This window comes from Callithrix jacchus, chromosome 19, assembly GCF_049354715.1.
Source record: "Callithrix jacchus isolate 240 chromosome 19, calJac240_pri, whole genome shotgun sequence".
NCBI lineage: Eukaryota > Metazoa > Chordata > Mammalia > Primates > Cebidae > Callithrix > Callithrix jacchus.
In genome coordinates, this window is record NC_133520.1 from 33,563,821 (window position 1) to 33,634,988 (window position 71,168).

The 71,168-nt window shown below is 45.2% G+C and overlaps 2 protein-coding genes, 1 long non-coding RNA gene and 1 pseudogene across 3 annotated transcripts; 2 read left to right on the top strand and 2 right to left on the bottom strand.

Moving 5' to 3' along the window:
- Positions 1-2,269: 2,269 nt before the first annotated feature.
- Positions 2,270-21,125, top strand: RHEX (regulator of hemoglobinization and erythroid cell expansion). The gene is made up of 8 exons (XM_035280742.3): positions 2,270-2,351; positions 15,522-15,655; positions 15,857-15,940; positions 16,411-16,520; positions 16,757-16,857; positions 18,330-18,470; positions 19,810-19,871; positions 20,429-21,125. The coding sequence occupies exons 1-8, from the start codon at positions 2,270-2,272 to the stop codon at positions 20,627-20,629; spliced, it is 915 nt and encodes a 304-aa protein (XP_035136633.3). The 3' UTR covers positions 20,630-21,125.
- A 6,855-nt stretch (positions 21,126-27,980) lies between these two features.
- On the bottom strand, positions 27,981-37,910 carry AVPR1B (arginine vasopressin receptor 1B). The gene is made up of 2 exons (XM_035280810.3): positions 36,479-37,910; positions 27,981-30,769 (listed from the first exon to the last, which is right to left on the bottom strand). Exons 1-2 carry the CDS (start codon positions 37,467-37,469, stop codon positions 30,435-30,437), a joined length of 1,326 nt encoding a protein of 441 aa, XP_035136701.2. The 5' UTR covers positions 37,470-37,910; the 3' UTR covers positions 27,981-30,434.
- A 279-nt stretch (positions 37,911-38,189) lies between these two features.
- On the top strand, positions 38,190-47,308 carry LOC144580404 (uncharacterized). Its single transcript, XR_013529860.1, has 3 exons — positions 38,190-38,432; positions 38,677-38,947; positions 46,993-47,308. It is a non-coding gene; the product is annotated as an uncharacterized LOC144580404 (long non-coding RNA).
- A 6,500-nt stretch (positions 47,309-53,808) lies between these two features.
- Positions 53,809-71,112, bottom strand: LOC100391419 (large ribosomal subunit protein uL1-like; annotated as a pseudogene).
- Positions 71,113-71,168: the final 56 nt, after the last annotated feature.

Sequence of the window (71,168 nt, forward strand, 5' to 3'; positions counted from 1 at the left end):
TTAAACAAAGGGATCATTATCTCCGACACGTGAAAAAAATGCCCCATCATTGTCCCTAATCAAATAAGGATCTCTAAAATGACACTGAGATATGTCGTGTTCAAAGATCTTTAACAACCCTATGATCTTGTGAATCTTGGAGTAGCATCATGGAAGGTTCTGGTCTGAGAGTGGTCCACACAGAAGGCTGGAGCTGTATGAATGTGACAGTGGGTGCTGCCATATCTACACTGGGTTCCTATGAATGAGTAATAGAAAGAGCAAGCCAAGCATCTTGGCATGATCCCCACAGTTTGCTGAGTTAGGGGCAGAGCAAGGTGCGTATTGACACTGGCGGGGCAAACCTGGAGTGGGTGTGAGGTGGGAGACCCAGGCATCTAGGATCACCTCCCCCTTGACTTCCACACTGCATTTCAACAGAAAAAAGGCTGGCTGGCTGGCGTCTCCTAAATCACCTTCCTATAGATAGCAGGCGTGGTATGAGGGAATCTCTCCAGAAGATATTGTTTTTACTTAAACAAAATCTAACCCCCACCCCATTCCTCCTCCATTGACCAAGACCCTTTCACATGTAATTTCTAAAACTGTAAACCCAAGATCTTTTCACGTGTAATATCTAGAGTGTAAGCCTATATAAAGGCAGAGCTTCTCTTTGTTAGGAGAGCTTGGCAGTTAGACAAAGCACGTCGCCTTGCTCCCGGGTCGTAATAAAACACCTCTTCCTTCCTAGTTCGGTGTCGGAGATGTCCGTTTCTCGCGGCCGATCCTGCTTCAGGTGGAGAGCCCAGTTAGGAAATCACTCCACATTGTTACCAGTGTTCTTCTGCTTTCCTAAAATCTTGAGTGATTAAGGGCTTCATGTTTTTAACATGAACTGTGCAGAGGAAAGAAAGCCGCAGCTATAGGCATAATTCCGGAGTGAGCTGTGACACACACAGGGATCACAAAACACTGAAGGAGACTCAGCCGGAGGGGTGGCTTTCCGACTTGCATTTAGAGAATAAAAATGTGAATAGCTACCATCTCTTGTTTACCTAACATTCTGTTAAGTGCTTTGCCTACTTATTTACATTATTTAACCTGAAACAACGTTAGTGAGATCTAAAAAACATCATATATTTACTACTAAGTCAATTTGACAGGTGAAAAAACTGACGATCAGAAAGGTTAAGTAACTTTGCCCAAGTCACTCAGCTACCAAGCGGTGGCACCAGGATTGAAACTGACTATATCTAACTCAGGAGCTGGTACAGCAGGCAATTTGAGTAACAGCTCACAGCAAGGGGGTGACACCGTCGAGGCCTACAAATCTATTTTCTTTGTTTTATATCTGGGTCATTTTACCCTTCTCTCATTCTTTCCTCTCAAGTTTCTATTTTGGGGTTTTAGGCCCCCCGCCCCCACAAAGAGCCTGAAATCAACCTTCCTTCCCTTCCTGGTGTTATCGTACCAACTGTAACAGCCATTTTTGGTTGGCCTCATTTGATGCTTAATGACAAAGAAGTTGTCCCCAAAAATGTATTCTTATCCATTGCCCTATGTCACCTACTCAATCTTTGGCCACATCACATACAGATTCAGAGATGAGCTAGGTTGGAAGGGATCTCTGCTGATATCTAGAGACGTACTTCTTCATTTTACAGAGGAAGAACATGAGTCCCTTCAGGAGAAAGCAAATTGTCTGAGCCTATGTGGCACCCTGGTGCCAGAGCTGGGACTTCATCCCAGGCCTCTTAACTCGTCCTTTAGTGCTCTTTCCACTCTACCTGGTTGCGTGTGTATTTGTGATACTTAAATGTGTTCACACAGGGAGAGAAAGAGATTAATAATCTTCTCCATCTACACAAACTGTCTACCAGAGAGATGGGCAGAGCATGGCCAAAAGACACAGGAGGCATTATCTCTCGCTTCTCCCTGCCTTACTCAACGAGCTAGATCGCTATCTTCTGAGCGGCAGTCCCCCGCCTTGCTGGAAATGTTGAAACACTTGTGACTGACCTCCAGTGACACAGAAGCTTCTGGGTAGGGGCTGGAGACAGGTGGGGGAGATGTTTCCATTAGGACATCGCTGAAACACACACTGGAATCAGACTGTCCCGGGGTAAGTACTATCTGTGAAGACAGGATTTTAAATTAGTTTGAAATGTGCATTTGTTTGCGAACATATATGTGTAGAAGTTTGAGAGAGGATTCTCCGTTTATGTGCTGAGATTCCAAGGTGCGAAATTCAACCTGAAATCGGCTTACAGTGAGCCTAAGATTACACTTGATGGACGTGAATTTCTTGGGCCTGAGACCTGAGATCTGTGTGCACTACCAGCAGCAGCAGCCATCGGGGCTCCGGCCAGAAGGTACATGAACTTTGGGTCCAGCAAAAACTGGTTCCAAATCCTCACTCTGCTAAACTTTTGTGAGTTTCAGTTTCCTTATCTGTAAAATGGGTAAAACACCCACCTTACCGGGTTGCGACAAGGATTCAGACAATGTACGTTCAGTGCCAGTTCAGTGCTCCACCAATAACAGCAATGAATTTCTTTTTAAGTCAAATGGGAACCAGATCTCAGAGAATATCTCCCCTCTAAACACCCCATAGGAGTGTTTTCCCTGAGGTTTGTTCTGAGCAGCAAAGGACTACTGTACATGAAGGGAAGAGAGCCAGCCTGGAAATTTTAAAATTGTATGAATGGAGGTTGGAGAATGTGCACCATCCAAAAAAAAGTCATGCGAACATCTGGATAAGGAAAAGCCAATAACGGCACAAAACAGAAACGGCTGACCCTCATATACACCTTACTATCTGCAGGGACTGTTCAAAGAGTTTCACACAGGTTAGCCCACCCCTCTCATTTCATGGACAGGAGAATTGAGGCTCAGGGAGAGGAAATGATGTGGCCGAGGAATGTATAAAGTTGTTGAGCTGGAATGTTCATCTAGGCTCTCGTGCCATATTCCAGATGAGCTCAAGCCTCCTAATCACCTGGGATAAGGCCCCTGACATGGTGACCAGAGCCGAAGAGAATCCAGGAAAGATTTCTCTGATACAAGGACGAAGGCGATCCTGTAACCCTCTGTTATCCCCTTCCCATGATATCTGGCATTTCCCCATTTCTCCCTTCCCTCAGCCTGGCATTTTGGCCTTCTCTATTCCCTGGTGAGTGACTCATTGACAGTCATAGGAACAGACATTGTTTAGGACCAGGGACGTCCCACGACCCCATGGTTTGGTACATTGGGTTGCTCCCACCTCAAAATCATGAGTGAGTCCAGTATTCTTACAGGCCTTATGAAAACGGGTATGTTTGGCCGGGTGTGGTGGCTCAAGCCTGTAATCCCAGCACTTTGGGAGGCCGAGGCGGGTGGATCACGAGGTCAAGAGATCGAGACCATCCTGGTCAACATGGTGAAACTCCGTCTCTACTAAAAATACAAAAAATTAGCTGGGCATGGTGGCGCGTGCCTGTAATTCCAGCTACTCAGGAGGCTGAGGCAGGATAATTGCCTGAACCCAGGCGGTGGAGGTTGTGGTGAGCCGAGATGGCGCCATTGTACTCCAGCCTGGGCAACAAGAGCGAAACTGTCTCAAAAAAAAAAAAAAAAAAGAAAGAAAGAAAGAAAATGGGTATGTTTATAAATTTAAGATAATTTTGAGTTGAATTTTCTGGTCCAAGAATCGGCCCTTGGTTACCCATATATGCCAGGCCCTCTACCAAGCATTTCCTTTTTTTTTTTTTTAATCTTTTTGTGGAAAATGGGGTCTCACTATGTTGCCCAGGCTTATCTGAAACTCCTGAGCTCAAGCCATCCTCCCACCCCTGCCTTTCTAATTGCTCGGATTACAGATGTGAGCCTTCACATTCGGCCAGCATTTTCAATACTGAACACAGTGTGATGAAGGCTCTGGCCTCAAACCACCTGTGTCTGAATTCTATCCTCTCCACAGGGGATTAGAACCTGGTTTTCTCCTATGTAAAATAGGGAGAACAATAGTATCTACCTCAAAGGTTGTTACTCTGAGGATTAAATAAGATAATTGATGCAAAATGTTTTTTATGATACTGACACGTTCACAGTAAACACAAGACATGTGTGAATTAAAAATATGAAACAGGCCGGGCATGGTGGCCCACACCTGTAATCCCAGGATGGGAGGCTGAGACAGGAGGCTTGCTTGAACCCAGGAGTTTAAGACCAGCCTGCACAACATGGCAAGACCCTGTCTCTACAAAATTAAAAAACTAGCCAGGCATGGTGGTGTGCATGGTCCCAACAACTTGGGAGGCTGAGGCGGGAGGATTGCTTGAGCCCAGGAGGTTGAGGCTGCAGTGAGCTGTGCTTGCACCACTGGACACACCAGCCTGGGCCACAGAGCAAGACCCTGACTCAAAAAAAAAAAAAAAATCGCCACAAAACAGGTGCCCTCCCCATTTTACAGACATAACCCTCAAGCTGGAGAAGCAAAGCAACTCACTGCTAGGAAGGCCAGTGCTGAGATCCTAAACACAGTCTATTTGGCTGCAGAGTCTCCACACATAACCATCTGCCTGTACTCACTTGCATGGTGGCTTTGCAGTATCCTCCGCTGTTTCCTCATGATGCTATTTACGTGGTCAAATATACAGCCAACTTTGTTAAAAGAGAATCAGCTCCACTAAAGCTGTCCCCTACAGCCAAGGTTGGCAAGACACGTTTAGCTGGATTGCTATTCTCCCCTCCTTTCATCCACCCATCACCCTGTCCTTCAGATAATTCCCTCTCAGCAACTCTTCCCTGAGCATTCTATCACTTGGGGATCTCTTTGTCCTCTGAATTATAACGTATTATTGATGCCACTCCTTCTGACAATGCATCATTCTTCACCTGTGACATCTCTTCTGCTTTTTGTCTTTTCGAATATTAATGGCTTGAATGAGCTCTTGAAAGTACAAATGGCCTTTTCTCCTTCAGGCCATCAGCAGTATTTCACACAGGAGCATGTACATGGACCACTCAATAAATATCTGAATGACTGAAATTCAGACATTTAGGTGATCACCTCAATGTTCTAGTAACATGGTGAGATATAATTTATGTAGATAAATTTGGTGTCATGATGATTTAAGGCACTCAGAAACTCTAGGTTTGTTTCAATGTCTTAAAACGTTTTTTGACTGTAGTTAATAACAACATATTGTATTCTTGAAAATTGCTGAGAGAGTAGATTTCAAATGTTCTCACTACAAAAAATGACAAAGATAAATATGTGAGATTATGCAGCTGTCAACGCATTTGATTTAGCCATTCCACAATGTACACTTATTTCAAAACATGTCGTACACAATAACTATGGATAATTTTCACCAATTAAAATAATAAGCTGGGTGCAGTGGCTCATGCCTATAATCCTAGCACTTTAGAGGCTGAGGAGAATCATTTAAGCCAGGGGTTCAAGGTTGCAGTGAGCTTTGATCCTACCACTGCACTCCAGCTAATTAGGAAAAATATTTTAATTTATTTTTGGTTAATTAATTAAACAATAAAAACAAATTAAAGTATTTCTCCTAATTGGAAAAAATGCATGTTAATTGCAGGAAACTTTGAAAATGACGAAAAGTATAACAAGTGAAATAAGACAGCCTCAATCAACTATCTTCTTCCATTCCTCCATATAAACAAAGTACACTTAAATAACATCCTAAACTTGTTTCTATGGATTCATATTTGTGAATAAATCTCAAAAAACAAACAAAAGAAAGAAAGATTCTGGGTTTAGGGAGCAGAAACATGAATTGGGTGGGTTATTACTGAGCTAGTATGATAAGAAAGAAGTTTCATGACCCAGAGTTTTCTCTTTATAAATTCTCATTCTTTTTATGTTCACTTTTCTTTTCTTTGAGATGGAGTTTCACTCTTGTTACCCAGGCTGGAGTGCAATGGCGCAATCTTGACTCACCACAACCTCCGCCTCGCAGGTTTAAGCGATTCTCCTGCCTCAGCCTCCCGAGCAGCTGAGATTACAGGCATGCGCCACCACCCCCAGCTCTTTTGTTTTTCTTTTTTGTATTTTTAGTAGAGATGGGGTTTCTCCACGTTGATCAGGCTGGTCTCCAACTCCCAACTTCAGGTGATCCTCCTGCCTCGGCCTCCAAAAGTACTGGGATTACAAGCGTGAGCCACCACGCCAGGCCCATGCTTATTTTTGAGACAGGGTCTTATGCTGTTGCCCAGGCTGGAGTACAGTGATACGACTACATCTCATGCAGCCTTGATCTCCTGGGCACAAGCAATCCTCCTGCTTCAGCCTCCTCCCGAGTAGCTGGGACTACAGGTGCACTCCATCAGACCCGGCTAATTTTTTAACCCATCTCTTGTTTGCCCCAAGAATACTTTTGTCTCTTTTCCTCATGTAACATCATATACATTTCTGTTACCTGAGGAATAGAGACAAGTTCTGTTGAGAAATAACTCCCAAGAACAGTTTTTATATTTTATCTTCACATTGAAAATGAGTCAGATTTACTTCAGCCTCAAAGAGCACGAGTTGCACTTTTTTTTTTTCCTAAACTGGAAATGGGTTAAAAAAAATTTTGTAGAGATGGGATCTCACTATGTTGCTCAGGTTGATCTCAAACTCCTGGACTCAAGCGATCCTCCCACCTTGGCCTCCCAAAGTGCTGGGATTACAGGTATGAGCCACCACGCCCAGCCTTATGTTCATTTTTTACAAAATTGTGATTATATTTTATGTAGCTAAATACAACTGCATTGTGTATTTTCATAGAACAGATTTCCTTCTCCAGATGAACTCTTCCTACATGTAATTTTAAACGGCCATATGGTTTTCTATTCTATGCCACAGTCCTCATTTCTTCCGTTTCTGTTGTTTTCTTTAGATTTCTTCCCATCTTTCACTTTTATAATCACACTCTGCAGAGCTCTTTTGTATAACAGCTTTGGTCTGTTCTGGATTGTTTGTAAATTGTCTGCTCCGCACTCTTTTCCCATTTACTGTTCGAGGGCCCTAGTGTTTTTTCTTTTTTTTAACAATTTATGTAAACCAAAGATGCAAAATCTTTAAAATTGCGGTTTGCCATACTTGTTTTGGTTTTTTTTTTTGTCTGTTTACCTTTAAATTTTGTTAACATATGAAGTTCTAATAGTTTAGCGCCAAATCTATTTTCACATCTTTCTTTGTGATTTCTTCCACTGCATATAAACTGAGAAAGTTTTTTCTCATCTGAGGATTTAATAAACATCATTAAATACAGTAATATTCAATCCTACTTTCTTCTCATTGTAATGGCTTGACTTAAAATATTTACCTCCTTAATCCGTTTGGAATTCATTTTACTATCTAGGGTCTGGATCTAAGTTGCTTCCTTTTTCGTTACAGGAGCCAACGCATTGTCTTGTCCGTGACATTTGTTAAATAACGATTTCCTCTCTTCCACTTGCTTTGTGAACTACTGTTACAATATTTATTGTACACACTAGCACATTTTTTTCAAGTCTGCACTTCTCTTAAAAAGTTGTAGTCAGAAATCTACCTTACCACACTCCCTTTCTTATTTTTTAAGACGGAGTCTCTCTCTGTCGCCCAGTCTGCAGTGCAGTGGCACGGTCTCAGCTCACTGCAACTTCCACCTCCAAGGTTCAAGCGATTCTCCTGTCTCAGCCTCCTGAGTAGCTGGGATTACAGGTGCCCACCACCTTGCCCAGTTAATTTTTGTAATTTTTTTTTTTTTAGTAGAGATGGGGTTTCACCATGTTGGTCAGGCTGGTCTCGAACTCCTGACCACAGGCGATCTGCCTTTAGCCTCCCAAAGTGCTGGGATTACAGGTGTGAGCCACCATGCCCGGCCCACAATTCCTTTTCAAACATTTCCACTCTTTTTGATTGTGCTTATGTTTTCCCAAATTTTACAATAACCTCGTTATAAAAAACTCACCACAATTTTTATTAGAATTATATTAAGCCAATAAATTAACCTTAAAAGTGATTTTTAAGTGTTCTAGCTTATCTGTCTGAAATAGCATCTTTTTATGAGTTTAAGTCTTTTATGTCTCTCAATACATTTTCATTTTCTTCAAAACAATTTTCTTATAATTAATATTATTTTTAGATATTTCTGTTGTTGTGGTTACTAAATCACATGGTATTTTTCCCATTCTATTTTACGTCTTATTGCCAGTCTAATAGTAAGAATAGCTGATAATTTTAGAATATTTTTTATATCTACAGGACTTTAATGAGCAATCTCATTAATTCCGCTAGTTTTGCAATAAATTCTTTTGGTATTTCTAGGTATAAAATCACATATTTTGCAAATAAAAGTAGGTTTGATTTCTCCTTGCCCAAAATGATACTTCCATTTTGTAATGTAGCAGCTGGCAGCTCAGGCTCCAGCACCAGCCTGCCGGAGCACAAAGCCCGGTGAACCCTTTTTGTCATTTTAAGCATAGTAGGGAACTTTTCTGTGTCTTGGTTTTGCCCACTGTTAATTAAAAAATAATGATAGTACCTACCTCCTGGGGAGGTTGTAAGAATTGAGTGAGTTAATGTATATGAAAGGGTCTGCCACATAAAACATGCTCGTAAATATCCAACACCCTTATTATTATTATTATTATTATTAGAGATTGGAGGAACTTTCAACTTCCAGAAATTAGAACTTTTCGTACTCATTTCAGATAAGGGTTGCAGCATTTATCCTTGCTCTCAAATAATTTATCACTTTGTAAGATATGGATTATTGGTGCAGTAATCAATACTGCACCAACTTATTATTCTTTGTTATAGTAAAAAACAATCCTCATTTAAAAATCAGTAATGAGCATTCAGTTTATCCAGTGCTTTTTGGCACTTTACCAAAATCATCATTTAAAAAATTTGGTCTATCAATGTTGTATTTGTATTATATGAAAGACAGTTTCCTGTCATGATTGGGATTTAGGATTTTGAGTCAGTTGGTTTATGAAACATGAGTCTTTCAGCTGGCAACACGGCTAATTTTTCAATCTTCCTAAGTCTTAGTTTCCTCATCTATAAAATAAATGGTGGTAATGTCTATTTTTGCAGAGCGAGATGACTAAAGCACATGGAAAATACTCAGTGTTAGTTTCCGTCTTCGTAATAATCAATTACCTGAACGTTCTGGGCTAACTTCTTGATATTACCATATATATACACCTCTGTATTCATAAATGAGATGAACCTGAGAGTTTCTGTCTTCCTGTGCCCTGTATTGGCTTGTAGAATGATAATTATGTGTTCCTTAAAAGTTTGAAACTACTCATCTGTCAAACCGTTGAGACAGGTTTTGAAGAGATAACTCTGATAATGCTTCTAATTTCTTTTTCTTTCTTTTCTTTCTTCCTTCTTTCCCTCCTTCCTTCCTTTCTTCTCTCTTTTCTTTTCTTTTTAATAGAGATGGGGTCTTGTTATGCTGCCCAGGCTGGTCTCCAGCTCCTGGCCTCAAGCTATTAAACTGCCTCGGCCTCCCAAAGTGCTGGGATTACAAGTGTGAGCCACTGTGCCCAGCCAATGCTTTTAATTTCTAAATAATAATAGCTTGCGCTCATTGGATGTTTATTATTATGTCTCCAATATTGTAATAACTATTTTACATATCTCATCTAATTTCATCCTCAGAAGTAGTTATCATTTATATTTGTCTTATCTAATCCTGAAATTATATTGTTCCCATCATACATATTTAGAGACTGAGGCTTTGAGAGGTTAAATAACCTGGCCATACTCATGCAGAGAATGAGCTGGGATTTGAACCCAGGCAGTCTGACTCCAAGTTCTTTGCCTTTAGTGGCTAGATACTACCCTGCTTCCAAAAGTTATTTCTTGTTATTTTGGTTTGCTTTTGGTCTAAATTTTCTGTGCCATATGGAATCAATTTTGTTAATTTATCTTTTTCTAGGAAACAATCAATTTTACTGAGATTTCATCCAAAAAAAATTATAGTCTAACAATTTTTTAAATCTCTTCTTTTTTCTTTTTTTGGTAATTTTTGTTGATAAATTTTAATCCCTTCTGTTTCTGAGATTAACAGTCCCTATATTATTAATTTGGTTTATTTGTGTTTCCTCCTTTTCTTGATTATTTGAAATTGCATATTAAATTGGGGGAGAAAGTCTAGGAATGTGGAAGAGGCTGGATGTTACGAAACCAAAGTAAAAATTTTTTTTGTTTTTAAATTTTCCATTCGCATCCAGCTTTGCTTTCTTTTCGTCTTACCCCACTCCAGCCTTTGAAGAGCAGGATGTTAAGGCTGGAAAGAGGCTTACAAGTAATTTGCCAAGCTCCCTGTTTCACCAGGGCCTAGAGAGGACATCTAAAGTCACACCATTAGCAAGTGACAGAGCCAGGAGAAGGCAGGCCCCCAGCTCCCTTCTTTCCCCTTCTTTTGTTCTCCCTTCTTTTTGTTCTCTTTCCATTATATCTTAGCTAATGTTAAAAACAACAAATTAACAGAGACAGCAAAGAAGGTTTACAGCTCCTTCATTTGAAAAGGTTGATAAAGTCCGCTGACAATGTTGATTATAATTACTTTAAGCCATACGGTTTCTCATAGAAATCATCTTCTATTGTGATCTTGTTTTAAACCGTTCTTTCTAGAATAAACCTATGCAAAGAAAGCATGGTGTCAGGCAGGAAAGTGGGACCTTTTTATCCTCCCTCTGATATCACAGTGTACCTATTGGAAAGACCATGAGAAAGTTCCTGCATCAGTGAAAGAGGGAAACTTAATGAAATGGATCCAGCCTTCCCTGCAAGTCTGAAACAAACAGAAGAAATGCTCTTAGCACTGGGATGTAATGGGTTGTTTTGTTGTTGTTGAGGGAGGAGAAACAGGGTTTTACTCTGTCACCCAGGCTCTTCTCAAACTCCTGGTCTCAAGTGATCCTCGCTCTCCCAAACTGCTGGGATTACAAGCGTGAGCCACTGTGCCCAGCCTGATGTTTGGTTTTGAGGTGCCTGGAAGGGCACTACATTACTGTGGGGTCTGGGTGTCAAAATTCAACACAGTGGAAGAGGACAGGACCATCCCTACCTCGAGGATGGAACGAGGCATACCACACTCACATAGTCCACGCGCTTTTTCTCAACATAATTACCTTAAATTTCCCATTTCCTGGTTATTTGGTATGTGTGTGCGTGTGTACAAATGAGCAGATGTCTCTGCTGATTGTCTGATCGGCAGTCTGTAATTAGACCCCAAGGAACAACCTGCTCATTGCGGTTGGGGCCATTAGCCACTTAAATAATGACATCTGTCATAATTTTCATACCTCATCCTGTCCTGGATCTTATCTCCAAACTGCACTCAAAACAAATGCCTATGTTTTCTAAAATAGACCAATCCAATTTTTAATAGTTGTAGTCACCATCATGGTGGAGGATTTTAGGGTTGAACAATATCTAATAATTACTGGATACCTCCTATGTGCCTGGAATTGTATAAAGGTCTTTACAAACAGCATAAGACATTGAGCCCGTGCAAGAACTCTGTGAGGTAGGAAACTATTATTCTTCTCATTTTATAGATACAGAAATTATTAGACTGAGACACTGAGTTCAATAATTCACATCTAGAACTATTGAACTAGATAGGGGAACAGAACCGAAATTACTATTTAAGACTGTTGGTCGTCCATACTATTTACTGTTTTCATTTGGACTAGCTGCTATGCATCACTTGGCTGGTAAGGGAGACAGGGTCTTACTCTGTCACACAGGCTCTTCTCAAACTCCCGGTCTCAGTGATCCATCCACCTTGCTCTCCCAAAGTATATGCCCTGAGTATATGCTCAGAATATATTACAATGTGGAAAAAAGTGTAGGCAATCTAGTTTTGTATAAAGGGGGCCAAATTAAGATAATCTTAAAATAATGGAACATTTATAAAGTTCAGTGATTCTCAATGGGAGCAAACCCTCCTATCTCAGGGGGCCTTTGGAAATGTGTGGGGTCATTTGGGGTGCTTTTGGCTGTTATACTGGCCTGTTACACTGGGGTGGGGGCGTTCAGGGGGCTTTGTTTTAGACAATACAGACTCCTTGTCTGGCTCCAAATGTCAGATACTACTGAGAAACACTGATCAAGTGCAATGGTAGGAATTTGAAATGATACTTAAAACTCCAAGGTGGCAAACTCAAACGCCTTTGGGGTTAGTCAGGAAGTGATGATCATGTCCCATTTTAGGGGCATAGAATTCAAATCACTACAGCAACTTCATCAGACAAAAATCAGTTGTCAAATGTAGCCTGTGGATCGCCAGGTTAGAGCCTTTTAATGGGGGTTTTTCTGACTAAAAAACATGTTTACGACATATTAAGAGGAGAAAAAGCTAATAATCTGTATGATTCCCTGTTTTAAAGACATTGTCTCTGTGTATACACATATTCACATATATGCATACACTTACATTCATGAAAATATTTAGAAAATTTTCTGGAAGGATATGGATAAGATTTGGGGTAATTTTTTTTTTGGATTCAGTATCTCACTCAGTCACCCAGACTGGAGTGGAGTGGTATGATCACGGCCCAAGGCAGCCTCAACCCGGACTCAGGTGACCCTCCCACCTCGGCCGTCCCAGTAGCGGGGACTACAGGCATGTGCCAGGCACGCCCAGCTAACTTTTTTGTATCTTTTGTAGAGATGGGGTCTTGCTATGTTACCCAGGCTGTCCTTGACCTCCTGGACTCAAACAATCCACCCGCCTCAGACTCCCAAAGCGCTGGGGTTAGAGTTGTGAGCCACTGTGTCTGGCCCAATTTGGGGTGATTTTCTAAAACGCTTTCCTCATTCATATTTTTAATTCTTTGACTGCAAATGTCTACTAGTGGTGTACTTTTGAATAAATAAAGTAGAAGAGGAGCCTTAAAAAATTGAAAGCTTTGAGTGTAGTATTAGAATACAGCCCAGGCGACCTCCTGGCCACCCCCCTCAAGGGGAGAGTTGTGTCTGTGATTAAGGACAAATGAGACATTCAGTATCAATAGTCGACACCATTGTTGCTTTTCCAAACACGCAGGCCTAGCTTCTAGCCCCTTCCACACTTTCATTTCTACCGTACATACAATAAAGCTCTTCCGGTAAAACCCAGCCTTCTTTGTGCAGCTGTCCTGGGAGGGATCTTGAAGAACCCCAGATGCTTGAGAAATCAGGGTCAGTGCTGAATTTTATCTTAGGGGGTCTTATCCAACGTTAGATAAGAACAGGACATTTTCAGTACAGCTCTGCCCCTTTTCAATCAAGTCACCAAAACCTTCAAGATCACTGTTTTCTTTTTCTTTTTTTTCTGAAAAATCCCAGTTTTGCTTTATTGCAATCATGGCTGTGTTCTCTTTCCAGTGTGTTGACTCTACACTTTCTATTTTGTGCACAAGTCCCTTGTTTTGTTTTTTTTTTTTTTTTTTTTGAGACAGGGTCTTGCTGTGTTACCCAGGCTGGAGTGCAGTGGCACCATCTCCATTCACTGAAGTCTCAACCTCCTGGGCTCAATCGATCCTCCCACCTCAGCCTCCTGAGTAGCTGGGACCACAGGCAAAAGCCACCATGCCTGGCTAATTTTTGTATTTTTAGTAGAGACAAGGCTTACTATGTTGCCCAGGCCGGTCAGGAACTCCTAGGCTCAAGTGATCTGCCCACTTCAGCCTCCAAAAGTGCTGGGATTACAGGGGAAAGCCATCCTGCCTGGCCAAGTCACTTTTGATTGAGCTTTCTTTGTGGAGTTTGCTGATCACTCGGCAATACTGGACTTTGTATCCATTTGTCTAAGGACTCTGGGGAGGTGAGAAACAGGTAATTTCCTGGAGTCGTTTCTGGCTTGCTGCCTGGGTCAGTCCCCAGGGTCCCTCCTTCATGTCTCCCTGCAGCCTTCCTTGCCAGCAGCTAGTCACAGCTCTCCTACAGAGAGCTGGGTCAGTCCCCAGGGTCCCTCCTTCATGTCTCCCTGCAGCCTTCCTTGCCAGCAGCTAGTCACAGCTCTCCTACAGAGAGCTGGGTCAGTCCCCAGGGTCCCTCCTTCATGTCTCCCTGCAGCCTTCCTTGCCAGCAGCTAGTCACAGCTCTCCTACAGAGAGCTGGGTCAGTCCCCAGGGTCCCTCCTTCATGTCTCCCTGCAGCCTTCCTTGCCAGCAGCTAGTCACAGCTCTCCTACAGAGAGCTGGGTCAGTTCCCAGGGTCCCTCCTTCATGTCTCCCTGCAGCCTTCCTTGCCAGCAGCTAGTCACAGCTCTCCTACAGAAAGAACCCAGAAGTCCTGCTGATAACAAGGTGACGTGGTGCTGCTTGGCACTGCAGGGGTGGGTGCGGGGATGAATGGAGAGAGGGCTCCAGCATAGACAGGAAACAGAATTCTCCCATCTAGAAAACCGCTGTTTTTCACCCCCAACCCACCCCTTTCACATGTTGAAGTGGTACGAAATGAGGAACTCATGTCTGGATTCTGAATCCACTTTTATAAACCAAACTAAACAAATCTCTGGGAGTGAAAATGTTAAGTGCACTTGACTCATTAAGGTTCTTTGGGAGAAGTGTCCAGAATGTATCCTGCAGGGAAGTGGGGACTGAAGTAAGTATGATGGGTGAATCGGGCACGTGTCGCGCCCAGTGTTGGACCTCCCTCCAAAGCACAGCCATTCCCAAAGACTAGCTCCTTGCACTGCATTTGAAGCGTGTTGGGTAGGCGATGCTAATTTTCTCTCCTGAGGTTTCCAAGCGGCAAACCCCTGCAGCCCTGGAGATGCAGGGAGGGCGAGCCCTGAACCCTCCCTCCCCATCACTTCCTTTTCTCTCTCTCCGGATTCCTGGTGCAAGTTTTGATCCTAGGAAGCTCCAGCCTGAGAACTACTACAAATAAAAACAAAATTTCCAGGACCTCTTGCACTGTCTTTAGCATCTGGAAACCTTGATTGGGAAAATAAGCCTTAAGGCAGTTAAAGCGTTTCTTGTTTGTTTGTTTGTGACGGAGTCTCACTCTGCCGCCCAGGCTGGAGTGTGGTGGCGCCATCTCAGCTCACTGCAACCTCTGCCTTCCAGGTCCAAGTGATTCTCCCGCCTTAGTCTCCCAAGTAGCTGGGATTACAGGTGTCCGCCACCAACCCTGGCTAGTTTTTGCATTTTTAGTAGAGACAGGGTTTCACCATGTTGGTCAGGTTGGTCTCGATCTCCTGACCTCAAGCGGTCCACCCACTTTGGCCCTCCAAAGTGCAGGGATTACAGGCGTGAGTCACTGAGCCCAGCCTAAAGGCTTTTTAAGTTTTATGCGGTAGGATGGTGGGTGGGTGTGAGACCCCATCTCAGTGCTCAGTAAATATCATACAAAAGGCTTAGAAATTATTGTGCCTTTGTGTATAGAAAATGCCATATTCAGCATCATGTAGATGGAACTCATAAACTGACTTTTTAAAGAAACATATTCGTGAGGGTATAATAGCATCCGCAGTCCAATGAAGCTGTGTGGTATGTGACTGCATGGCATGTGTGCCTGTTTGCATGCATTTAAGATTTGAACTCCTTCACAGAATCTATGCCAGTTTATTCACTCAAGGAGGGCCCCTTCACACAGGTGAAGGCTCTCTGGGAGCAGAAAGGAATGGGTCCCTTCACACACGTGAAGGCTCTCCGGGAGCAGAAAGGAATGGGCCCCTTCACACAGGTGAAGGCTCTCTGGGAGCAGAAAGAAATGGTCGAGAGCTTAGGCTTTAGACTTAGAGCTCAAATTCAGTCTGGACCACTTGCTACCTGTGTGACCTCAGACATCACCCACCTCTCTGAATCTCAAGTCACTTGTTATGAAAAGGTGGATAGTCCTTTCCGGCAGTGATGACCCACTCATGAGAACGCGCCTCTCGCAAAGGTTTTCCTTCATCCCTCTCCAGAAGAGGAGAGGAAACACAGGAAGAAACGCCTGGTGCAGAGCCCCAGTTCCTCTTTCATGGATGTGAAGTGGCCAGGATGCTGTAAAATCACCACGGTCGTCAGCCAGGCACAAACGGCAGTTTCGTGTGTTGGCTGCTCCACTGTCCTCTGCCAGCCTGCAGGAGGAAAAGCAGGGCTTACAGAAGGATGTTCTTTCAGGAGGAAGCAGCACTAAAACACTCAATCAAGATGAGTGGGCAACCATCTCAATAAGCACATTTTGGATTTTTAAAAAAGGTGGATAGTTATAGCTATGGCCCTCATAAGAATAGTTGAGTGAATTGGGTAAGATGTGGGGGGCATGCCAGGGGCTCAGCACTGTGGTGGGCACCAAGTGGCTATTAGATACTAATATTGTTCCTGCCTATTTTGTAGGCTTAAAAACTGAAATATTGGGAGAGGAAAGCAGCTGATCCTCAAGTAGCTGAGTTTCTCCGAGGGAAATTTATTTCGAGAGCCCTGGAGTCCTGAGCAGCTCGTGACCTCTTGCAGATCTCCAGGAGAACCCTGCCGGTGGCACTGCTGAGAGACGAGGTCCCAGGGTTGTTCCTGAAAGTGCCTGAGCCCCAACTTATGAGCAAGGAGCTGGTCATGCTGACAAAGTGAGTGGGCCCAGGAAAGGCAGGAACAGGGTTCCCTGCAGGCTAATTGGCAGAGCTGGCTTCCAAGCACATGTACCACCCTTCCTGGCTGTCCCAGCCTTATCGTCTGGAAAGGCAAAGGGACCTACCCTGGGATGGGCAGCCAGATGTCTGCCTCCAGCTGGGACAAGGATAGAGTTGCAGTTGTAGTCACAGCCCTGCCATCTCTGACTTTGCCCCTTTTCCTTTCCCAACAGAGTCATGGAGCTCTGGCATGGCTTAGTGATTGCGGCGGTGTCCCTCTTCCTGCAGGCCTGCCTCCTCATCGCCTTCAGCTGCCTGCTCAGCAGGCACATGGGTAACCGGCCCAGCATCCTCTTCCCTCCTAGTCACTCTCAGAGCCTGCAGCAGGACAGGACCCCTTTGGAATGCCCAAATGTCACTCAAGAACCAACCAGAGGACCCACCAGCCAAATCCTTCCCCGCTTTCATCCCCCACCCCCAACTGTAACTGGGTAATCCCCACTCTGACCTCACCTTTTATCCAGTGATTTCTGGCTGGAAGTGACCACCCACATCCTTCCACTACCCAGACCTTCAGCCTAGACACAGCTTCTGCAACACCTGTGAGGAAGTGTCCATGTCACCTGGGTCTAATTAATTTTCTTCATCACTGCCAAGGGACTGAACATGAAGAAATGGCCTTGAATTACAACAGAAGGCAATATAGTTGGACTTAGAGATTAGTTTAAATTCTCGAACTGACTTACAATAGAAGGTAGTGAATCTCGGTCCTGGAAAGGCATTTCAATTAGGGAAAATAAAATAATACTGCTTTGGTTATGCTAAGAGAAAGGATTGGGCAAGATGATGTTTTGAGGGTCTTCCTAGTTAAGTCTAGCTTTATTCATTCATTTGTTCATTCATTTATTCAACAGATATTTCTTAAGCATCTAAGACACTCTCTGGGCCTAGGCTGTACAATGGGAAACAAAACAAAAGTTCCTACCCTCTGAATCTTTCATTCTACATGACAGCGAACAAGATAAACAAGTAAAATGTGTATGCTAGGGTACGGCAAGTGGTAGGGAGGAAAAATGGAGCGAGGAAGTAGAATGGCTTGGCGGATGCTGGGCATCCCCGAGATGCTAACCTTTGGGTCTAAACTTACAGGGAGTGAGGAGTGAACTCTACCTGCACAGGCCTGAAGGAGAAACGTGTTAGGCACACACTAGTGAGAGCAAAGAGGCAGGGCACCTGGAGCGGGCGGAGAGAAGCAGGAGAAAGCCAGAGAGGAGGGAGGAGGGAGGCCTCGGAGGCTGGGACTTGGCTTTTTCCAAGTGGGGTGCAGATCCACTGGAGGGTTTTGAGCACAGCAGTGCTGAGATTTGAAGGGATCTTTCTGAAAGGTTTGCCATACTGAGGGTGTGTTCAGAAGGTACTGATTCCAGAGCCAGCGTGCCCAACCCAGGCAGCTTCCACTTTTTTTTTCTTTTTGAGATGAAGTGACACTCTGTCTCCCAGGCTGGAGTGCAGTAGTAGCACAATCTCGGCTCACTGCAACCTCTGCCTCCCAGGTTCAAGTAATTCTCTTGTCTCAGCCTCCAGAGCAGCTGGGATTACAGGCACACATTACCACACCCATCCAGCTAATTTTTGTGTTTTAAGTAGAAATGAGTTTTCACCATGTTGACCAGGCTGGTCTCAAACTTCTGACCTCAAGTGATCTGTCCACCTTAGCGTCCCAAAATGCTGGGATTACAGGGGTAAGCTACTGACCCCCACTCCCCTGCCAGCTTCCACTTTTGACCCCTGCCCTCTCCTCTCTAGCCCACCAGAGTGAACAGATACTAAAAGCGACCAGGCTCCAGGTCCCCAGGCCCAGCCCTGTCTGCCATCATCCACCTGCTGCCAAAGAGATGGAGACTCAGACAGAGATGGACGCCCTAATGTCTGATCCCTGTTTCAGGCGTGAGTAAGGGGTTGTGGGGAGAACTTGTCTCGGGGCTTGCTTTGCTCTGTCTGGACACCCAGGACCTCCCTGTGGCAACCCTGGGGGCCCAAACCTCGAGCCTGAGGATTCCTCCCACCCTCATAAGGACAGGCCTTGCCAGCCTACTTTTTTCAGAAAGGTGTTTTATTCTGTCTCATGGGGAAGATCCTGCTGGGTTGGTGTGGGTCTCAGTTCTTTCCTGGGTTAAGTCGTGTGCAAATGATTGCAGGGGCCTTGGGAAATGTCCCTGCTCTTCTCTTTGTGTAGCCATGGCATCTTTTCTTCTGCTTGATCAGCTAATGGTGGAGTTAGAATTTCACCTGCCTCTGCCTGCCTCCACCACGGCTGCTGCTAGGTCACGGTTCTCGGCTGGCTCCGGAGCTGGCTCCTCCACAGTCCCCAGAGGGACCCTTCTTCATGCTCTTAGATCTGCATGGGTAACTGAGTGTATAAATGTGAGTCTTGCGCTGGTTCAAGTCTGTATCACCCTCCCGCAAGTGAGCCAATAGGTCACTGTTAACAGCGGAAATGGCGGCTTTGGCAGCAAGACATCTCCCTGATGGGGGCTCACTCACCAGAGATTGCACTTTTTCCACTGGTTTATCTCTTGATTGGTTTAAATTTGCCCTGTCCAGATTTTATCTTTTCAGCTGAGGCACAGCCTCAGTGCCTGCCTGTGGGGACCCGAGGGAGCTGCTCGTGTGCATGCAGTGTTTCAGCAGAACGGAGAGGCACTGGCCTTACCCTAACCCCTGGCTCCAAAGCTTCACTAGAGCCTGGCTAGAGTCAGAGATTGTTCAGCTGACCAGGACCTCAGAGACCATTGCTCAACCCTCTTGTCTTCCGGGGGATGAAAACCAGGACACAAAAAGAGATGTGATCGGCCTAGATCTAGTGACAGCTTTGGACTAGGTGTGACTTCTGAGGCCAGAAGAGCTGTTTGCATTGGGCCACATTGTCCCAGTGTGTCTCTCCTGACTTTTCTTTCTGGAAGACAGCCCTTTCCAAGCACAGTCAACGTAGTGTATTTTTTTAAATTAGTTTTGGATGGAGTTGAATGAAGCAGCAGTGCCTGGACCCCTGGACATGTCCCTGCCTATTTTTGGAGACTTTCTCTCCCCTGACTCTTTCCCTATTCTATTTCTCCGTCTTACTCTTTTGGGGCATCTGTATCTCTCTTCCCTATCCCCCTTTGTGTTGCTGGCTCTGCCTTTGTCATTATCTGATAATAAGACAGTTCTCCCTTCCATTGTCTCTATTCTCTCTTAACACCCTGTGGCTTGCTTTGGAAGAGAAACCATGTCTATTTCTCCCCAGATGACAGCGACACATCCTTAGATAGCTCAGATGGTTCCTGCAGTTCGCCTCCCGTCTGCCAGGTAATGGATGTGCCTAGTGATCACAGACCAACATATGCAGTCTGAGGATTCCTGCTGTAAAACGCTGAGAACTCAGGTTACCCCAGCTATGGAGTGGGAGCCAGAAAGGAGGGCTTCTTGAGTCATAACAGCATCCTTAGGTGAGGGGGTCAGGCCTCCGCCCACAACCCATATGAGCATGGATCACCCAAACAAGGCAGGTCTGAACAGACTATGAAAATGAAAGTGCTAATGGGAAACCTTCTTCTCCCCAAACCCCAGTGACTGGCTAAAGTCTGCTCTGAGTCCTGACCTCACTTGAATTGAGTCTCAGCATCTTATCTTCCTGTTGCCTCCACCTGCTTGTCTGTAAGGCCATTCCTTGCAGACAGGTGGAACGAAGTCACTGGTAATCTTCCTCATTGCCCTGGACTGCTCTCAGACACATCTGCTTGGACCCAGATCCTTTTACACCAAGCTATGGGCAAAGCTCTTTGAGTGAGAGTTCAGTCCTGGGGTCTTATTTTCCCCAAACGTGGTAGGGATATTGACCCACATGTCTCTGCTTTTCTCCTAAGGCCACCAACCACGTGGATTACACACAAGTCATCTTTTCGGCCCCTGGAGAACTAAAAGATGACTCTGCCCTGGACTATGAGAACATAAAGGAAGTCACAGATTATGTCAATGTCAAGCCAAAAAGCCACAAGCCCAGTTTCTGGAATTTTGTCAACCCTGCTCTGTCTGAGCCAGTGGAATACAGTCAAGTGGCCATGTGAATTCCGGCTGTTTTTAATGGGGTCCAGTTCTCTATGGATTCTTACCTTTAATTTGTAGAGGAACGCCATTTTTCCCCTTAAACAAAGCATGGGGCTCCCAAGGCTATGGAGACAGGCAAAAAGAATGTGGAGAAGAAAACCAACAATACACAGAAGTCCTCAGCACCCGTGGCCTCCCGGTCTGCACCCAATAAAGGCTGTTCATCGCTCAAAAACCCAAAACAAGGCTTAGGTGGGAAAACAGGCCTATGCCCCGGCAAGAAAGATTCAGATCAGATGGATGTTAGGAGGAACTTTCAGTTAAGATATGAGAACTGTGGAGTCCGTCTGCAGAGTTAGTGGTGAAGTCTCTCCCCAGGGAAAATTTTAAAAAGTTTAATCAGCTGTGGTAGAGTTCTTTGTGGCAAACACGTGGTTAAATGACTTATCTTTGAGCACTTTAATTATTGGCAATAAACAACTTCTTTAAAAGTTTTAAATAAAATAGCAACTACCAACCAGTTCCTCTTTTTCTGCTGCCTAACCCTGAAGCTGTCCTTGTTTTCAGTGGTTTATTTTGCTGAGTAATCCTCCTCTGCCCTCAGAACTTTAAACATTGTATTTACAAAGCCCACCATCAATCAACCTTTGAATTTGCTGTTCCTTATAAGCCAAAGATGACAAATGGAATTCTGGTAAATATCCACCAGCATCATAATCTCTTATTCCAAGAAAAATCTCCCAAAACTCAATACAATAAAGTTCAGGATTCATTCCTGTTTTTTTTTTTTTTTTTTTTAAGGCAATTAGGAATACAGGGACACTTTCTAAGTCAATTATTGTCTCAAATCAGGAGGTTACATGATATTTAACTGTAAGCTCCTAGACACAATCCTATTAAGTCAGAAACAAAGTAGGAATGTCCACAAGCCTGCCATTTGCTCTGTTATGTAACGTTGTTCTAGAAGTTTTAATCAGTGTGATAAAACAGTTAACAAAAATACGTACTATAAAAAAATTAGAGCCAGGCACAGGGGAGCATGCCTGTGATCTCAGCAATTTGGGAGGCTGAAGCAGGTGGATCACTTGAGGTCAGGAGTTTGAGACCAGCCTGGCCAACATGGTGAAACCCTGTCTCTATTAAAAATACAAAAATCAGCTGGGCATGCTGGTGGGCACCTGTAATCCCAGCTACTCAGGAGGCTGAGGCAGGAGAATCACTTGAACCCAGGAGGCAGAGGCTGCAGTGAGCTGAGATCACGGCACTGCACTCCAGTCTGGGGGACAGAGCGAGACTCTGTCTCAAAAAATATATATGTATTAGAAATGAGGAAACATTGTCATCCTTTGCAGATATCCTAGCCCTAGAAAACCACAAAGAATTAAAATGCTTTAAACTTGATAACATGCAATAACTAGCAACTAGAGTAATATTTTTTTTCCAACAGCTAATTAAGACATGAAGTGAAAAGAAATTCTGGCATAGTAGCTGAACAGACATGCCCCCAAACCTGAAACCGTAGGGTTACTCCTAGCCAAATTCAAACCCCAGATCAGTGGCATTCAGGTCTTAGACACCTGAGATCTATTATTAACTGTGCTCCATCTGCTGGCTGTGGATGACCCTCCCAGCCCTGGCACTCAGAGCAGTAGACAGGCTTTCCTCCTCCTGAGTTCTTCCCCAGGATGATCGAAGGGGATGATTCCGGTTTGGGTTTCTGAGGTTGGAAAATGCTACTGGTCTGTTTGTCCTTTCACCTTTTAGCTACCATGGTCCTTCCTCTACTTACAAAGCTTTTCTTAATGGGTTACAGGAGAGTCTACTGATTAGACAGGCAGAATGAAAAATAAATACCAAGAATAATATAAGCAACATTGTCTTATCAAGAAGTGAAACTCGGCTTCTTATTGATTTCTTCTATTTATTCATTTATAGAGACAGGATCTCACTCTGTCACTCAAGCAGGAACATGATCATGGCTCAGTATAACCTCAAATTCCTGGGCTCAAGTGATCCTCCTGCCAAAGCCTCTCAAGTAGCTGGGACTAGAGGTGCATGCCATCATGCCCAGCTAATTTAAAATTTTTTTTAGGGGGTGTCTCACTATGCTGCCCAGGCTGCTCTTGAACTCCTGACCTCAAGCGATCCTCCTAACTCAGCCTCCCAAAGCACCGGGATTAGGCATGATCTACTGCACCTGGCCTGATCTCTTTTAAAAAGGAAAAAAAAAAAAAAAAAAAAGACCAGGCGCAGTGGCTCATGCCCATAATCTTAGTACTTTAGGAGGCTGAGGTGCGCTGATCATTTGAGGTCAGGAGTTCAAGACCAGCCTGGCCAACAGGGTGAAACCCACCTCTACTAAAAATACCAAAATTAACTGGTTGTGGTGACTCATGCCTGTAATCCCAGCTACTCGGGAGACTGAGGCAGGAGAATGGCTTGAACCCGGGAGGCAGAGGTTGTAGTGAGCTGAGACTGCACCATTGCACTCTGGCCCGGGCGACAGAGCAAGACTTCATCGTACAAAAAAAAAAAAAAAAAAATTCAGGAGTATGCTGAAGCAATTCAGGCAAGTTACAGTGCATCCAAGAGACACTGCAAGGACACTGCTGAGACAGTTTCCACCGGGAGAGGGGACAATGGGGGTAAACAGAGTGCCTGCTTTCTGCAGAATTCTGGGACAGGCCTTGAGTGTTGAGAGGAGAGATCAAGAAAAAGAAGCTTTAACCATCTGGGCTCATCAGGGTGGTCAAGGCACCTATGACCTAATTGTGGGGACAGGAAAGAGCCAGAGAACATGTACAAAACAACACGTAACAAACAGCACAAAGCAGTGAAGCCAGAGCCTATCAATGTTCACACAGATCAGGGAATAGGGTGTTAGAATCAGGTAGCCTTAAAAGGAAACATCCGAGAAAGAGGTGATTTCTGACCTCAGCTTAGGAAAGAAGGTGGCAAATCAACTGACGGGAGAAAAGGCGGAAGGGAAAGGAACAGATCTGACCTGCTACAGGCTCTCAATAAATGCCTGAGGGACGGCCCAGAGAGGAACTGTCTGGAGAACTGTCCCTGTCTGGGTTCAGAGGCTGCTGTGATACTCTGGAGCAGGGAGTTGGTGTCAGGGGGACCAGAGGCTGTAGAATGACCATAGACCATCTGATGAAGCTTTATAATAAAGTCTGCTTCAGAAATATGACATTTTGTAGGCTCCAGCCCTACTAGGGTCGTGGAGTGTCCCCTATTGCTGTGCTGAGGCGCTGGATCCAAGAAATAAGGAGACAAAACACCAATGGACTGGATAAGAGCAGCTGGGCTCGGGGGCCAACGCCACTTACGAGCAGAGACAGGCGAGGCCCCGAGTGTCCAGGCACATCTGTATTTATTAGGTATAGGTTAGGAAGGGCAGTGAGTGAGGTCATCTTAAGGATAGTGATAGGGCCAAGACAATCATGTGAGTAATAAACAAGGGGCCCATCCCCATTAGGTCACTGAGGCCAGGAGTGACGGTCACTGAAGCAAGGAGTGACCTAATGGGGATGGGCAGTGTGCAGCAGGAAGGGTGCAGTGTGCAACATCTCTTATCTAGGGGCAGGCAACTTCTAAGGTTTTCTATAGGAGGATGTTTTGAGTCAGCACAGTAGCAGGAGAGTTGGCAGGGTATACAGCCAACGAGGCGCGATTGTACTGGAGGGGTTTTAAGCCCTCAGAGGTTCATGGGATTGCCGGCCTGAGGCCAGCTTTCCACAAGAACTGGACACAAGATACTACAGCTGCCTTGCAGGAGGAGTGACTCTTGCTCCAAGCCTGCCATACAGTGGATATCCTTACGATACTGAATGCTGCCGCCAGGGCCGGCCCACCGTGCATGCCCTTTCAGACAGGGGCACTACTGCCTGGGCCATTGATTCTTGTTCTGGTATGGCTGATTCTTCCCTAGTTGATGCTCTGTACCGTGTCTGCTCTTGACAATCCTCTGACTACAAACTAAGATATGATCATATAAAAGGATTATATAAAAGGAAATAAATGAGCAGTAGGTTATTCTTCAGGCACTAATTGTGCCAGGGGTCTGCTTAGCTCTCCTTCCTTGGTGCCCAGAAGGGGGGTTACCCACACATTTGATAGCAAATATATCATAGAGGCTAACATTAGGACCCACCCTGATTGCTTACATCAGGGTAAAAGCATTCTTGGAGAGTGTTGTTGAACAGTAGATTGGAACATATGAGTCTACCAAGTGACTTACAGAGCTTGGAACTTCAGCAGTGCACACAACTGCTCAGATGCCCTCATAAGTACAGAGGAAGGCTGATGTCACCTCCTCAGGAGTTTGAACCAATAGGCTGAGGACTGGGGTCAGCTAACAGTTTGACCTAATCCTCAAAGTCATTGCAAGCTACCTAGAAATAAAATGGACTTTTGTTTTTCATATTTCCATGAGCTTCAAGGGTGAGCTGTCGAAATCAGTACAGAGAGTCACCTGTATGAGTAAGCACCCTTTGAGAGCACAGCTTCCAGTTCAATGAAGTCACATTCTCCCATGTTATATGATGGAGAAGGTACCTCCCGGGAACAATCATATTGCTTCGCACTGGGTTTCTCCATGGACATGGACAGGACACAGATTTTTTCAAAATTATCTGATAATAAAACACAGAAAACTGATTTGCTATTGGCAACCAGTAGATGGTTGATTACATACCCACAATGACCCAGGACTTCAGACCCATAGACCATGATAACTGTGACCTGTCTTCAACGAATTCTTATTCTAAAAGAGCAAGCATCCAAATGCACACCATGGGAAAATTCCATGAGCGTCTTGTTAGCCACCAGACCTACCAGGGGGAGGAGGTATTTTATGCTCAACATCAGTGGGTTTCTTTGCTTCTGGAATTAGGATAGATTGCTGGGCTCTGAGGTACTCTCAAGAGGCCTCCTAATCCATGCCCCCAGATTCTAAACCAGAACTGCAGAAAGTAACCATAGCTCATGTGGCTTTTTGAGGTCCTACTAGGGCCCTTAAACACTGACTCGTTGGCCGGGCGCAGTGGCTCACGCCGGTAATCCCAGCACTTTGGGAGGCTGAGATGGGTGGATCACAAGGTCAAGAGATCGAGACCATCCTGGTCAACATGGTGAAACCCCGTCTCTACTAAAAATACAAAAAAATTAGCTGGGCATAGTGGCGCGTGCCTGTAATCCCAACTACTCAGGAGGCTGAGGCAGGAGAATTGCTTGAACCCAGGAGGCGGAGGTTGCCGTGAGCCGAGATGGCGCCATTGCACTCCAGCCTGGGTAACAAGAGCGAAACTCAGTCTCAAAAAAAAAAAAAAAAAAAGAAAAAAAAAAACACTGACTCGTGTGTCTTGCTGCCTTTTGGGTAGGAATTCCTACACTAATTTCCTCACCCTGCAGGAGAAACCGCCTGTTCTTTGCCCTTCCTGAATTTCCATGGGAAATTCCGTGGGAACCAAGTGTATGTCCAGGTATCTCAGCAGAACCAGGTCAAACGAGGGACCAAGACTCTTTGGAACTTGAGGACTCACAAGCTCAGAGGCTGGGTGACTTTCCCAGTTTTCCCTGTGAGTCATGACTGCTTCGCATCCTCCAGTAGAGTTAAAGAATGTGCACTGGATCTCAGAGATTTTTGGCTGAAGAGCCTTACGTTGATTCTTTGGCAGGAGCTGGCAAGCCCAGCCGAGCCCAGGCCAGGCCCGCTTTTGGCTCCACATTGCCACCTTGCGGCCCCATAGCAAACTCCAAGACACTGCTTTTCCCACTAAAACTGAGCGCAGGGTGGCCCCTTCCCCCAACCACCTCACCCTTTCACTCAAGACAAACACACTTGAATTGTATCTTGCATATCCCATTATTATTGCCCCCAGAAAACTAAAGATCCACAGAAATTTCCTGGATATTAAATCTTTTTATTGCTGAATTTCACCCTGGGTTTCTGACCCAGGAATGAAGTGCTACAGCCTGGGCTGAATTTATAGCCCCATAGTAGATAAAAGACCTATTTACATATGAAACGCAGACACAGTGTCTGCGAAAGTACAGCCTGAACCAAACAACGTAACTAACGATTCTGAGAAATCCTCATAGTCAGCCCATGAACCCCTCCTGCCCTCCTCTGTCCTGCCTGCCCCTCATGTCCTGCTCGTACATAGGTTCTAAGGGGCTAAAGTACTGTCATTCACAGTCACAGGATGGCATACACATTTTACACAAGTGCCCAGCCAGAGGCAGCATTGTTCAGTTTCTCCTGGGGTTTGCCGTCAGAAACGGGATTCGCCCCAGAGAGCACGGAGACCCCTCCTTGCTTCCACAGAGCCCCTCCTTCTTGAACCCTATCCAAGGCTCTTCCACCAGCCCAGACTGTCCAGGCGAGCCTCCTACAAGTCCTGCAGACCTTTCACTCATAGATCCAATGAGATCCACCATTTCCTTCGGGAGCTTCCTGGAATGGGTTCCCGAGGCCCTCAGCCAGTGTGCTGTTGCTCCCCGTTGGCCATATCACAGGACAGAACCAGCTTTCTGGCAAAGATCAAGTGTAGCCTTTCTACGGGAGGAACAAGGAGGGTCCCAAAGCCACCACCGCAAGTAAATTCCCCTTGTGCAATGCAAAACTGAAAATACCATAAAAAATACCATAAGGGGGGGTCTCTAGAAGGCAAAGGAAAGACAAGGAAGGTGCTTTAGTCAGCCTAGACCCTAGGTATGTCTCCTCTTTTCCTCTCTGTAGACTCTCCTGGGCCAGGGCCCTGGAGGTCACCTCTCAGATGCCATTTGGAGCCAGGCCATTATTCCCGACTCTAACATTTGTTGAGTGTTCTATCTATAGCTACAGTTCAACAAATCCCTCCCAACAAAGTGGGCATTGCTATTTCTATTTCATAAATGAGGAAAGCATTGCTCAGGGAGAGTGGATACCTGGCTTAAGTTGAGACAGGAAGAAAAGGGGTGAGACCAAGATGCAGACCCAGGTCTTTGGGGTACACAGCTGGTGTTCTTTCTACCTCCCAATCACCATGAAGAACAAAGATTGACCAACTCTAGGCATTAGGGTCAGAAACTGTGGTCTAAAGATGGGACATAGGGGTGGGGAGGCCACTTATGTAAGCAGGAGGAGGAGCAGATTCAACAGCCCTGGCTGGCAGGGGAGGCCTCTAAGCCCACTCCACCAGGGCAGATAGACGGGGAAGGAGTATTAGATGTCGGGCTGACATGGGCAACAGAACTCAGCAAGGAGGAGACTATGGGTCCTCCCATCTGCCTGAGCTGTGGTCCCAGGAGGTCCTCACTATCCAGTCCTCTAGCACTGAAGGACTGGGATGCTTTGCTCACTCACAACATTCAGCAAGGCTCTTTTCTTTTTCTTTCTTTCTTTTTTTATTTCAAAGGTGTCACATATTTATTACTGAATCCAGCCAATCAACGTGTCCGTAACAGATTCAGAAAGGAAATTCTGCTCAAAATTCTCCAGATAGTGGTGACATCTTCAGCTTGAAATGATTGTGACCTTCGGATAGCATTAGTATGTGCCATCTCATGTGTAATTCCTTAAGACCCAGCTTGGTTCTTCTCCAATGTCTCCTTTTGGAGTTGTACCTGATTTTATTACAAGTTTCCATCCAAATCCACTGGTAAATGGGATGATTTTGCTTCGGTTTCTTGGGTAGCAATCGCTTAGTTCTGAAAGTCTTGTGAGAAGACATGGCTGAAGTGAAGTAAAGCACACACCACGATGGCAGAGAAAGGAGGAGAGAAGGCTCTTTTCTTTCTCAAAGCCTCAGGAGGCTTCTTAGAGCTGAGTGGCCTCTTAAAAAAGCATATCTGCAAAGCCACAGTCATTCCTCAAAGCTTCCCTGGGAATCAGGGATAGAGAGTGAAAGTGTTCCCTAGAGATTCCCTGAGGAGCTCTTCATTAGATCAGTAAGTCCTTACGTTAGTATAGAGTAGATGGCTTTACAAACGACTTTCATATCCACAGTCCTATTCGATTCTCAGAACCAAGCTGGTAAGGACTGGCCAGCATTTTATTGATGTGTGTCATTGTTGGTAGCAGGACGGAGATGCAGCTCTCCTGACATTTCAGCTGATGTCTTTTCCACCGGCAAGGCTCTCTCTTCAATCGGAATCAGAATTGGGGTGGGGAAGCTGCCCCATGATAAGAGTCCCCTGGAGATAATGAGGAAAAGCATGGCACAGTCCCAGATTCTGCCTTGGCCTGCAGTCTCTTCCTGACTCGGAGGAGGATTCGGCATTCCAGATGAGGACAAAAGTGGACAGTATGGCCATGGTGGGACCCACCATCACCAGAATTGAGTCAAAGAGTATATAAATGTCACTGTCATAAAAATCCAACAACTCATGGCTGAGCATGGGGGCTCACGCCTATAATCCTACTTTGGGAGGCTGAGTGGCAGATCACAAGGTCAGGAGTTTGAGAACCGCCTGACCAACATGATGAAACCCTGTCTCTACTAAAAATACAAAAATTAGCCAGATGTGGTGGTGCGCACCTACAGTCCCAGCTACTCGGGAGGCTGAGGCACAAGAATCACTTGAACCAAGGAGATGGAGGTTGCAGTGAGCTGAGATCGCATCACTGTACTCCAGCCTGAGTGACAGAGTAAGACTCCGTCTCAAAAAAAAAAAAGAGAAAAATCCAACAACTCTTCTAGACCCTGTTGGTTACAATATTCTTCATGTTTTTCTGTAACACCATTTTCAATCTTGCAGAGTCATGGTAGATTGGAGCTCAGAGATCTGAGTCCTAGAAAGAGACAGTGACTTACCCAACATCACACAGATACTTAAGGCAGAGCTGAGATTCAAACCCAGGCTCCTAACTGGATCACAGCATCCATATGATTCATGTTGGAAGTTCTGAAGAGCCTGGAGGGTGTCCAGAGCCATGACGATGTCACCTTTTCCCAAAGGAGGTCTCTGTGTAGCCCCTGGAGAAGGAGCAGGCTCGACTCCCTGGGGATGGGTTGGGGAAAGGAGGGAAGACAACAAGTCCCTCTGCCTTTGAAGTTACTTCCTGCTGTTAATTTTCTGATGATCATTTCCATCTCCTCCTTCCCTTCCTCTTTGTTCCCACCTACATTCACAGTGGACCAGACCGCAGAGAATATACAGCACTTTCCCCTGTCAGCCACCCTGTCACGGGGGCTGGCATGGGGAGAAGAGGAACTGGCATTTGCAGAGTTCCTGCTAGGTACCAGGTGCTGTACTGAATCCCGCATCTTTATGAGACCATCTCCCTTCCACAGACAGCTGGGCACAGCAGGGGAAGCCCCAAATACCCATTCACTTTTCTTCATGAAACAATCTTCTCTCTACCAAAAAAAAAATCCAGGATCCGAATAGAATCCTCCTCACAGTTTTTCACTTCTCCCCTCTTCTGGTTAGGCTAAGATGTGCCAGTCAGGTTAGAATGGGGACAGGTAGCCAGGGCACAAGGCCAGCCTCTGGGTTCCTGCCACCCATGGACCCCTAGACAACCCCATCCTAGGCCTGCCCAGATCTGGGACACTGTATGCATGGACACCTGTGAATATGGCAGGGCCAGGGAGACAGAGTTTGATTCTTCCTGGCCACCAGCACCTGCGATTGGGAGCTCATGAGGCAGTCCTCAAACTAGGGACAGCTGTGACACCAGGGTTGGGGGCCCATTCTGGCCTTTTCACCTTGCTTCAGACAGGGCTCCCTTAACTCCAAGCCTGACCCTCCCAGCTTTCATGCCCAGTGCCCGAGGTGGGCAGAGAAACTCCAGTAGTCCTGGGGGCAGTGCCAGACCCCAGGGAGTCTTTTCTAGAAGATGTTGGTCTCAGCAGTGGCTTCCCCATCCGCTGGCTCCAAGTCCCTTGGTGACTGTTCAGGTCTGGGTTTCCCACTGAGGGTTAGGCTGAGGCTGAGGCTGAGGGTGGCGGGGCAGCTGGAGCGGGTCAGCAGTGTGGTATGGCGGCTCGAGAGGCTGCCGTTGGAGAGCCGCCGGCGCATCCGGGGCTGGGGACCCCCACAGCAGGCAAGGTGATGCAGGGGCCACGGTAACAGGTGGCTGTTGAAGCCCATGTAGATCCAGGGGTTACAGCAGCTGCTGAGGTTGCCCAAAAGCATGGAGATGGTGGAAGCCACATTGGTGGAATCTACCAAGAGAGAAGCACAAGAAGCCTGAGAATGATAGCTCGAAGGGACCTGCAAGAGCGTCCAAGCACCACAGAGGAGGAATGGACGAGGAAACTGAGTCCTACAGAGGAAAAGGTAGTCACTCAGGGTCCTATAATTAGAGAGACACACAGCCGAGACTTGAACCTGGGACTCCTGGCTCCAGAGTCTTATCATGCTGATTTTGTTTGCTTTTGTTGTGCAGGGTGAAGGTAGGAGTTGAGGTTTGCTTCAAGTTTAATTGAGAAGAAGGAATGTTGTCAGGGATAGGATCAGCCCGGATAGAAGAAACTGACTTTGTTCCAAAAGCTGGACCTTGAGCCCCTAATGGATGTAGACACAGAATGAGACAACTTCTATGAAACAGGCAGGAAAAATAACCAAGCTCAGGCCCTTCCATCTCCATCCCCACTAAACATCACAGATCATGGATTCACATGGCCCTCTGGACTCTGTCTCCCTCTATCCCTCGGGGGCAGGCCCACTCATTCTATATTCAGTCATTGAGTGTGTGGGCACCAACTCTACCTGGCCTTGAGCTGGGGACCTGATGGGGCAATCAGTGGAGTCTGACTGCCCTGCAGACACCTATGCCACCATTGCCACCTGTGGCAGATCAGGCAGCTTCTGCACACTGGGCCTCCAAGCGTCCCCCTCCAAACCAGAACATGTTCAGTGTTCTTAGACTGTGCCCAGGGAATGCACTTTTCTGCAGGGAAAAAATAATTTCTCTGTTGGGCAGTCAAAATGTGAGGATGCCAAGGCTGATAAATTCCTTCCAGACAAAATATTCTTTCTGAAGACTAAATGAGATCCTCATGCCAACAGGAAAGCTGCAGGGATGAGCCACGGCCTCCTGCTAGGTCTGCTGTGGTTACAGCCATGGCCTAGGTGCTGTGCTGAGTCATCTTGCTCTTCAGTGGAGGCTGTAGAATCATTGAAAGCAATTTCAGAGCTGGAAGGAACCTTAGAAGTAAGCTTTCTAGTTTTTATAGCACAATTAATAAGAGCTGCAACTCAAACCCAGGTCTTTCAGCTCTAAGGTAGAGATTCTACACCCCACCAGAGCTTCAACCAGCAAAACAGAAGGTAAAGCTAAGTGTCTACTCTGCAAAGCACTGGGAACACTTCGGATACACTGGTTCCTCATGCACGTGTCCCAGGGGTATGCTCATGGGTGTGGTAAATCACGGCTCAAGAGAAGGGAAGACACAGGGTGAGAACATTTGATAGAGGGCATGAGTTATAGGGGTGGGAAGCTGAAGGTATCTGGGCCTGCGTGGACCAGTTCAGGGAACAGCAGTGAAGGCAGTGGAAAGTGCCTGGAAGGTATGATTGGGTTTGGATATCGGCTGGGCGCAGGGGCTCACGCCTGTAATCCCAGCACTCTGGGGGGTCAAGGTGGGTGGATCACCCGAGGTCAGGAGTTTGAGACCAGCCTGACCAATATGTTGAAACGCTGTCTGTAATAAAAATACTAAAAATTAGTCAGGCATGGTGATTCGCACTTGTAATCCCAGCTACTCGGGAGGCTGAAGCAGGAGAATCACTTGAACCCAGGAGGCAGGAGAATTGCTTGAACCCAGGAGGCAGAGGTTGCAGTGAGCCGAGATCACACCATTACACTCCAGCCTGGGTGACAAGAGCAAGACTTTGTCTCAAGGTGGGGGAAAGAAAGGCGAGAAAGAAAGAGATATGGTTTGGATGTTTGTGACCTCCAAATCTCATGTTGAAATGTAATCCCCATTGTTGGAGGTGGGCCTGATGGGAGGTGAATGGATCACAGGGGTGGACCCCTCATAGATGGCCTCATGCATTTCTTTGATGATACGTGAGTTCTTGCCCAGTTAGTTCACATGAGATCTGGTTGTTTGAAAGTCTGGGACCTCTCCCTTCTTTCTCCTGCCCTCTCTTGCCATGTGATACACTAGCTTCCTCCTTCAGCTTCTGCCATGATTGGAAGCTTCCTGAGGCCCTCGCTAGAAGCAGATTCTAACCCTATGCTTCTTTTTTATTTTCTTTTTGAGACAGGGTCTCGTTCTGACCCTCAGGCTGGAGTGCAGTGTGTGATTATGGCTCACTGCATCCCTGACCTCCTGTGCTCAAGCAATCCTCCTACCTCAGCCTCCTAAGTAGATGGGACCACAGGGGTGAACCAGTGCACCACCACACCTGGCTAATTTTTTTTATGTTTAGTAGAGATGAGGTCTCACTGTATTTCCCAGGTTGATTTTGAACTCCTGGAATCAATTGATCTTCCCACCTCAGCCACCCAAAGTGCTGGAATTACAGGCATGAGCTGCCACACCCAGCCTGGCAACATGCTACTTGTACAGCCTCCAGAACCGTAAACCAAAATAAACCTCTTTACTTTATAAATTTCTCAGCCTCTTGGTCAGGTGCAGTGGCTCATGCCTGTAGTCCCAGCACTTTGGGAGACGTAGGCGGGCAGATCACCTGAGGTCAGGAGTTCGAGAGCAGCCTGACCAACATGGTGAAACCTCATCTCTACTAAAAATACAAATGAGTGGGGTGTGGTGGGTGCATGCCTATAATCCCAGCTACTCAGGAGGCTGAGGCAGGAGACTTGCTTGAACACGGGAGGTGAAGGTTGCGGTGAGCCAAGATCACACCATTGCACTCCAGCTTGGGCAACAAGAGTGATACTCCATATCAAAAAAAGAAAGAAAAAAAATTTCACAGTCTCAGGTATTCCTTTACAGCAATGAAAATGGACTAACACAAGGGACAAACCTCAAAAACAAACTCAGCCTCCTTCCATTTTCCTGGGTTCCAGCCTGCTCCCTAGGTAATGCGTAACTCCAAGCTGCGGAAGATCTGGGAAGTGGCTTTGGCTGAGGGTACAGCATTCATCCTGTCTGCTCCGTTGACACACGTTTAGTGTCCAGATTAAGCCAGAGACAAAGGAGTTCCACAGGTTCCTTCATTTAGGAAGTGTCTGTTTGGTTTGGCTCATCTGAGCCAGGCCTTGGTAGAGGCTGGAGATGTGCCACAGACGAGGTGCCACAGGGAGGTGCCAGAGTCAATGGAGGCTGTGCTTCCCAGCCCTTGAGGGTAGATCTACCATACCCAGTCCAGGCCTCCATTGCCTCCTGCCAGAAACTCAGATGATGGTCGGGGACAGGGGCGGGGATGAGGAAACAGGGAGGGGAACTGGCTGTACTGGAAAGCAAGTTTAAAGTAATGAATTTCTGCCCCAAGGACTTTCATTTCTCTGGGAGCTCACTGTCTGTAAGATAACCCTTTGGAACAACCCACTGTCTCATGCATTCCTTGCCCAGAGATGCCCTTGGTAAGTGACGAACCATTCTATGCAAGCGAGGGCTGAGGTATAGAGGAACAGGCTGATGATGATGGTGGACACCACGGGCAAGCAGAAAAGTCTGCACTGGCAGAGTGACAGGAGCACCATCTTCTCAATAAAGGGGCAGATGACCAGCTCACCCCTGGTGCCACTGGCTAAGCCACAGTGTTGGGAGTAAAGCCACGACCTGGATAAAGCTTGGCCCATAAAGACCTCAATTCAAGCTTGACCTCTATCTCTCACTAGCAGTGGCATTTTGGACCAGTTATCTTACCTCTCTGAGTCTCAAGTGACTTAAATGTAAAATACAGAAGACGGCCACTCCTCAATAGCAGGAGGGCTGAATGCGCTAGGAAACCCTAGAAAACCCTCCTTCCTTCTATTCTGTGCTTGGCGAGAGCATGGAGGTCCCTACAGTGGGTTAGAATTAATATGACCATTGCTTAAAGGATAGTCTGAAAATAGTCTCCAGAAGGGTGATGAGGAAAGGATGCGCTGGAAGCTTGGTATAACTTTTGCATTCTCTTGCATGGTTGTGTTCAATTCATGAATGGCTCTCCCTATTTCATCTCTCCACAAAAGCAAAGCGTTTGGCTTGAGCATGTCCTGGGATGAGCAAACTGAGATTAGAAACAACAAGGCAAAGGAAGGGGACAACTTCCTTGGGGCAGGTGGGAATTGGTGGCCTGAGACTGCTGGTTAGTGAACTCTCAGGAAGCTTCCAGAAGAACCTGTGCACAGGACCTGCCTAGGACACTTGCAGGTTGTACCCACTATACGTCCTGAGCTGTGTGCACTGTAAGATGCACTGCGGGGCACAATCACCCCTCCTCAGAGCCACCCAGACAAGTCAGCATGCACTTCTTCCCGTGCCTGACTCCTGCTTAGAGGAGCAGAAGCAGCTGTTCTGAATACTGCTCCCTCACACTTAGGCTGCCCAGACACAGCCCCAGCCTTCCTGAGAACAAGTTCATCTCTGGATGCCCAGACCATCAGCCAGTGTCTAAAGTGCAGGAGGCCTCTGTCTACCACACCCCAGAAAAATGATGACAGCCAGGCCTCCCGTGTGCCAACCGGAACACAGTCCTCTTAGAGGTGCCCATTTTGTTTTTCACGCAGAAGAAAGGTCTCCCTCCTTTTAGAACCACTTTGGGGATCAGGATTATGAATGGGGTTGAGGAAAAAGACAAGGAGACAGAAGACCTGGGCTTTATCCTTCACTTGTCACTCCCAATCGGTGAGGCCTGGGGCAAGTCATGGTTCTGAGGCGGGAGAATAGTAGAGGGAATCGGAGGCCGGATAAGAGGTGGAATGAGTAGGAGCAGAAGCAGGATAAAGAGGAGGGTGCAGAAGTTGAGCCAAAACAAAAGTTATATGAAGTCAAGAGCCCCATGGTTGGCTGGATCCAGACCAAACCAGTAAGGGGCGGCTCCTCAGAGACAGGCATGTGTAGTAGAGAAAAAGTATCTCTAAAATGACCCCTCATGAGAATCAGCTCATTAAAGCTCATGCATAGGTACTCATAGCATGTATGTACTTAAAATTATGAGATGCCGGCCACGTGCAAGTGCACAAGGGCCAATGTAACTCAGCAACCCACCTATCCAACAAAAGGCAGACACTGGCTAAAGGATTAGGCAGCTGGGCAAAGAGAAAAGGAACACATAAGAAGATCCAAAGCACAGCAAGCTGACGCGGGTCTCACTCACAGAGGTCACTCACTCTCCCCTCTCCCGGAGTGTTACCGAGCTTAACAAACTTTTGCTACTTTGTTATTTGTGCTTGTCACATCCAGTTCTTTGTTTGTGGTACCAAGAACCTGGGACTTTACCACATTAACCTGTAACAGTTCCTCTCTGAGCCTCTGTTTCTCATTAGTAACATGAGGAGGATGAGCTGGAAATTTCAGGCTTTTCATGTGCCAACCCTAATTAACTGGAACTGTCTGTTGAGAAGGAGCTCAAAGTCACATACAGGTATGGGAGAAAAGAGGCTGAAAGAGCAAATTCATGGGCCACAAATTGCTGTCATTCTATAATTTTAAATCCCATCTAGCAAACTGGTAGTTGGTGGGCAAATGTGCTAATGGGCATATTTCACTGGTACCACAGAGCATTTTTAAATTGTTAGTTACCAAAATTTTTAAAGCTGGAAATTTCACATAAAAGATACTGACATGGCATCGGTAGGCTGAATGGAAGTCATAACTGCCTCTTTTCATGTGGAGCAGGCACCATCTTTCTTAATTGCCCCACTAGTTTGTCACCTGCCTGGCCCTGGGAGGCATTGTAACCTTGTCCTAATCCCCCATCCTCTCTTTCTGCTTACTCCCACCTCACTGCCCCCACACAGACCCCACACTTGCCTTCATGAGAGGCATTCTCATCCCACACGGACCACATCTGGACACTGAAGAAGGGAGCCCAGCAAGCAATGTAGGCCAGCACGATGACAAAGGTCATCTTCACTGTTCGGATCTTGGCCCGTGAGATGGTGCTGATGCTGCTGACCCGGGATGGCAGCCCCCGAGTGGCAGCAACTGGGGCCGAAGGTGAGCGTCTCCAGTTCCTTCCTCCTACCTGCCAGGCCTGTGTCTTGACTTTGAGGTTTTTACAGATCTCATGGCAGATGAGGCTGTAGCAGGCTGTGAGTATGGTCACTGGCAGGATGAAGATGGCCAGGGTGGTCCAGGTAAGGTAGACCCGTGGCCCCCAAGGGAAGCGGAAGTCTGCCCAGCAGTCCAGCACCCCCGAGCCCTGGCTCACCTCCTTCAGGGAAAAAATGAAGACCTGAGGGAGGCTGAGGATGGCGGCCAGCAGCCAGGGAGCAGCGATGAGTGGATAGGTGGACTGGCCAGGCTGCTGGAGGCTGCGCAGGGGGTGACAGACAGCCAGGTAGCGGTCCAGCGTCATGGCCAGCAGCATGTAGGTGGAGGCGAACATGCTGAGCACCTGCAGGTACTTGACAGCCCGGCACAGGAGGTCAGGGCCCTGGAAGCGGAAGGTGATGTCCCACATCAGCTGGGGCAGGACCTGGAAGAGCGCCACGGCCAGGTCTGTCAGGGCTAGGTGCAGCACGAACAGGTGCATGCGGGAGCGCTTGCGGCCTGGCTGGCCCAGGGTTAGCAGCACAGCCAGGTTGCCCCCGGTGGCCAGCACCAGGACAGTGGCCAGGACTCCGATCTCCACCTTGGCCACCTCCTCATCCCGGCCCAGCCAGGGTGTTGTGGCATTGGGGGCAGAGAGGGTGCCCCCAGAGGTGGGGTTGGCATTCCGCAGAGGCTCAGAATCCATGGGCAAGGTTTGCTGAGGGGCAATGATGGAGGGATTGGCATCCCGCAGAGGCCCAGAATCCATGGGCAAGGTTTGCTGGGAGGGAAGGATGGAGGGAGGGTGTGGATGCAAGTGGAGAGGTTTGATGGATAAAAGGGAGTGGCAAGGAAAAGGTTGAAGGTGGAGAGAAAGGGAAGTGTGAGAATGACAGGGAGAATGCTTGCAAATTGGTGGAAATCGTTCAGAGGACAGGGATAGAGAGGAGGAAGGAGGATGAGATACGGAAAGGAGGAAATGTGGCTGGGATCGCCAATCCCAGTGCAGAGAGGGGACCCAGGAGAGAGAGGAGGGGTCACGGAGATGCAGAATCACGACCTGAAGAATCAGGGAGGCTGTGCAGATTGAGGCTTCTGGAAGGGAAAAAAGGCTGGGGAGCTGCTACCAATCTCAAATCCACCTCAAATTCACTTTCTCCAAACTTTTCTGGAAGCCGAGAGCGGAAGCCTTTCAGCCTGCTTGGAGGCGGACGCGGTCCGGGGCCGTCGGTGTCGCGCTCAGGACTGGAAGTCCCAGCCAAACCCGCGCGCTCTGCCGGGTGAGCAGCGGCGGGAGCGCAGCGGCCCGGGCGGGTTTTATGGGCTCCCAGGCCGAGCCCCGAGGCCCGGCTCGCCAGTTGGCTCCTGCAGAGGAGGGCGGAGTGAGGCTCGCAAGCCTCCCACCTGGCGGGAGGACCCAGAGACCGGCTGCTGTAGGGAGGGGGGCCCGAAGGGGCGGCGGACGAGGGACAGGGAGCGAGAGAAGCGGGCGACGCAGGCCAGCGCCCAGCAGCCCGCAGCACCGACCGACCCGCAAGCAGGCAGATAAGCGCCTCTGCGCACTCACCCTGGAACTCTCGGGCGGTTTCTCGACAGGTGCATCCCCGGGAGGTGGTGAGGGGCGGTCACTCCTCCCACCTACCGTGGAGACACTTAGGCTGGCGGCTCTGTTGGCGCGCCCCCTGCCAGCCGGCTAGCCGACGCAGGCTCCACAAGCTTCAGGGGTGGCCAGGTGGGCGAGGCGGCACCCCTGATGGACAGTCACCTGGAAGTGACGTCTGACCGCAGACCCTGTTGAGGCACTGCTAGGCATAGGGAGAGGAAGAGAAAGTGAGATTTGCGGAGGTAGGGGGCGGAAGAAGCTAGACCTGGGAGCCCTGGTGCGCTTGACGGGCGGGGACAGCAGGAGAAATTCCCGGTATTTGCATCCTCAAGGGACGTCTTAACTTCTGGCCTCTGTGCTTTTCCTGCCTTAGGTGCGTCCATATCCTAAACGCAGTTAACCACTCTGCCAGGTAGAAAACAGGCCCAGAGAAGTTCAAGAACTTGCTTTAGAAGATTATTGAACGAGTAAGCAGCAGAGGCCGGTCTAGAACCAGGGCCAGGTGCCATTGTGATAGCACAGCAGCAGCACTTAAACACCTAACCGGCTCAGCTAAATTCTGTGTGAGAGGCACTGGTGCTGAGGATTAAAATAAAAACAAAACACCATCCAGTCCAGAGGCAGCTTACAGCTCAGTAGAGAAGGTATGGTGTGGTATTGGCTGTGAAATCCACTTTATCTTCAGTACGCAAGATGGACTATTGGGACTCTCCCTAGAGCGGATTAGAAGTTAGGAGTGACATGGCCGGCCGCAGTGCTGACACCTGTAATCCCTGCACTTTGGGAGGCCAAAGTGGGTGGATCAAAGTGGGTGGGAGGTCAGGAGTTGGAGACCAGCCTGGCCAACATGGTGAAACCCTGTCTCTACTAAAAAATACAAACATCAGCCGGGCATGGTGACACGTGCCTGTAATCCTAGCTACTGGGGAGGCTGAGGCAGGAGAATCACTTGAACCCAGCTGTTGTAGGCTGTTGTCTTCATTCCATCCCATGGCCCCTTACCATTTAGCTACCTAAAATAAGGTAGCATGCTCCTTTTGTGCTTTGGAGCCGAAGCTTCCACCTTCCCAAGGAGTTTGCTCTTTATGAGTGGTTTTCAGTCTCTCTCTTTCCCACCCATTTGCAAACAAGCTCTAGTAACGTTCATTTAAAAAGAAAATTATAACTCTCATCAGCCACTATACTCCCACTTCCAGCTATTACAATCCCTTCCATTTCACAGCAGAACTTCCCAAAAGGGCTGTCTATGCTTGTCCCCATTCTCTTACTCCCAATAAATGATACATTGTACTATTCTGGAAATTGCTTTTTAAATTCTACATTATGATCAGGTGTGGTTGGTCATGCCTATAATCCCAGCACTTTGGGAGGCCAAGGTGGGTGGGTCACCTGAGGTCAGGAGTTCAAGACCAGCCCGGCCAACATGGTGAAAACCCGTCTTTACTAAAAATACAGAAATTAGCTGCTTGGGAGGCTGAGGCAGAAGAATCTCTTGAACCCAGGAGGTGGAGGTTGCAGTGAGCTGAGATCGAGCCATTGCACTCCAGCCTTGGCGACAAGAACGAAACTTCGTCTCCATAAATAAATAAACAAATAAATTCTACGTTATTTTTGAGATCTGTCTATGCTGATACATAGGCTAGATCTAGTTCATTTATTTTTAACTACTGCATAGTATTTAAGCATGTGGATACAGCACATTTTGTTCACCAGAAATTTATCCAACTTTTATAATTTATTTCCAGCTTTTCCTCCTGTTTATTTTTATTTTAAAATGCTACAGTGAATGTTCTCATATGCCTCCTTGTGTTCATGTATCAGAATTTCTCCCAGGTGTATATCTAGAAGTATATGCTGAGTATAAGTACTGTTGTTATATAATGTATGAGTTTTCAACTAATTAGGACCATATCCTGAATTTTTTTTTTTTTTTTTTTGAGATGGAGTTTCACTCTTGTTACCTAGGCTGGAGTGCAATGGCACGATCTCAGCTCACCACAACCTCCGCCTCCTGGGTTCAGGCAATTCTCCTGCCTCAGCCTCCTGAGTAGCTGGAATTTCAGGCACACGCCACCATGCCCAGCTAATTTTTTTTGTATTTTTAGTAGAGACGGGGTTTCACCATGTTGACCAGGATGGTCTCGATCTCTCGACCTTGTGATCCGCCCGCCTCGGCCTCCCAAAGTGCTGGGATTACAGGCTTGAGCCATTGCGCCCGGCCTATATCCTGAATTTTATCTCACATTATTTGTACTAAATAGTTGTCCAACCAGCTGCATTTTAGTTTCCCAACATCTTCACATTCAGACTTTTTAATTTCTATCAGTCTGATAGGTGTAAAATAGTATCTCATTTTGTTTTATTTCTCTGATTACTAAGTATTTTGAGTATCTCTCCCTGTATTTATTCATTGTTTGGATTTTCTCTTCTGTGAATTATTTATATCTTCTGCTCGGCTTTTTACTAGGTTGTTTTTCTTATCAAATTGTAAGATGCCTATATATTCTGATATGAATTTTATATATTCTATATAATATATATGTTGAAAATCTCTTCTCTAATCTGTCACTATCTTTTTACTTTGGATGGGGTCATTTGTTACACAGAAAATTTAAATTATAATGCAATCAATACTTCCTTTTATTATTTCAGCTTTTTGTGTCTTGTGTTCTTTGTGCCTGTGTAATTTGAGAATATAAATATTTCCCTTTTTATTTTCTTCTAAAAAATTTAACTTTTATTTTTCATATTTAGAGCTTTAAGCCATCTGGAATCTATTTTCATGTTGTGTGTGGATTAAGAATGTAAATTCATTTTTTCCCCCACATGGCAAACCAGTTACTCCATTTATTGAATTGTCCATCATTTCTCAGCTATCATCTGTATAATATATTATTTCAAATTTTATATGAGGCTATTTCTGGAATCTCTAGTCTATTCTATTAATTTATTTTTCTATCCCTGTCCTAGTATTTCACTGTTTTAGGTGCGACAGCTTTCTAATGAGCCTTAATACTTGGTAAAAACATGCCTCCTTTGTTCTTATTTTTAAAATGTTTCTCACAATTTTGAAATATTGAAATCTGGTATCAGTTTATCAAGTTCCCAAAAAGCTCTGTTGTTGAGCTTTTTGGTTTGAGGCATTGAACTTTAGAGATTAATCTGGGAGATAATTGATATATTTATTATTTCATTCAAGTATATTCTTACATCCTTCAATAACGTTTTATAATTTTCTTTATAAATGTTTTCTCATCTTTTGATAGATTTATTTCTGTGTACCTTACAGTTTCTGTTGCCATTGTATATATAATTTTGTACTGTCACATTTTCTAGTTACTATCGATTATTGCCAGTATATAGGAACAATGTTGATTTTTGTGTCTTGCTTTTATATCCAGCAGTTTTCCTGCAGTTTGTAAGTAATTTTGGATTATCTATACATACAATATTGTCTGCAAACAACAATATTTTTTCTCCCAATCTATTTAGCTCTTCTTTTTCTTGTCTTATTGTGAAGGCTAAGACTCCAATACAATGTCAAAGAGCACACATCATTGCTGTTTCTACCTTTAATGAGAATGCATCTAAAGTTTCACCATTATGTATTATATTTATGCTAGGTCCTCTTCACTTTTTAATTTTTAAAATTACTTATTTTTACACACACATAAAGATTCAACTGATTCTACAGTAGTTGTTATGAGGAAAAGTAATTTCCCCATACTAATATTTTTCAATTTCCTATTTTTCATTTTCTTCCCTTTTTTAATTTTTTTACTTAAAAAAAAAAAGGTAACCATACATAAAAGCAGAGAGAATAGCATGAGGAAATCCCATGATTCCATCATCCAGCTTTAACAATTACCAACAGATAGTCTGTTTCATCTAAAATCTCTATCCATTTCCTTCCATCCTAAGATTATTTTGAAGCAAATGTCAGACATCGTATCATTTTATATGTATTTCATATATGTATTTCTAAAGGGTAAGGACTTTTTTTTTGAGACGGAGTTTCACTCTTGTTACCCAGGCTGGAGTGCAATGGCATGATCTTGGCTCACCACAACCTCCGCCTCCTGGGTTCAGGCAATTCTCCTGCCTCAGCCTCCTGAGTAGCTGGGATTACAGGCATGTGCCACCATACCCAGCTAATTTTTTGTATTTTTAGTAGAGACAGGGTTTCACCATGTTGATCAGGATAGTCTTGATCTCTTGGCCTCACAATCCACCCACCTCAGCCTCCCAAAGTGCTGGGATTACAAGGACTCTTAAATATAACTACAACACCTTACCATCCTTGCATTAGTCAGTGTTCTCCAGAGAAACAGAACCAACAGGAGATGTGTGTGTGTGTGTGTGTGTGTGTGTGTGTGTGTGTGTATGTGTCCAGAAAGAGAGAGAGAGAGAAAAGGAGAGAGGGAGAGAGAGAGAAGACTTATTATAAGAAATTAGCTACATGATTTATAGAGGCTAAGACATCCCAAAATCTACAATTGGCAAGCTGGAGACCAAGGACAGACAAAGTATAGTTCCAGTTTGAGTCTGAAAGCCTGAGAACCAGGAGAGCTGATGGTGTCAGTTCCTATATGAAAGCCAGCAGGCGTGAGACCCAGGAAGAACAGATTTTCCAGCTGGGGTTTCAAGGCAGGAAAACAACAATTTCCCAGTGTAAGCAGTAAGGCACAAGGAGTTCCCTTTTATTCGAGGGAGGATCTGCCTGTTTGTTCTATTCAGGCCTTTACTGATGGGATGAGGCCCACCCACATCAAGAAGAGCAATCTGCCTTATTCAGTTTATTGATTTAACTGTTAACCTCATCCAAAGTCACACCCAGAATAATGTTTAACAAACATACCCAGAATAATGTTTGACCAAATATCTGGGCCTCCCCATGGCCCAGTCAAGTTAATACATAAAATTAACCACCACAATCTCTAACACTATTAACAATTCTTTAACATTATTACATATGTTGTCAGTGTTCATTATTTCTTAATTGTCTAAAAGCAATGTTTTATTGTCTTTCAATTTTTAGTGGTTTATTTGTTTGAATCCAGATTCAAATAAGGTTCATGCATTGGCATGGTTTAATGTGTCTCCTAGGTCTATGATTTGTAGATTACACTTCCTTCCCTTTGTATACTTTGTTCCTTGCAGTGTTGTTAAATAAGCCAGATTGTTTTGTAGAATTTCTCAATATGTGTGTTTTCAAAATTGCATCCCTGTGAAGTTGTTTAACAAGTTTCTTTGTTTGCTGATGCCTGTTTGCCGATGGAAGATGCTCAGTGAGGCAAATAAAAATTTAAAAATTAGCACTGAGACAAACGACCTTTCAGCAACGCAAGTTTTACTTCCCTGACTGCAGGAAGGGTACCCTCCCTAGCCATTGTGCCACATGAGAACAAAGGAAAACAGACAAATTTATCCCTTACGCATTTGGGGTTGTCCTTACTGCTGTGTCTGATCTCCATTGGCTGGAGCCAGACCCCACCATTTATACTAAAACCCTATTGGCTAATAACTCAAAACTTTTTTAAACAGGTAAAAGCATTGGAGAGCTGGGACATGCCTGTGAGCAGGTTCAGCACAGATATTTTGGTTAAAGTACAAGGACATGGAATGCATTACATGCCTGTAAGCATGGCATGTCTAACAGCTACATAGGCTAGGGCTTAACAAAGAGTTATTAGCACACTTATTATTTATTCATTAACAAGAAAGGAAACTTTAAAAAGGAATTTTTCCACTTCTCACATTCTGGTTAGTTTTTTTTTGTTTTTGTTTTTTTTTAAGCAAGAATACTTCATAGGTGTTATTGGGTGCAACCATCAGGGATATGTAATGTGTGATTGTCTCTCTTTTTGTGAAGTTATCAGCCATTGTTAATTATTGCACAGATCCAATAATTCATCAGCATTGCAAAATGATCATATTCTATTATTCCTTCCTTGTCTATTAGTTTAAAAAAAATCTGTAAAGAGAATCTTCTCTCATCAACTATTTAGTTAACCTTAGGCATAGTTTGTGTAGAAAAGACAGAATAACTGCTTATTTTTCCATTATTAATAGCTTTCAAGATAATAAATTTGTTTTCTGAATTCTTCAAATCATGGATTTAAACATAGTTTACATGTTTGAGTCAGTTACAGTTATTACTTTGATGGTCCAATTGTCCCATCTTTAGCAAATGGAGATGATTTATGTTGGTATCTTTGTCTTTTTGTGTTGCTGTTTATCAATGAATATTTTAATATTTTAATGTATATATATTTTTTTTCTTTTTTCTTTCTTTTTGAGACAGTCATACTCTGTTGCCCAGGCTGGAGTGCACTGGCATGATCTTGGCTCACTGCAACCTCCACCTCCCCGGTTCAAGTGATTCTCCTGACTCAGCCTCCTGAGTAGCTGGGATTACAGGTGCCCACCACCATGCCTGGCTAATTTTTGTATTTTTAGTAGAGACAGGGTTTCACCATGTTGGCCAGGCTGATCTCAATCTCCTGATCTCAAGTTATCTGCCCATTTCAGCCCCGGAAAAGTGCTGGGATTACAGGCATGAGCCGCCCCACCCAGCCCTAATGTATATAGCTTTTTAATTGAGGAACAATTCAATGCACCATAAAACTCACCCTTTCAAAATGTACGGTTCAGTGGTTTTTAGTATATTCAAAAAGTTGTGCAACTATCACCACCATCTAATTGCAGAATAATTGCCTCGCCCAAAAAAAAAAACCAGATACCCATTAGCAGTTACAACCCATTCCTCTTCCCGCTCCCAGCTCCTGACAACCACCATTCTACTTTCTGTCTCTACAGATTTTTCTGTTGTCGGCATTTCATGCAAATGGCATCATACAATATGTGGTCTTTTGTGACATGCTTCTTTCACTTAGCACAATGTTTTCAAGGTTCATCCATATTTTAACAAGTAGCAGTACTTCCTTTCTATAGATAAATAATATTCCCTTGTATAGATATACCACATCTTGTTTACTTCCTGTCAGTCAATGGACATTTGGGTTGTTTCCACTTTGGGCAGATTACAAATAATGCAGCAAATGGACATTCATGTACAAGTTTTCGTGTGGACATACGTTGTGAATTTAGGGGGCATATACCTAGGAATGGAATTGCTGGGTTGTGTGGTAACTCTGTTCACGTTTTTGAGGAACTTTCAAAATTGGCTGTACCATTTCATCCTGAGTCCTTTTTTTTATAAAGCCTTAGTATTATTTGATAGCTCTATTGCTTTCTGCCATGGCAAGACATTTTCGGTGTAAGTGGCATACTGTACATTTTTTAAATCTTTTCTTCATTTAATGTCTCCTGCAGATCATTTCATGGGAAAAATCAGAGATGTTCCTCTTTCCGTATTGCAGTTTTTTAATACTCCAGTGTATGGAAGCACCACACTTTATTCAACCGGTCACCTTTGATAGGCTTTCTGATTGTGTCCAGTCTTGCTGTTACAAATAGTGCTCTAATAAATTACCTCTTTCTATAGATAGATAAGTAGATAAATAGATCTATATATAAAGATATATATGTATGTATGTGTGTGTGTGTGTATCTTTTATATTTCACTAGTGTAATCTCTGTGATAGGCTCCTAGAAGTGAGATTACTGGGTTAAGAGTATTTGCATAAACAATTCTCTTACATATTGCCAAATTATCCTCTGTAGGGATTGAACCAATTTGCATTCTGACTAGGAATGCATGAGAGTGTCTGTTTTCCCAGTCTTGCCAACAGTGTATTCTTAAATTTTGGATTTTTGCCGATCTGAGAAGTTAGAAATAATATCTCAATTTAGTCTTGATTTGGATGCCTTTTAAGTGAGGCTGAACATCTTTTCACAATGTTAAGAGACATTTGCATTTCTTTTCCTAATAATTATTGATATCTCTAGCTGATTTTTCTGTGACTGTTGACCTTTTTAATTATCCTTTTTGAGAAACTTTATATGCCATGAAAATTAACCTTTGTCTGACATTTAAGTTGCAAATATTTTTTCCCATTTTGTCACTGATCTTTTTACTTGACTTATGGTATTTCTTGACATAGGTCACCATTTAAAATTCAATTAGTAGATTTATTTGCTGTTAACCTTGGTATTTTAAAATTACAACTATATACTTCCACTTCTTGGTTTTTTAGTCTTAGGAATTTTCTATTCACCTTCCCTTTGGCAGCTGAGCAGATAGTACCCTTTCAGCAAAGACTCAACATTCACATTGCACATTTTCGGTACCCCATCCCCCCAATATAGTAATGGGAATAGAGACTTGTGCATCCTCATCTGAAACTGATGTCATAAGAATCAATAGTTGGATCGTAAGGGAATAATAAAGATTTTGTAATGCTCCCTCCCAAAAATAATAGTTAAAAATAAAAAATAAGGCACAATTTATCCTCAGATAATTTAATCGAATCATTTAGGAAAGGATTTGCTTCCCTGGAGTTGAATGTTGGTTTCTACATTATCAACTAGTCGACATAAGAGGCAGAGAAATCTAAATTCAAATTGATAGGTGTACTTCCATTGAAGAAGAAAGAAGTTCTGTTTTCATATGTTCAACTTGAACACAGTGTTTTCAGGAGCAGTCCCATCATGACAAATAAAATTTATTTCTCAGAATACATATGTATCAATCTCTTCATTTAATAATCTCCCATTTTAGCCAAAGGGTGAATTCTAAATTCTTCCTGCATTATCATTTTCCAAAGAAGAGTGGGGACATGTGTCCCTCTTGTGCCACACCATCACCTGGATAGTAGAAAGTGACTAAGGACATTTTCCTCCCTGAAGCCTTTGGGACCCTGGCCTCAAGAGGTCTCTTCTTGATTAGGACTCAGAACCCTCACAGAACGTTGTGACCTGCCAGAGCTGGCATTGCACAGAGAGCTTCCTGGGCAACTCTCGATTCACTGTCCCATAAATGTCCAGATGGAGGAAGTGGTCTGGGGAAGATGGACCATTACGAAGATTAATGCACCTTTTATAGCTAGGAGCAGCCTTGATATTGCCACCGTCTTCTGTTAGGTTGATTTAACCTTGAGTTTGATGGACAGTAAACAGGTAAAAGGAATTGTGTGAAGGACAGGAGGGTTCGCCTAGCTAGTTTTGATTTCAGGGACACCCAGAAAGTCTCCATTTTGCTCCTCTAATCATAAGATGACGTGTACAGTCACAAAATGTTGCAGTTGAAAGAGACTTATGTTTTTAGTTCTGGCTTAGAGGGTGAGGACTGATGGAAAGGGCCTCAAAGATCAAGTCCCATTCTCTCATTTTTCAGAACAAAGTCCAAACTGAAAGTCAAAGAGACAAATGACATTCTTAACATCACACAGAGATGGTCTAACCTGGAGCAGGGGAGGGAAGGACCCAAGGCTACCTGGGAGCTCTGTCTTCCCTTTCTGTGCATCTGAGGGCAGCAGTTTCCCACCCTGGTTGAACACTCACATCTCCAGGACAAATTGTAAAATGCCTAAGCCACACCCGCAGAGATTCTGATTCACTGCCTTAAGGCAAAAGATTCAGCCCTGAAGCCACTAAAGCCAACTCAACTTCACATGCTTGGCACAGCACAGAAGCTCAATAAACTTTTACTGAATGTCAATTCAGAATTTAACGGGTACGAATGAGTAAACAATTATCCTTGCCTTTTTTTTTCCAACTGGATGGTAGAATTTCTAAAATTCACAAAAGTAGAGAGGAGAGTATAATAATTTGTATAGTATATGATTTACATTGTTACAGGGGCTTTTTAGAGAGTTTATCAGAGAAATGACTCTAATGGTGGTAAGAATTTCAGTTGGACCAGGGGCATGTTATATGTGTACAGTGGTTTAATGGGAGGTTTTCAGGCCTGTGAGGGGATTTAGTGCCTAGGCATCCTGGCAGCCAGAAACACAGAAGGATTCTATAAAGGGCTTTCCCTCTCTAGTGCTTAGGTATGCCAGCATCTAAAGAGGGGGTGTAGCCCTTTACAGAATAGGAACACTGTCCCCTGGAAGCCCCATGGCAGACCTCAGCTCCAAGTGGGGAGAGGCAGAGTGAGAGTGAGATAGTTTGATTGGCAATGGGGCTGGAATCTCCAGGGGTGCTCACTTAGCTCTCTGACATGGCTTCTTAGACAAGGAGGTGTTCTTGTTATGCTCAAATAACACCATCCTTGACATCTTTGGGAGAACAGTTGAAACTTTCAACTAGTTATTATGAGTTCATGAAAAAGTTTTAGCTTTTCTTTTAAGCTCGCTGTAGCTATCAGACCTCCAATAAGTTTCCTTAATGGCATGAGGGCAGTGATTCACAGAGGATAGATGCCTAGCATAGCTTTCTAGTTTCTGGGAAAGCTGGCCCCCAGCAAACTTGTGGGCTTGACTGTTGAGGCTGGGAGTCCTGGAGAGCGGGCCTCAGGGTGCAGGAGCAGGGGAGTGCACAACTGCTGAGCCTAAGAGGTGGGAAGCTGGGGACAGCTGCTGAGTCCAGCTTCCTCCTATTCTTGTATTCAGTGCCAGAGCTTCCTTGATCCTCTAGAGAAGGAGAGTCTTAAGCAAGACTCATCGTTACGTTGGGCCAAGTACATGCCTGCTTCCTCTCCCTCAGCTACAACAGGAGGAGGGAGGCTTGCCTTCAGTGCCTTCCTAAGCCTGCTTTCAGAGGCCTGTGCTTCTCCTTTTCTTCTACTTCCTGCCCCCCACAACTCCTGCCATGTTCCCAGTATTTTGATAGCAAGTGTTACTGCTTAGGTTGGGTGGGTGGATGGGGAAGTGACAGCTCATGTTAGGGACATCCTTCTTCATTTATCTTCCCATCAAGACTTACCAATTCTGTGCCCACTGATGGTGGCAGAGGGCAGGGGAGCTCATTAATCCATGTAACCAATGTGTACAGGTAGGCAGCATGAAGGTTGAGTTGTCTATTAGGCACCTCTGTATCCCATAATTCTTGCCACATAATGGGTTTTCAATAGCCCTTTACTGGAAGGAAGGATGGATGGGAGATATGGGGGGGAAAATACTGGACCTGAAGTGGGGAAACCTGGGTTCCCCTCTCGGTACTGCTAATGATTCATTATACCTTTGATAAAGTCACTTCATCATTCTGGCCTCAGTTTTCTCTTATATAAAACAAGATAGTTGGATTGGTTGATCACTAAGGTCCTTGCAGCACTTCTCTCAGGGTCCTGTGATGGTACAGTTCCACAATACCCTCATCCATGCTGAGCTATTAGGGTCCATGCTGAGGAGTAAATGCTGAGCTGCTACTCCCCTCAGGTGATACCGATGTTTAAAACAAGCCTTCTGGAAAACAGCACCAACCCAAAGGGGGACTCTAATTCTGAATATTCAGAGCTGAAGGGCGAAGTCATGGGCCAGATTTGTGGGCACAGATTCAAAGTCAGAGTCCCACTCAACAACCGGGACTGAAACTGCCCTGACAGAGGATGTCTGAACATCATACAGCAGGCCAGGCTGCAGGGTGGTGGGATAGTAGATGAGCAATCTCATTCAGAGGGATAATGTCCCTCTCAGAGGTGCCTCTCTTACTGGTCCATGCCAAGTTCTCTTCCTATGATCTGGCTTAAATTCAAGTCTGGTCTTTAATATATGCTGCCTTCAGAATCTGGTGTCCTGATCCCCTCAGTGAAAAAAAAAAGGTCATTGTAGAGCCATAAACACATTTTTAAAGGACCAGTATAAAATGGAATTGCTGGTACATTTCTACAGTGAACTATTCCTGATAAAATACTGCATAGGAGGGCAGATTTAAGTGAACCAGGATGTTGGAAAGGAGCACGGACTAGATTTTATTTGCTTTTTAGTATCTACCTGGTGCCAGGTCTATCAAGGCATTATTCCAAATTCTCACTATAAGCCTGGAAAATAAACCCTGTATTATTTTCCTTTTTTCCCCCATAATGATGAGGAAATTGATATGATTCAGAGAGGTTGAGTGACTTGCCCAGGCTCTTACAGCCAGTAAGTGGGAGATTACAATCCAAGTCTTTTATTTAATTCTCACTCTAGTCCTTCCTAGTGGATATTTCAGCACTAATTTTAAGAAAGACATTGAGGTTCAGAGGAGCTAATTACTACACCAAGATCACACAGCATATGAAGACTGATACAAGGAAAAGAACAAAAGTCCTTTGGGGCTCTTGTAGGGAGTATAAAGGGATTCTGAGTGAAAAAATCTTGAGAATCGCTATTTCAAGCCAAGCCTTCTTCTCAGCTTTTCATTTCTGCCAGCTTTTATCAGTCACACAGATTTGAAATGCAGGAAGCATAGACTCATAGAGCTTGAAACATGGAAAGGCTCTCAAAAAGTATCTAGCCCACTTAGACACAGTGGCTCATGCCTGTAATCCCAGCACTTTGGGAGGCTGAAATGGGAGGATTGCTAACCCCATTACTACCACAAAAAAAAAATTAGCCAGGGATAGTGGTGCACACCTATAGTCCAGCTACTTGGGAGGCTGAGGCCAGAGGATCACTTGAGGTTTGAGCCTAGGAGATTGAGGCTGCAGTGAGCCTTGGCTGTGCCACTGCACTCCAGCTTAGGTGACAGAGAAAGCCCCTGTCTCCAAAAAAAAGAAAGAAAAGAAAGTAATTTAGCCCACCAGTTTTCAAAATGGAACCTGAGTTCCCCAAAGGTGTTCCGGGGGCTCCCCTGGGGGCAAAGGCAAAGCCAAGTGGGTGGGGTTCCTAGAAAAATTGCTATTCATAAAACTAATGCTAGGGCCTCTCTTAAAAAGGAACTGCCTTTGTTTAGGAAAAGACCTAAGGAGATAGAGGTAAGGCCCTGGTGGTATGGTCTGGAAGGCAGCAAGGAAGAAATGGTTAAACCATTAGCATGAAGAATTAACAGGATTGGTAAAGTAAGGAGGAGCCAGAGAGAGAAGGTGGGAAAGAAGGCCGGCACTGTGGCTGAACGCCGGTGCAGAGTCAGCGGTAATGATACTGGAGCTTTTTAAGAACTAGGAAGTCTATATTCTAACTGTGTGCTCTAATGGCCCTGTGATGTACACATGCCATCCCTGGCTCCCCTCCACACATAGATACTTTGTGTAAAGGAGCGGGAGAGAAAAAGTCGTGTCCTACATTTCTGCCAATGTTGAGGCAGAGAGGAAGAAAAAACTGCAGAATGTGGCAGAGCTAGACACTGGAGCCCAAGGTGATCGGGAGTAAGCAAGGGCGTATGGACTCACAGAGTGTATGGGTTTCAGGAGGGTCTTCTCCAGATCCTGAGGATCACGTGACCCAGTGATATCAAGACTAATACAGGCTGGATGCAGTGGCTCACGCCTGTAATCCCAGCACTTTGGGAGGCCTAGGCAGGCAGATCACCTGAGGTCAGGAGTTCGAGACCAGCCTGGCCAACATGGCGAAACCCCGTCTCTACTAAAAATACAAAAATTACCCAGGTGTGGTAGTAGGCACCTACAGTCCCAGCTACTCGGGAGGCTGAGGCAGGAGAATCGCTTGAACCCAGGAGACACAGGTTGCAGTGAGCTGAGAATGCACCACTGTGACAGAGCAAGACTCGGTCTTTTTTTTAAAAAAAAAGCTGGGTGCAGTGTAATTCCAGCACGTTGGGAGGCTGAGGCAGGCAGATGATGAGGTCAGGAGTTCAAGACCAGCCTGGCCAACATAGTGAAACACTATCTCTACTAAAAATACAAAAAAGTAGCCAGGCATGGTGGCAGGTGCCTGTAATCCCAGTTACTTGGGAGGCAGAGACAGAGAATCGCTTGAACCTGGGAGGTGGTGGTTGCAGTGAGTGGAGATCATACCTGCACTCCAGCCTGGACGGCAGTGCGAGACTCTGTCTCAAAAAAAAAAAAAAAAAAAAAAAAGACTAGTGCAATACTTGGGAGGCTGAGGCAGGTAGACTCTGTGAATCCAGGAGTTCAAGACCAGTCTGAGTAACATAGAAAGACCCTGCCTAAAAGGAAAAAAAAAGACTAATGTAATAGCCCCTAGCTGGTCTCCTTACCTCTTGTCAAATGATTCCATTTTGTTCTGCTGGTTGATTATTTATCTGAAAACAATTTCTGTCACAACTCTCCCCTGTGAATGTAATGACAGTTTCCTGCTTATTAATTAAACCAAAGTTCTGAAGCCTGACCTCTCATACTACTGATGTGATTTGATCAAGCTGGTCTCCCAAGACCACTTCCATCCACAATGCTGCCCTGTCCTTTGCTTTGCTGTTCCCTCACCTAAAAATGCTCTTTGTCTCTGTTGATTCATCCAAACCTACCAGCCTTCAAGTCTCTTCATCTCCACAATTCTGGACAGCAGGGGAGTCTCTCCTTCCCAGCATCACAGTGCAGGTGAACTTGGTCTTGGAAACTTGGTCAAGCTCAAATTTCCATGCTTCCCTAGCAAAGTTGTAAATGTGCTGTTTGATGGAGAGAATCACCAACAGATGTTTCTTGTGTCTTCAGCAAATGATGGCTACATGTCCCAGGCTTTCTGAGACATACTCAATTTCAAGTAGTCTGCTTCTTGCAAAACTTCTTTCAGATCATGCATGTAATTTAAGGTTCAGAAAATGCAGACTGTGCTAGCAGTGCTACTGAAAAAACATATCGCAAGGATCCCACTCCATGGGGCTTGACTGTGTCCCCGTTACAAATTTGAGCCTGGTAAGCTGGGTAGGAACTGATGGGCTACAGGCTGTTTGTTTCAGGGTTTCATGGAGCATTCATGTTTGGATCCCCTGGGACTGATGTCTGTTTCTCAACACTCAGATCTTAAGCTGCTGGGGATTGATGGCCTTGTCCCAACCTCCTAGAAATTGTCCCAGGTCGGAAAGAAACTCATTAAGGGAGGAAAGCATGAGAGTCAGTATGTGCATGTGAGACTCTCAAAGTAGCATAGTATGGTGACACCCAGATTACTTTCCAGCTCAGTCCCAGTGCCATCTGGGCAGGGTTCCTCGGGACAGGAACATTCATGAACCAGAAGAGCAAGTCAAACAAAAAAGCCTGCCACCAGAAGTGCCGGAGGACACAGAGCAGAGGCTACCTCTTGCTGGGGCCTCCCAACAGATTCTAACACTGGGGTGGCACTCAGTAGGGTGCCTGTGAGAGCAGGACAGAGAGGTGAACACCTCTACTAGGAGGCAGGAGCCACAGCATTCCCATCACGTGACCAAGCAAACCAGTACTGCGACAGGAGAAACTTCCAGGATGCAGGAACACCAAACCAGGGGTCTGGGAGCCACTTGGTGAGCATGGGAAGCCACAGAAAGGGAACCTCACCAGGTGGCCAGAAGGACTGCAGCCCAGCCACACAGGTGAGGAGGACACCCCAAGATGAGCAGAGGTTTTATCAATTTTGCTGGTAGGTTGTCTGAGCCAGAGAGGTGTTTTGTGTTTTTTGTTTCTTGAGATAGGTAAGTGGAATCAGTGGAATTAAGTGGAATCAGTGCTCAGGGAAGTGTCAGTTACTTTTAATAACTCATCTTTGGCTGATAATGAACTGAGCAGATTACAGAGCCTCTGCATACCCCAAGGCCTGTTTTGGGGTGCTTATATTTATGCAAGGGAAAGTCACCCTGAGCACTTGAGCACAGAAAGGTTATTTCCCAACCCTTTAGGAAGATCCTACAGCCTGAGTGTCTCTTCTCCCTCTTATCCTCTTTCCCTTTCTGGACCTTCATTATAAACATGGCCAGGGGTTGACTCCTGGAATAGGAGGTTATGTTTTCATTGCCCTGCTTTTGTTTACAGTTGCCCCTACTTGAGTCATTGTGATGTAATGGAAGGTAGTAAGAGCTTTTTGTTTTTTTGGTAGTGGTAGAATTTATTCAAATGTGCCTTAATATAGGCGCTGGGGCTTGCCCATGGTGCTCTTAATAGGGCCTGGACATTCTGCCAGTTTTTCTTGAGCAATGACACCAAGAAGTTGACAGCCAGGTGAATATTATACACAAGCTCATCGTCTGTCATCTTCACATGACCAACAGCCACAGCCAGACATAACACCTCCTTCATTTGGAGCTTGATCGTGGACTTCACCTCCTCCACTTTGGCCACCATGTTTTCATCGTGTGTGAGCAGGGAGGGGAACTTTCCTACCTTACTTAGCCGTGGGCTGAGGAGTCATGGAATCTGCTTGATCAGAGACTCTGAGGCCAAAAATGCATCATACTTCTGGGCCAGCTTCGTGACCAGTTTTTTATTATTGAGTTTTTTCAGTGCCTCGATGTCCATGTGGGGGATATCCACAGCCTTGGCCTCGTCACAGTGCTGTGGGTCCCCCAGGACACACATGGAGAACTTGGGGCAGGGAGTGGACTTAAGCCTGACAGTGCCCACGAAGTGCTTGTCCTTCTGGGGTCATAGCTCTTCGAGCTGTTCTGCAACTCCGTCTCCAGGAACCTGTGACGCTTGCCCTGGTTTCCAAGCAGGACTTCCCACACTGCCTCATGCAGGGTGTCAGAAATAAAATCTTTTCAGGGAAGACAAAACACCAGAATTCATTTAAGAGTAACTGAACCTAACTTATATCCACTTATTATGTCCCTTCCAGATTTAAAATAGAACTCTTCTCTATCTGTAGCCTGTAGACCGACAGCACCACACTCTTTGCTGCTCATGGCTTCTTGCACCGCGCTAACAGGAAAAGAAAAAATGGAAACTCTTAACACCTACTTGCAGGTTACCGTGAAGATGAGAGATTGTGTGTGCACGGGGCCTGACAGACTTAGTGCATCGTAAGTGTTCAGTGCAATGCACGTCATATTATTTAATGCTATAGCTGTGCTCTGCTGCTCCTCCTGGTTCTGGCTCCCCTTTTTCTTTTTAGAGAGTGAACATTGCCTGGAAAATTAGTGACTAAAATATATTTCCATTGGCTATACTGTCTTTTTGGTATTCTACTCTCAAGGGCTGAGTGATGGTGTGGGAAGGCAGAGATGAAAAGATTTTTCTTAGTGGCCCAAGCCCTTTGACCATACCCAGGCATCGCTGACAGAACACTGTGTTTCCAACGTATCACCTTGCTAATTTTCCAGGTATGCAGTGAGAGCCATTAGAAGCTCCTCCCTCCTTTTTTCTTCTGAATAGTTTTTCAAACTACTGCAGCATGAAATTAGTCAACTACCAGATGCTAGAAGAAATAAAATGGAGAAATAAAATCTTTTCAGGGAAGACAAAATACCAGAATTCATTTAAGAATAACTGAACCTAACTTATATGCACTTATTATGTCCCTTCCAGATTTAAAATAGAACTCTTCTCTATCTGTAGCCTGTAGACCGACAGCACCACACTCTTCTGGGGTACCTGTCTGGGGCATAAAATGCAGATTCCTGAGCCTCACCCCAGTCCTACCAAATCAGTCTTTGAGGTGAGAACCAGGGAGTTACGTTTTAAATAAGTTCCCCACCAGAGTTTAAGAATCACGATGGCTTAGGAAATATACAGAAGTCTAGTTCATATCTTTAGGCAGCTTGCAATATAGGTAAAGATGACTTTTAAAAAATCAGGAAGGTGATGTAATGACTGTGTGTTTTAGAAAGATTATTCTGGCAGCAGTAAGCAGAATGGGCTGCAGAGGGGAGCAGGAGGCAGGAGATCTAGTCAGAGATGTTTGCAAAAAGCCTGGAGTAAGAGAAGAACTGGAGCTGCTGGCAAGAGAAGGGAAGATGCCACATGTCAACCTCCGTCACATGTGTGTTTTTTATCACAGGTAGTCAACCATTCCTTTTGGAAGTTGGAAGGCTATAGATGACAGACAAATAAAAAGCATGAAATAGTCCAAACAAACTGATTCCATTTATGCTAGTAGAGACCCAAAGCCCTGGAAAGATAATCTGTCTTTCCTCAGTGTAATTCAAAATAAAACAGTACTGGGCTGGGCGCCATGGGTGGCTCATACCTGTAATCCCAGCACATTAGGAGGCCAAGGCAGGCAGATCACTTGAGGTCAGGAGCTCAAGACCAGCCTGGCCAACATGGTAAAACCCTGCCTCTACTAAAAATATAAATATTAGCCAGGCATGGTAGTTCATGCCTGTGATCCCAGCTATTTAGGAGGCTGCAACATGAGAATCACTTGAACCCTGGAGGCAGAGGTTGTACTAAGCCAATATTGCACCACTGCACTCCAGCCTGGGCGACAGAGTGAGACTCTAAAACTCAAAAACCAAAAAACAATACTGAAAGCTCATATGCATACTGAAATTGTATAAGCATCTCTCTAGATATTCCAGTTGCAATATTCTGGACAAATTTACTAAAGCTGCCTTTTTCTATTTTTTTTTTTTTTATTCCTCTGCTTTGCTGGGCCCTAAATATGGGCATCGTCTTTCTATGGAGTAGTCAGGACTAGCTAGGGAGGCAGAGTGGTGAAAATAAGTCAGGGGATACTTTGGGAGGGGTTATTGGTGGTGAGCTTTAAGACAGATTTCCCATGGGGTGTTGAACATGGAATGAAAGTAAGAAGGGCGAAGACATTGACAGGAGATGAGGCTGACGGGGCAGAGGGCCTGCAGCTTCTGGGTAAAGTTGAACTCAGCCCAGACTGCTCTAGAATTAGACAAGTAAGCTGCACAAACAAGTGTGAATATCCCTCCAGTGTCAGGGCAGGTTGCTTCTGCTGCTGTGTTCCTCTGCAGTTAGCATCGGGTGTGCAGGGCTCTGAGACTGCAGAGAATGCATCTCTTGACTTTGAGAAAGGGCAAGAAAATGTCACTGGCCTACATAGAGCCAAACAATCACCTGGAAATGGCTGCGGATGCCTGTCGTTAGATACTGACCTGAGATGATGTTACTATGTGAAGCCAGTGAGACTGAATTGGAGCTTCAAACACATGTCACTATCTGAAAGGCCTCAGAAGTTCTATGGTTAAAGAAACAACAAAAATCTGTCTATATTTTTCTATTTTATTTTTTGAAACCAGCATTTCCTAAAACATTTCAATCATGTTTACAGGCCTTTTACATATAAGGCAGAAGTTGCATACTGAATCTGACCTGGATATGTTTTCTTTTCTTTTCTTCTTTTTCTTTTTTTTGGGGGGGATGGAGTTTAGCTCTTTTTACCCAGGCTGGAATGCAATGGTGCGATCTTGGCTCACCGCAACCTCCGCCTCCTGGATTCAGGCAATTCTCCTGCCTCAGCCTCCTGAGTAGCTGGGATTACAGGCACACGCCACCATGCCCAGCTAATTTTTTTGGTATTTTTAGTAGAGACGGGGTTTCACCATGTTGACCAGGATGGTCTCGATCTCTTGACCTCGTGATCTACCCGCCTCAGCCTCCTTTAATGAAGTTTCTTTTGGTTTGTTTTCTGGTTTTTGAGTTTTGAGACTGCATCTTGCTCTGTCACCCAGGCTGGAGTGTAGTGGCATAATCTTGGCTCACTGCAACCTCCACTTCCCAAGTTCAAGTGATTCTCTTGCCTCAGCCTCCCGAGTAGCTGGGACTATAGGCATGAACCATCATGCCTGGTTAACTTTTGTATTTTTAGTAGAGATGGGGTTTTGCCACGTTGACCAAGCTGGTCTAAAACTCCTGACTTCAGGCAACTCACCCACTTCAACCTCCCAAAGTGCTGGGATTACACGCGTGAGCCACCACGCCCAATCTAATGAAGCATTTTTTAAATTAGTTTGAGTTGACTGCCAACATTTAAAAATGAAGTGATTTCACCTACAAATCCAGCTCTCTTGAAAAAAATCAGGCCTGATAACTTCATGGCCACAGTCTACTGGAGTTGAGCAGTAGTCATTTTGCAAAGGGACATGCCTGCCCCAGAATCCCCAGAACTCACCACTGCCCAGTCACCCCATTGAGCATCCAATGCCATTATCTTCATGTCTGTATTATTTTTTTCTTATAGTAAAGAGCATGAAAGTCTGGGTGCAGTGGCTCACACCTGTAATCCCAGCACTTTGGAAGTCTGAGGCAAGCAAATCACTTAAGGTCAGGAGTTCAAGACCAGTCTGGCAAACATGGTGAAACCCCATCTCTACTAAAAACTACAAAAATTAGCTGAGGATGGTGGCATGTGTCTGTAGCCCCAGCTACTCTGGAGGTTGAGGTAAGAGAATTGCTTGAACCCGGGAGGCAGAGGTTGAGATGAGCTGAGATTGTACCTTTGCACTCCAGGATGACAGAGTGAGACTCTATCTTAAAAAAGAAGAGGAAGAAAGAAGAAGAAGAAGAGGAAGGAGGAGGAGGAGGAAGAGCCTGAAGAAGCATATTTATATTCAAGTTGCATTGAAATTGTTTTATCCAGCCTGCTTCACTTCTTTATGCTACATTCTTGGACCCCATTGCATTTACGTTTATGAGCCCTGTTATAACACCTGTCAGCATCACACAGAACAAGAAAAAGGGAATAGTTGCCAAAATGTCTCCTCCGCCCCCACCCTCACCTCTATCCATCAGTATACAGATAACAGAACTAGTACTGAAGGAAGCCCTGGGCCACGGTGCTGTCCAGGGTACTATTAAATCACCCTGTCTATGGTACCATTAAGACACTACCCTTCCCCAGAGTATCAAGGAGACCTCAGGAAAACACAATGAGAAATATAGCTGATATGCACAAAATTGTAACCTTTTGAGATGGTATTATGTGGCTATCAGAAAAGGCATATCAATGAAAAGAGCTCACTCAAGGGAAACTCCATCCGTGGAAAAAGGTATTCTGGTGTAAAGAAGTCCAAGGGTAGCTTTCCCTCAGCCTCTTCCACAGCCCTCCCTGCCCTTTGAGCTAATTTCATGCTCACCAAGTGACCTCCTTGTTATAAATTCCATTCCAGGAAATGTGTGTCTTGGAAAGCAATGTGAATATTCTGCTCACCGGACAGCTGTGCTCGTTTATGGCTCATTTGCAAATTGGCCTCTTGGCATGCATGTTGCTTAAGAGGTTAGGTTATCACAGGTCTATATACCCCAGGACCTGAAGTAACAAAACTGAGTCTCTGGTCTTACAAAACTGAGGAGCTGATCAAGCAAAACTCAAACAGTGGCATCCTTACCAAGGGATAGATTCGTCTGCCAGCCAGCCAGCCAGCCAGCCAGCCAGCCAGCCACCTTTTTGCTGCTAGAGTTCTGGGTGCTGCAGCTTCTAGCCCCTGCTTGGAGGTCTGCGATAGGAGATGGGTGGGTCCTGCTGTGGTTTGCTACTGAGCTCTCACTGCCCCTGGGATCTGACCCTGATTAGTGGCTTGCTCTGCATCTGACCCAGAGGAGCACTATGTGGAAACAATCTCCAGTGGAAACTTTTCAGCAGGGACCAGGTGACCACCCATTAGAGATGCCTGCAGGGATCCTTGTTTCGCTTGGGAGGCTGCACTTTATTTATTTATTTATTTATTTATTTATTTATTTATTTATGAGACGGAGTCTTGCTCTGTCACTCAGGCTGGAGCGCAGTGGGGCAATCTCGGCTCACTGCAACCTCTGCCTCCCAGATTCAAGGAATTCTCTGCCTCAGCCTCCCAAGTAGCTGGCATTTTAGGCACCCACCACCATCAGTGACTAATTTTTGTATTTTTAGTAGAGATGGGGTTTCATCATCTTGGCCAGGCTGGTCTTGAACTCCTGATCTCGTGATCCACCCTCCTTGGCCTCCCAGAGTGCTGGGACTACAGGCATGAGCCACAGCGCCTGGCCAACTGCACTTCTTGATTTCAGAAGTTTCTTCCCTCTCTGATGCTACATCTCAGCTTCCTTGGCTGGCTGGTGGCAGAGGGCAGAGCAAGGAGATATGAGAACAGTGCTGGCATTTGGCCAATGAGCAGTCTCGGGTGGGTCTCTGAAATGAGAAGGCAGTACTATTGCCTAGTATGCATCTAGCAGCTTCCTAGTAACCAGGGGTGCTCTCCTCAGATCCCTGGATACCCAGGAGAGGGAGACAAGGTGGGGGAGGAGAGAAGGAACACTTTCATCAGCTCAGTATTCCTTTGAGGCAGCAGATGCTAGCTTAGGGCAGGGCATATAGGGGCTGGGAGTGTGCTGGGTAGGAAGAGGGGATTTTGCCCACTCAAACAAGACAGACAGGAGGGGCCAAACAGTTGCAGGGGGTGGGGGTGGATGTGCATAGAGTTCGCCCTGATGCTGAGGTTAAAAAAAGTTACACATCCTTTAATTCCACTGAGTAAAGAGTTACACCAGGGGAGAGTTTTAGGGTGTAGTTTGATGCCCTGCCAGCACCCATGGGTGGTGAGTGAGCAGATGAATATAGCAGACCCCTGTATTCCCTCTGTGCCCTGCTCTAGACTGGCAACCAAAGTCTCAAAGGAAAACTGCACTAATAAACCTATCCCTCTTAGGATGCCTATGACCAGCAGCTTGAAGCATTGCTTTTACATTTTTCAGAGAGGAGATTATAATGAGCCCCATAACCCACCACTTCAATTTAACATTATTTTCATTTTGCCATATTCACTTCATTTTTGTTTGTTTTTTCTTTTGTTTTGTTTTGGAGACAAAGTCTCGCTCTGTTGCCTAGGCTGGAGTACAGTGGCGTGATCTCGGCTCACCCCTGGGTTCAAGTGATTCTCTTGCCTCAGCCTCCTGAGTAGCTGGGATTATAGGCATGTATCATCACACCTGGCTAATTTTTGTATTTTTAGTACAGATGGGGCTTCACCATGTTGTCCAGGCTTGTCTCAAGCTCCTGACCTCAACTGATCCACCTGCCTCAGCCTCCCCCAAAGTGCTGGGATTACAGGCATGAGCCACTGCGCCCGGCCCACATTTGCTTCATTTTTATGCAAATCTCAAGCATCATGAAAATAGGAAGCTTTAAAAAATCAGGATGTAGTCTCACATAACCCTAATAGCATTATCACAGCTGACAAAATGAACAATAATTCTAAAACATTATCTAACACCTGGTCCATATTCAGATTTCCCCCATTGTCCCAACAATGAGTTTGTACGGTTGATTGGTTTGCAGCAGAGCTTTTGAAATACCTTTCCTGGAAGCCTCCAGCTTCCACCCAAGTGTCTCAATGACCCACAGGGGTGAGGCTGAGGGGGAAGGCCCCGGCCTCTGCCCCTGCTTCAGCAAGAGCAGTTTTTATTATTAGGGACAAAAAGGGGGTTTTCTGTTAAAAGAAAAAACAGAAAATCATTTCCATAAGGCACTATTTCTCATATTTTTCAAAGAGAATGCTCGTGCTGTAAATGCTTGAATCCGAGGGATAACTTCCTACTGGCGGGACAGTGGGAGCCCTTGCCAGAGCAGAGAGGGGATGGAATGAAAGGATTTGGGAGATAGTTGGATGGCTATAAAAGGAAGAATTTTATTCCCACTGGGGAGGACTCTGGATTCACAAAACAGACTTCCCCAGTACCTGGAATACTTTAGATCTGCATGGTAGTTTCTCCCTGACTGCTAATGTATCCAGTGTTTCACCTTTGCCCTTTCTAGCTACGAGATCCCATTCTATGGAATCCCACCTAGTTCTTACTCATTCATAGGGCAGAGTTGGACAATCTGAGTCTAGTGAATTGTGAAACTCTCCCCTGCTCTGTTTATACTTTCCACTTTCCCAGCTACACTCCAAAGAACCTGACCTCAGGAAAATGGTCTTCCAAAATTCTAATCACTACAGTTCGATGTCACCAAAACAAATAGTAACACAGAGTATCCAGAACACAAACCTATCAGTAGTGAAGCAAGGGTTATTCTTCCCAGATGAAACAAATCAGCAATCTGACCCAGCAAGGGCTACAGCTATTGTTATACCTGCCTAAAAAAGAAAAGCATAGTTAACAAGAAAAGTGAGAAACCTAGGAAATTCTGACCTTCTCAGGGAACCTCAACAATCACAGCTTTCAATAATAGTTAGAGACCTTTCTCCTCCTTCGGGGAATGTGCCCAGATTAACTGCCAAAATACTCAATATGCTTTCGAAACTCTTGAAGTTATCATCAACTGAAGTTATCATCAACTGATAATGCTTGGCTGTTTGTCTGTCTTGCTCAACTGCAGAATTGTAAGCTCCATAAACGTGGTGACAATGTCTATGTTTTATACACACACACACACACACACACACACATATGCTCTGTAGATAATCAATTAACACACGTTTATGTTTATCTACTAATATACAGATTACACACAAATAAGCCCAGCTTGAGCAGACAAAAAACTTGGAAACAGGCCGGGCGTGGTGGCTCAAGCCTGTAATCCCAGCACTTTGGGAGGCCGAGGCGGGTGGATCACGAGGTCGAGAGATTGAGACCATCCTGGTCAACATGGTGAAACCCTGCCTCTACTAAAAATACAAAAAATCAGCTGGGCATGGTGGCGCGTGCCTGTAATCCCAGCTACTCAGGAGGCTGAGGCAGGAGAATTGCCTGAACCCAGGGGGCGGAGGTTGCGGTGAGCCGAGATTGTGCCATTGCACTCCAGCCTGGGTAACAAGAGCGAAACTCAGTCTCAAAAAAAAAAAAAAAAAAAAATTGGAAACATTTCACATGAGTCTCATCCTTTGCCAATACCAATATTTTTGTAACTTTTCAGTAAGAATGGATAAGACCCCAGCTTGCCCTTGAATCTGACATTTATGATTACCTACTAAGTGCCTAGTTCTCTTTGTATGTTAGTCCATTTTGTGTGTTAGTTGCTATAAAGGAATACTTGAGGCTGGCTAATTTGTTTTTACTTATTTACTTCATTTTATTTTTTTGAGACAGAATCTCACTCTTTTGCCCAGGCTGGAGTACAGTGGTGCAATCCCAGCTCATTGCAACCTCCTCCTGGGTTCAAGTGGTTCTCCTGTCTCAATCTCCTGAGTAGCTGGAATCACAGGCGCCCAACACCATGCCTAGCTAACTTTTGTATTTTTAGTAGGGAATGGGATTTCACCATGTTGGCCAGGCTGGTCTCGAATGTCTGACCTCAGGTGATCCGCCTGCCTCAGCCTCCCAAAGTGCTGGGATTACAGGTGTGAACCACCACACCCAGCATCAGGTATTTATTTTTTAAAAAGGTTTATTTGCCTCACAGTTCCACAGGCTGAATAAGCATGGCACCAGCACTCACTCAGCTTCTGGTGAGACCTCAGGAAGCTTTTAGCTATGGTGGAAGGGAAGAGGAACTGGTCTGTCTTGTGGTGAAAGAGGGAGCAAGGGAGAGAGGAGGAGGTGCCAGGCTCCTTGACACAGCCAGCTCTTGCATGAACTAACAGATCAAGAACTCACTCATTTCCATAGGGAGGGGACCAGGCCATTCATGAGGGATCCACCCCTATTATCCAACACCTCCCACTAGGCCCCACCTCCAACACTGAGAATCACATTTCAACATGAGACGTGGAGGGGACACACATCCACATCATACCACTTTGGCTATAAAAGATGGACAAAATATGGTTCGTGCAGTTTAGTTGGTGACACAAACCTGCATGCAAAAAACATGAAAGATTGCAAGATAGTATATGCTTTTCTATCTATTTATCTAAACATGACCCTGCCTCTAAGGTCCAAATCAAATCTTCCCCACTCACTAAGCATTTATCATTCATTCCTATACTCAGTCAGCCTTTACTGAGAACTTACTGAATGCCAGGTATGATATTCAAGAATCAGAGACAGGGCAGGGAATAAGATAGGCACAGTTCCTATTCAAGGACTTAGCAAACCAACCATCTGGAAAAGTTATGTAACTGTTACATATGCAGGTATACTGGCAACAACATGTTAACATGACCTTTCACTCCTGAAAGGTCATGATCATATCTTACATTCTTTTGTCACCTCCTCACCAGCTAACATTTGTCCATAGAACTTATTGAATAAAGTTGGAAGGGTTGGGTTGGGTGGAATTTTTAGTAAATGTGAAAAGCTATACATTGATAGCAAAATGTCAACATAGAGAAATCTTAAAACACTAAGAACTTTTGCCCATGCTTCAGAACTCAAAGCTCAAATGTCACCTCCTCCATGATGCCTTCCCTTAACTATTCAAGCAGGGTTAGACTTTTCTTCTCTGAGTCCACACCATTGGATGAAGACCTCCATAAATAAAACATGGTAATGGGGGAGGAATTAACAGGAGTAGAAATAACAGTGAGAGTAGTGATGGTGATAGTAATGAGGAAATATTCCAGAATCTGATTGCTAGAATTAAGATAGCTGTCTGTTGGCACCGAACTTGAAGTCAGAACATCAGATTCCAGTCCTACTTTTGCTGAATGCTAGATATGTGATCTTGTCTGAGCCTTAGTTTCCTCACCTGTCAAGTGGAGATGTTCACACTGGTTATGCACTCATCCCAGAATTCTTATGAGAATTTCATCAGATGCAGCATCTGCAACCACCAACACAGACACTTAATGAATGTTGACCCACTCCAATGGTCAGGATTCACTAACAAGACTGACTGACCCGAAACTGGATCAAATTTTCTCATCTTTCTTTTTCTGAAGGAGGGTAAGGCCCAGAGTTTGAACCAAGTTGAACTTGCCAATGTGTTTGTGTATAGACAGGAGACAGGGAAATATGGGTAGAAGAGGATGGTTCCCTGGAAAAGGCCCCACCCTCAAGCCTGGAAACCCATGGCCCGAAATGGGAACAGGCATTCCTGTTTTCATGACCAAAAGTTGCCTTTATATAAACCCAAGACCCCAGCCTCCAGAAGGAGATGAGGAGACAAACAGAAGAGCAGAAGAAAGGCTGAACAGCCCAGCAGAGGGAAGAAAAGGAATGTCTGAATGTCAAGGGGAATTCAGCTGGGGGCAGTCGGAGAGGTGACTGGCCACTGGACGGTCAAATTTCAGGGGAAGATCATCTTCCCACTCCATCCCCCTTCCAACTCCCCATTCATCCCACTGAGAGCCACCTCCACTACTCAATAAAACCCTCACATTCATCCTTCAAGTCCATGTATGACCTGATTCTTCCTGGACACCAGACAAGGACCTGGGTACTAAGAGGGTCTACTGAGCTGTCTAACACTTAAGCCATCCCTGGGACAACAAGGCTAAAACAGAGCACTGTAACACATTTGGCTTTGGGAGTCACAGACACCCACCCATAGACATTACCATGGGCCTGGAGCTCAAAAAGTGCTCACCCTGACTCCTGCACCTGTCTGTCTGTATGCTTCCCTTCCTACAAGGAGTTTGAGCACACAGTTGCTGAACATATGAGCTACCCCATGTCACACGTCCTGTGAGAAAAGTCAGGGAACTCTCCCATTTCATCTGCTTAAGTGGTCTCAGCTGAGAGACTGGTTCTCTGGTGGGCAGATAATTAGGTATAGGTCACTACTTTTTCCCTTGGTGATAAACCACCTACAAATAATCTTAGCTGTGACCATCAGAAAGCTTAAGATCACCTGAAACCAACCTTTGAGTTAAAAGGAACTTGGGATTCTTTCTTCGACTTTCTTGGACATTTAGGTTTTAAATTCATTTGTGAACACTGGTTCAGAAAGAAGTCTAGGTAGATGCAGGTTTGCACTTTTAATCTGAAGCCACATTTCTGGGCTTTCCTGTAGCATACCCAGCTAACTGGAAAATCTCAAAGTAAATACCTTTTGAAGAGAGAGAGAGGGAAAAAAAAATAATTTCCTGCTGCTCTCAAATGAGGCCTTTGCAACCTGTGAATTATGTCATTATTTTGTTGCCTGTACAAGAAATAGAAAGGTCTATTTTCACTTTCTTCTAAGCCATTTGTGTGACTACAAAGGGGTAGTGGAGGTCTCTAAGAATTGCTTTGTAATGCTGTGGTGCCCTCTTTTGAAAAACAAAACCAAATCATCCATGTATAGCACTAAGTGAGGTGGACCTGAGCAAGGAATAGCAATGTTTGCTTTCTGCAAACATCTGAAGTGGGAGCCATGGTGACCAGGCATAACTGATGGCCACACAGCTATCCCCCAGGACTCAGAGGAGCAATCACAGGGATATTAGATCACACGAACATTTTAAAGCCTACCAATGCACTGAATCATACTTTACTCAACTTGTCGGGTAGATCTGCTGTTTCAATCAAAAGAGTTCTAAATAGTAGCGGGACCAACTGTCTTGTTTGCTGGGGAATGAAGAATTTCCTGAGATGTGGAATTTTCAGTAAAACAGGGACAGTCCCCCACAAACTGGGATAGTGGTCACCCTGCTAAAGAATGTCCCATTTTCCTGTTGTTGATGCCAACAAAAGGTGACCAGGCCAAGAGTAGGGGTAGCACAACCCTTCTTTAAAGCAGTGGTTATCAAACCTTAGCCTGTCTCAGAATCTCCTGGAGGGCTCAGAAGGTGGCTTGCTGGGTCCCACACCTAGAGTTTCTGACTCTGTAGATCTGGGTACGACCCAAGAATGTGTGTTTCTAATGAGTCCTCACATAAAGCTGATACTACTAGTGCAGGACTACATGTAAGAACCACTGTTCTAAATATCAGGTACTTCGTTGCACATTAGAATTACCTGAAGACTGTAAAAAAAAAAAAAAAATGGGTGCTTGGGTCTCACCCCTAGAGGTTCTGATTTAATATCTATGAGGGTATTTTTTTTTCTTTACCAACAAAGTCAGGCTCAAGAAGAAGCTATGAGGGTATTTTTAAACCTCTCCAGTTATTCTAATGTACAACGAAGTCTGAGACCACTGCCCTAAAAGGCACTGAATTGAGGAAATGACCCAACTGGCCTTTGTTTCCTGACATTTGTTCATTTGACATTCAACATGTATTTGTTGAGCAACTGCTATGTGCCACTATGCTAGAGGCTGTGTGGTTAGACTCTAGATAATCCCTTCCTCAAGGAGCTTACTGTTTCAGGGAAAACAAGATAAACATGTCAACAAAAAATAATATACAATAAAAAATTGAGATAAGAGCTCTAGAATAAAAAGAGCAGGGAGCTAGGGATCTGAAGAAGTAAGGGTGTGGGGGACTCTCCTGGACAGAGATGTCATTGAGGATGTCTCCAAGATAACATTTAAGCCAAAACAAGAAAACGGAGGAGACAGCTATGCTGTGTATAAGCAGAAAAACACTCCAAGGAAGAGAAAAAGTCCTCACAACTGTCTGGAAGGGAGTGCTCCTGGGGGACAGAGAGCTGGGCAGGGCGACCTGAGACAAGGTCACGGGTGGGGTGGACAGGCCCACATCCCTCCTAGACCACGGGAACGAGCTGAAGTCATATTCTAAGTGCACTGGCAAGCACTGAGAGAGAACACATTTCTCTTTCATTTTATATTTGAAGATACATACATTTTTAGGCTGTCGTGTGGAAAAGAGATTAGAAGTATCTGAACCCAGATTCTTTACCAGAGACAGATGAGAACGAGAGATTCAGATGGTGACAAGTCATGAGAATGTCTCCCTGTGGGTTGCTGAGAAGGGCTGCGTGGTGGACACTGTGTGGCTGTAGCTTTGGGGAGGAGAACTGTGAGTGCCAGTCACATATGGTGGCGGTGGCTGAGCTCGCGTCTCTTGTGCTCTTGTGGGTGAACTCATCGGATATTAAGTTACAGGTATCAGTTTAGCACCTCCAGCTCTCTTCAGCATTGACTTGGGCTGCAGGCTGTTCTAATAAGGGGCCGGCTTTACAGTTCCCTGTTAGATGAACTGGTGGTTCCAAGGCTGTCAGCCAAGCAGGGAAGTCCAATGCCAGGCCCTGTGGCCCAGGGACTTGGGAGTCCCAGGAGCACGGCCATCTGCAGTGGCCCTTTGCCTTTTGTGGGGGTTTTTAATCTTTTGGCCAGATGGAGGGCCAGATTAAATGGTTCTCACAGTAACCAGACACCTGAGATGGGAGAACAGCAGGGAGGACAGTCTGTGGAAAAGCCTGTCCTGAGTAAGCAGGTGTGAACTCCCTCAGGACAAGAGAAGGGAACTGTCTCCCGACACACACATGAAGTCTCTGTCACTGCAAAATCCTTGCAGAACACATTTGAGCTGAAATAAAATCCTTCTAAAGAGTACATTAATAGTTCTCATAAGGCCTTTCGCAGCTAAAAACCTCTACCTTATCCTAAACTGCATGCAGGGGAAAGAGAGAAGCCCCAGAGTTTAACAGCCAGGGAAGCAGAAATGTGGAAGAAGTGCAGGGCTGCCAGGGAAATAGAGACTTAGAGGAAGGCTGGGACTGCCTTAGGCTTAGAGAGTGAGGACATCAGAGCAGATGCCTAGGCCCCTGTTCTCAACACTATCCTAGGACCCATACATTTGCCTCCCTTGGGGATAGGAAGGACTTTGTGCCAGAGGATGCAGCTCAAGAAACCTTATCTAGGGCCTGAAGCGGAGCAGGATTTAATCCCATGCAATGATAGGGCTAAGGCAAAAGAGAACCTGAAGCCTGCACTGAGTACATCTGAGATTAAATCACTGTGCACTGGGTTTAAATAGGGATGACACCGTTGTCTACCCTATGTTAGCAACATTTGGGGGAGATAAGTGAAGATGGGCCTGAAAAATGGGTCCAATAATAGTCTCAATAATAAATATTTACTAAGGGCCACCCACCACCTGGGCTAGGTGTCAGGAACAAGAGGGTAGCTACCCTGACCCAGGTGAGGGAAAGAGACAGGGTAGCTACTGTGGCACAAAGGTTATGTTTTATTTATCTCTGTATTATTTGTGCCTGACACTCGATATATGGTTATTGAAAGCAATGATGTAATGACTTAATAAATTCACCGACGTAGTTCTGGCTCTCGGTGGGCGCTCCATGCCTATTTTTAAACAAATGAACGTGTTTCCTGCACCAAGGACTCTGCGTACAAGATCTCTAGGAAGAAAGGTGGCAGATGAAATAGCTGAGATGATGGCGGTTTGGGGAGAAAAGATGTGGCAAGGATCAAGGCAAATAGTATGAGGAAAAAGAAAGATGTCGAAACTGGGGGCAGAGAAGAGCTAGAGAGGAAAAGAAACATAATCACGGCACAGTGCATACTTATTCTGGGGTCAGCAATAGTTCAGGGTCGTAAAAGCCTAGATGCTATATTAGGAAAATGGAAAAGAAGAGCTGAGAAGCCTAAGTGCGTGAAAGAGTTGCCGACCATTGCAGAAAATAAATAGATAATGTCCAAAATGGGTAAATGAAGAAAAAGCACTAGAAGTCTCTGTTTCGGGCATATGAAGGACCAAGAGTTAAATGTGGTCACCCTCAAGCAAAAAGACAGGAGCTGCCCTAACGACTCCCTCCACTCCTAGGTTAGTTTAATGCCCTCCCCTGGCCCTACTAGCCTCCCCTTCTTAGACCCAAGTGGCAATAGGACCTGAGTCCCTTAGACAGCCAACCCCACCCAAGCAGAAAGAAGAGGCCAGAACATCAGCTATAAAATGGAAAACAAGAACAGGCCTCTGAATAGAGCGGGATTGTAAGGTGCCCCAGGCAGCTGCGGGGCTAACTTCCAAAGTCAGGATCTTTTTAAATGGTATTTGATTTTCTGTGTTGAATGGGACACTTCTACCAAATAAAAAAATCTTTTCCACAGGCGACAGCTGAAATAATGGAGGAAACCACAGGAGGGAAGAGGGGGTCCGGGCAGGATCAAAGCTAATCTCCTGGTTGCTCCTTGCTTAGATGGCCCAGTTTGCCTCAGACCAATTCAGTCTCATGCTGCTTGAAGACAAGAAGAGGTTCTTAATAAAGAGAGGCATAACACAGAAGCAGAGAACAGGTTGCCAGGGCTTGAACTGGTCTCAGCAACCATCTTATCTGACTCCCCCTTTGCATGAAAAGGAGGGTGGTGGTGAAGTCCATTAGGGTTGTGCCATCTGTCCAAGGGCAACAGAGGCAGACAGGACAGCCAAGGCAACGCTGTCAACAGACTTTCCATGTTCTGACTCCTGTCCACGTGTCTCCCTCGGCTGCACCATTAGCAAGAAAGATAAGCAGAACAACCGTGTCTGTGGTGATCACTGGCTGAGAATCAGGAGACCTGGATTCCAGCCCAGCTCCACAGAAAACCAATTGTTTGATCTTGGAAAAGTCACTTAATACTACCCTGAAGTTTTCTTTACTTGTGGGCTAGATGGCACTTCAGGAGGTTCTGGTTCCACCCTCACAAGGCAGGTTCCAAGCTTGAAGAGAGAGATTTTATACTCATATTATGTTTAAAAGGTCTAATTCAATTCCTAGATTGCCAAGGTTCCACAACTAAAGAATCAGGTTTTATACCTCAAGAAGCAGGATTCACATCAGGAGCTACTTTCCAACCCTGGAAAGTCTGGTTTCATACTTGGAAAGTCAATTTCCATGTCTATAGAGCCAGGTTTTATGTGGAGGAGCAAATGATATATACATAAAAAGGCAGGATTCACACCTAGGAGAGCTAAATATATCTCTGAAAGTCCATGTTTCACAAAGTGAGTACATTCCATGGATATATGGTCAGGTTCAATGCCTGGAGATTAATATTGCACACATAGAGTGCCAGAGTCCATATCTGGAGACCAGGTTCCGTGCACATAGAGCCAGCTTCCGTGACTCAAACGCCAGGTTCCGTGCACGTAGAGCCAGCTTCCGTGACTCAAACGCCAGGTTCCGTGCACGTAGAGCCAGCTTCCGTGACTCAAATGCCAGGTTCCATGCCTGGAGTTAGAGCAAATTTCCAAGATTGAAATTCCAGATTTCATGTTTAGAGTGACAGTTTCCACACTTGTAAGGGCACATTCCATACTTGGAGATTGAGAATTCATACACAGAGTGCCAGTTTCCATCGGGGTGGGGCTCACATGGCAGTCCAATTTAAAGAAATGCCTGCAAGTCTAGGTTTCATACATAGAGTATAAGATTCCATGATGGTAAGGCCAGATTTCATGGATGGAGTTTTGAGATTCCATATGGAGAATGCTAAGTTACCTGCATTTAGGGCTGGGTTCTGTGCTTGAGTATTGAGGTTCTTATATATTAAATACCAATTT

What these genes read in the sequence shown, in the direction of transcription:
- RHEX (XM_035280742.3), top strand. Translation starts at nt 2,270, where the DNA reads ATGGACGTGAATTTCTTGGGCCTGAGACCTGAGATCTGTGTGCACTAC. An exon ending in GAGCTGGTCATGCTGACAAA is followed by an intron (nt 16,521 to 16,756) that starts GTGAGTGGGCCC and finishes CTTTCCCAACAG; the next exon opens with AGTCATGGAGCTCTGGCATG. An exon ending in GTCTGATCCCTGTTTCAGGC is followed by an intron (nt 18,471 to 19,809) that starts GTGAGTAAGGGG and finishes ATTTCTCCCCAG; the next exon opens with ATGACAGCGACACATCCTTA.
- AVPR1B (XM_035280810.3), bottom strand. Translation starts at nt 37,469, where the DNA reads ATGGATTCTGGGCCTCTGCGGGATGCCAATCCCTCCATCATTGCCCCT. An exon ending in TGAGAATGCCTCTCATGAAG is followed by an intron (nt 30,770 to 36,478) that starts GCAAGTGTGGGG and finishes CTCTCTTGGTAG; the next exon opens with ATTCCACCAATGTGGCTTCC.